Below are 56,774 nucleotides of genomic sequence, written 5' to 3'. Positions count from 1 at the left end.
GCTTGTCAGGCCCACAACTTTGTTTCTGTTTTTCGTCAGTATGGAATGTTAGGCGGCCGAAAACAGTTTTCCCACAATTAGTACAACCGTAGCGAAATTTGGACGCCTGCAATAGCTCCCCGAACCTCCCGTGCGAGGAACACCCTCCTTCGCCTTCACGATAGGCACGTGATGAGCGCCACCACACGCGTCACTATGTGACGCAAGTGGTGAGGACGCTCCTCATTGGACCTGGGATCACATGATCGAGGTGAGCAACATCGCGCAGGCCGGAATGTCTGCTACCGCTTCGGAGACGCCATGCGTTCTCAGGCTACGTGATGTCCGAAATGGAGGACATCACGGAAGAGGGTTTGAAGGCTGTCCACGACACAACCACGACTTTTTGGGACCGCAGACACCACGGGAAGAACGAGTGGTGCAGCCTGAAATTAACTGCGCTTGTACAGCGAAAATCCCGTACTTCTCGACAGTGTGCAGCCTGTCCGACAGTTTTCACCGCGCAGTTGGTTCAGTGGCTAACAGGTGGCGCCACAATACCGCCGCCATCGCTTGCTTTCTGCTACTGTGAATTCTGAGATTGCACAAAAGCCACGGATATATTACTCTTGTGATCGTAATCTTATTTTGTCAGGCGGCATATGCTATTTTTTTTTATAGAAAACGTGATATAAATCATATAAAGAGTAGAAGTCAACAAGAAACAGCTCGCAGTGTTCGTAGCAGACGGTTTTTCCTGCTAACGAATGAGGGACTTTCTACCACCAACGTCACCGTGGAGTGGGTGTCGGTCTGCAGTTGGAGCGCTCCGGCTTGTCACCGCGGCAGCGATTTTCCAAATTAATTGCGCCGTGGTGAAACAACTTTGGACAGAAATATTTTGTGGGAATGCTTTTCACATACTGCTTTACAAGATGACAGCAGTTTTTGGCCATGTTAGATACCACTTTAATGCTCCTTTAAGCTGGACAGCCATTTATCTGTCATGGCTCCTGGAGTATTCCTCTGTATTCTGTATTCAATGTTTTCCGATTAATACCGAATGAGGGAAAATTTAACTGGCGTATGTTTTTCGATTAAAACCGAAAACACGGAACCCTAGTCATAACCCATAAGCCGGCAACCTCTGTAGATTACATTGAGCGCCACAAAGCACGTACCTGTCGACCAGGTGGAAGACAGCATCAAAATGGCGCGCCCCAGATGGCTGATAAGTCGATTCTGGACAGATTATGCTTGAATAAAGGCTTTTTGGGTGGCGCAACGACGACTCTGACGTCGACATAGGTTCCACCCACAGGCGGCAAAAGATCAGAGAATGGCGAAACTCTCTTTACAAACGGCTTTGCTAACCCTCCTCCTCTCATCACCTCAAAAGCAAACGATCTCAGTTGTCTCGCGACGTAAACTCCCAATTATTATTATTATCAAAAACTAACAAACAACACACACGCTCACTGAAACTGAACCAGAGCATGCGCATAGCGCCAGCACGTGTGTAACGTGTCAACCAGTAAAAAGGCTGTGACAGTGGACAGGTTACACACTTCGTGGTGCTATGCGCATGTTCAATGCAGAACCTTTATGACGAAAGTTTGGCCATTCTTTGATCTTTTGCCGCCCGGAGATGGGGGCTTGCCGTGACATTTGCATAGCAAAATTTGGCAATTGCAATGTCAAAATTTGTGCCATTTTTGGGGTGTTAAAAAAAAAAGGTGTGGATTTAAATAACTGCTGGCTCCAATTCTGTTATCTCGCATTTCCCCGAAATCATAGAATATTAATGAATTTTAGGTAATTAGTCATCTACCTGGTAGTTACATGCTATTTCCCACAGGACGTCCTCCTCGGCACATAACCAGTCTCTGAAAACCATGTCTATATTATATAAATTATGTAAGGGATAAAAAAAAAAAGCGGCCAGTCTACATCGAACCAACAGAAGGAATTGACAATCCCAAGGCTGGCAGTATTATCTCCATGACATGTGGGAGTAACGGGAAGTTATATTCGTGAGCTTGCCCGCACTCATGCTATTTATTTATTCTATATCCTAAAAGAAATGACGATATCACACAATGAATCAGTCTATCTCTATCGGTGACAGCTGCACCAGGACAACCTTTTGCGACCAACAATCTCTTCGTGAGGTTGGAGTTAAGATTGAGCAAACGAGAAATGTGCAAATTTCAACACACTGGCTCTCGTCATTATAAGCGTATGATAAGGGACACTGAAAAGTATTTTCACCCCCAGAGTTTAAAAAATTGCCAAAAAACATCACACTCTTCATCACTGCTGCCAGTATAAGAAATCATGAACAATGCGCATCTTCCTTTATTTGTCAAAACGTTCTTTCCGACCAACATACAAATGAACCATCACTTCACACATGTTCAATCTTAGCACATAACTCATCCTGTTTTGCACTCTGACATACGGACACCAAAGTACGTACTGTATTCCAGACGTACGTACAGCAACCACACCACATTCTCAATTGGTATCTCACCAGTCACAACCAAAAACAAAGAAGAAATACCCCTGCTCCGGGACCAGGAGTGAAAGACTGCACACAAAAGCAGCACAAAAACAGGACCAATACATCACAAGGAGTAATAGGAGTGCCTTCAGGTTCTCCTCTTGACCACAGAACAAATGGAAACAACAATGTTACATGGGCCGTCCAGTTCAAGGCTGTCCAGATAGATGTGGCTAGGAGCAGGGGGGACAGCACTATGTATCATCGCTTGAAAAGCAACAGATTCAAATAAATGAACGGGCAGGGCAACCCTTCGCTTCAGCAAGCAGAGGTGCAAGAAGTGCGTAAGAACATCATCTACACCCATATGGCCATGAAGGATGGGTGTACTGTCAATTTTGTCAGCTGCTTGCTTGCAGGTATGGTCAATGCATGTTCTTTCAACTGCAAATTTTAAGCCTCGTGACCTGCTGTGGTCTAGCTGCACATGCATATCATTGAAGGGTGTCATTCTCATTGAATAGGTATCAGAGCAGTAGGTCATCCTTTATATTTTTATTTATTTGGGATTATCATAGTGCACCTATCAGTACATAACTGCCATGCCGTTTGTCAGTTGCCATTCCGCAACTGAAATGGTGCAGATTTTTTAATCTATTAGACAAATTGTCTGCTCATAATTGAGTCTACAGGAAGGCTATTTTCTCCTTTGGCTTCTGAAGGCATACAACCACCCACATGCTGCTGTGGGGCACTCAAGCGGCTCCTTAGGTCTTCTGTCGCTTTCTCCACCGTAAAACTGCAAGCTGACACTATTCTGGGTCATTGCAGCACAAGAACAGTATTTGGTGTATTACAACACTTCTCACAACAACAATGCAAATGTGCCAATGATGCAAATGTCATAGCCCTTCTATGAGTGCAACAAACAAAAAAACATGACATCCCTAGATCTGCCCGGAAGAGAATTTGTAACCGTTGATGTAAGATCATTTATGCAAAAGCCAGGGACGACGACACAGCTGGCAGAAGGAAGGAACGGCAGCCGTTATTCTCCTTTTGTTCTGTGTTCTATTCGTCAGCAGATTTTTGTGTCATTTGCATTTTGCAATCAGTTTTGTAACTTAATTGTCCTTTAGTCTCTGAGAAAATTGCATCCCACAGTGCAATTTATTTTGCATTTATCTTTTTTTCAGCCTCAAGCAGTTATTTCTGTTTTAGTGTGGATGCCTAAGTACTGTGGTTAGTACTTGTTCATCTAATAGGACACCTTTAGAAGGCACTCACTGCACCTGTCCACAGCCTTGCTTTTGATGAATTTTTATTTTTCATCACACGAGTTACTTGGTGTTTTTGTTCTGGAAACGGGAGCATGAAGTTAATTCGGCTGATACTTTTCTGCCAGTTTTAAATGGTAAATTCTGGGGGTTTTGTCCCCCATTCCACATTATTGAACGTCATACAATGTCATAATACGTCACTTTCTACGCACATGACGAGACGTGCACACACATGCATGACGATGGGAGAGAGTGATGCACACTGTCAATGAGCTCTTCTGATGACCAACACAAAAGGTGAATCATGCCATTTTGATAAAGAAGCACGATGACTGGAAGAGTGATGTAATTATTTGAAACTGGGGGATCACAATCACAATCGGGGGGCACTGCAGTAGGGACCCACTAAATAAGAGAATTTCGTTCAAAGATAAATGCATTTTTTTATACATGTGGGATAGCAATGGAAGTGGTTCAATCTAGGTGTTAATATCAATGCGCAAACCTGGATGGAGGCATGCGCTCGAAATATTTTATGCGATTTTGATTTTGTGATGCACATTCTGTGCGGCTGTACCATGCAGCTCATCTTGGTGAACATGCTGGATGTCCAAGGCTTTGCCAGAACTTGTCCCAGCACTGAAGAGTGACACCCCTTCTTGGGGAGCTTGAAGTTGACGCTTAGGCTTGCATTTACGAGTCAAGGACGAGTGCAGAATGAAGAAATCATGTCGGCGTGAATGCAGAATTGATGTCCAGTGGCAAAGTGTTCTAAATTAGTGGATAGCTTCAATTTTCTGAAACGCTTTTGTTGCAAATTCCAATTTCTGTTATTATTACCAACATTTTTTTGTAACTTAGACTTTGCAGAAGGATGATAGCAAAATTTTCAGAGACTAAGCCTTCGCTGCACTAACCACCTTTGCAGTATTGTAAGTTTTGCCCGCTGCTTTCACTGAAAAGGCACAGATGGCCTCATCAGACTCCAGTCCAACATGAGCACCCTTTACGCCAAAATTTGCACTTTCATGACCCCGCTGTCGTTTGCATTGTTCCTCTTGGCACAAAGTGCTACCGAGTGTCACATTCAACACGTGAGTGGCGGAAATACAGCAGATGCAGAGTTTCTAAGACTCACGATACGCATGCATGTTTTGCTGACTCAAAAATAGCTACAAACTTGAACACGTGGAGAGCGAAACATAAAAGAGTATGCCAATAATGTGTGCAGGGAGCAAACACACAGGTTCCCATGGACAACAAGTCATATTGACCTAAGTGCAAAGTTCGCCTTCACAAAGTTCATTATTTAGTGCCAGAAGTATTTATGTAACTATTTTGGAGGAGACACCTGTAATCTGCAAATAAATTACTGAGAATTAAAGTATCAATTTTCATAAAATCTATTTCTTGCAGAATTGGCAGTAGAACAGCGAAGCTAATTAGCATCCTCACTCGAGGAAAAGTGGTGGTTCAACTCATGAGGAATTGCTGATAGACAAGACTTGGAGGTGTAATACATTTTTACCACAGCTGGCGTGAGGAAATTACGTTTTTCAATCTTCCTCTAGAGTACACATATTGTATGCTCGTGTTCAAAAAAGTGTCAATGTGACGCAAGAACCTTACAGGCTGTCGCTTGCATGGCCTTATACCCTTACCACATGGGCCCAAAAAATGACATTAGGTGGTCAATGGCTTCAGTCTTAATGTCATTCATGTGGTGCCACACAGAGATATTTAATTACATTTACCTGAATGACAGTTTCTGCTTAATGAGATAGCCACAACTCATTCACCAATAAAATGCCTACTTTTGCTCTCGCTGTCGGCGCAGAGTAACGATCTTACTCTTCCGTGAAACCACTTTGTACCGTGCAAGGCAAGATTATTTCATAATTTGAGGTACGTAAGTATTCCAATATGAGGGAAAGGCTGGAGTTGTTTGAAGTTTTCACTCGGACAAAAACAAAAAAAATGCATGCCGCCGCCAAAGGAGTGGCATAGACATCATGGTGATTAATGTTATTATAAACTTGTGTGGCTTGAACTTTGTGGATAATGCCATTTGGGACCCTAATGGCATTAGACAATAATGTCACTGCTTCATTCCATATTGCCCAGTGTCCTGGTCACTGATAAAATATGGCCAACCGAGGCTCTACAAGTTGTTAACTTACAAAGTAAAAAAAAATAATTAAAAAAGTCAAAGGGCTGCAATCTGCAATGGCACTGATGTTTTTAATTTTGATCACTTGATAGCTATAGAAACAGAGATGTGTTCGAAATATTTCCCTACTAATGCACAGTCTTCCAGAGAAATACGTTTTGATATTAACACATCCTTTACAAAATATCCCATTTTCTGTATCCTGCATGAGCAGAGCCATAAGAAAACATGTGATTAATATAATCAATTTCAGCTTACAGTACTGTAGGATCATCTTACACAAAGTGAAACCCACAAAGAGAAAGAACCACCACCTTTGGAACGCTGTGAGGGTGAATAAAAAAAAAGTAAGTGGAAAGAAAACAAGCTCATCCATGCAGATGTAACAAGACACAAAGACATGGAAGTGCAAAACCCTCAAGGTGCTGCTGAGAGAAAGAGTTTTCATTCAAGATTTCAAGAGTACACTTCAATCCTGTAGTATACTTTGAACGGAACATTCTCTTGTATGTTAAAGAACAAGTACCAACATTCTAATCATGAGGGGAAAAACAGTAAATGAGGTACCTTAAGTGGCCTCCCCTCTACAATGCTAATTGACTTCTGCAAACTCGTTAAATGAAGGAGCAGAGCTTAGTATTGTCGACTACTGTAAGTCGCGCGACATGTGCACTTTCCTTTGGGAAAGCATTGAGCGTAGGCTCCAGTGCAGATGTGCCTCTCCCGAGGAGACACACTTGTGTGAGATTTCAAGCGTGCAAATTAATGGAAGTATTCCGCAAAACGAGTGTGTGTGTACCGTGAATTTTCTCATGCGCAGTGCCATGAGGGACCCACATGAGTTAATGAGCGGTACTTTGTACGACTTTCTCATGCACCTAGCATGAGTCTTAGTAAACCTATTTACTACAGAGCGAAAAATATTTTTAAAATGCAATATTCACAGAGAACGCTGTGGACATGTGAGATTTGCTTAAACGGCCTTTTCCGTATATGGCTGGGCCACTTGTCTGTCACCGTAAAAAAATGGATGGGGGTAAATGGATACCGGGTTTTAGAGAGTTAAAGAAAAAAAGAGCTGGGGAACCCCAATCATGCACGAAAGTGCCAGATCACAATATCTGCAAACCCGCGCGTCTGCCAGTTTTACCTTCGTTTCCCTACAAGTGTCGGGAAGAGCCAAGAGGCATGTTTTGACGATAAACTGTGCTGCGCAGCTGTATTGACAGAAGGCGTGTTCCCTATGCCCTAGCTGACACTGAGGTTGCTGATACGGTGTGACACGGTGTCGATGTCCAGCCGTGGGACGTCCGGAGGTGGCTGTGTGGCGCACACGCAGAGGTCATCGAGCGAGCGTGAGCGGAAGATAGCTGCACTGCCTAGTGGTGCCTCACTGGAATCTCCACTGCTCACACCCTGGGACTTGGTGGGGCTGCCTGGATTTGATTTGTTCCCATTCTCTTCTTCTTTTGGTACCTACAAAAACAGTGGAGATGGCAGCTGAACCTCTGTATAACGAAATTGAAAATTACCACACTTTAGTTTGTTAAATAGAATAATTTGTTAAATCGAACCTGTTGCGAAAAAAAATCACTGACTCGTACAGCCCATTCTAGTCCATGTCATTTTGTCATAAGACTGGCTCACAAGTACAAAGAGCACTCTTATTCTTGAATATCCAAGTTTTATTGAGCACAAACGTCACTGCCGCAGGTGCCATTCCAAAGCATGCAAAAGATAAGTTTTGGCTGAACCGTCCTCTCTGATGCAAGCACAGAACATTCGTGACATGCAGATAGCAGCGTCACTTTTCTTTTCAATCTTAGACATTGCTTTGATTATTGCAAGTTTGTCATTAACTGACAAAACCTTTTCGCACTGCACTAATCGCAAAGAACCACAGGAAATAGATCGAGACACGATAGTGACATGGGAGTGACCATGTGGCTTCCAGAGCAAAGGTGATTAGATTGTTGCCCAATCTGCTGATTACGTCATTGCATGTGACAGTGTCAATGCCCAATAACAACGCACTGTGACCATGATATTACAGTCGACCCCCGTTTATCCGGACAGTGCCATTCCCGGCCAAATTGTCCGGATACCGGGGCATCCAGATAAATGAAACGACCGAATAGAAACGTCCTACAGAGCAAGGTTTAATTAAAACACAGAAATCTCGTCAATGACAGCTGGTACATAGTAGTGTAGGCACTCGATTCCTGCAAACTTTTGCTAATTGCATAGAGTTGAGCCACGCTATTGCGCTGCTGGAAGAATGTCAGTGCGGACGCAAAGTGTCAATCTCGGAGCCTTGTTTCTCACTGGCGTCATCGGCATCGTCTTGCTGCACATCATCGGAGGCAACAGCAGCAATCACACCGTCATCAGTCATAGCTGCACACGCGTCATCATCCTTATCAACGTCAACGTAGTCGGAAGCCGCAGCATCATCTACGGCAGTCGCAGTGAGCCTCCGCATCAGGGATTGCAGCTCAGCTAGGGGAATGTCTTCATCGGCCAACTGGCCGTAAGCAGCAGGCGCTCCGGGTTGGAGTTTTCCCCTCTAGAACCGGACAGTTGCTCGAGATATTTCCAAACGAGGGGGTCATCGTGCACGGTTGTCTCCCCTACGGAGGAATGTGGGTCCCCGACGTGTGACGGGAATAGCCCCAACACAGCGAAAAGGGCGACGAAGCAGGGTCAGCGTCTCCTCTTACTCACGGTAGTCCGGATAACTGAAGCTGGATTACAAGAATGTTCGACTTTCGTTCCCTGGAATTCTTGTCCGAGTCCGGAAGCTGAAGTCCGGATAAACGACAACAAAATACATGGAGGAAAATCTGTTCCCGTGCCTTTTGTCCGGATACCGCAGGACCCGGATAAATGAAGTCCGGATAAACGAGGGTCGACTGTACTTCTCTCTTCCTTACATTATGTGCAGCACGCCTTCCCCATCACCTTTCTCTGACACCGGCGCATGCTCTTGCACACTGTGTTGCAATAAGTTTTTCAATGCTTCTTGTGGTGCAGGCTCAATTAAATGGAATACACCGAATGAAGACACGGTAAATCGAGCACAGAAATGCACCGGCCTCTATGGAGAATTGTGTGTGCAACAGAAATCATTCATCAAATAAAGGATTTCATTAAATCGATGTTCACTATATCTGGGTTCAACTGTACTCCACAATTGTTTTTTGGCCCATCCGTACTTGTGCCCTTGCAGTATTTTCACGTAGAGAAAATGAATAGATGCTGAGCTGCGAACACTAAATGTCTTCTGAATCAGCTTCTGCTTCTTCGATATTTCAAAACAAAAGAACAGAGTACAATATCCAAAGGTAACTCAAACTTTGCCTGTAGATTCTTGCATTAACTACTTCCAAACCTAACAAGTCCAAAACTCTAACCAAGACAGAGAAACAGAAAGAAACAGAGGCATATCCCAAAATGGCAACGGGACTAGTAACAATTACGTAACCTGCTGTTCTACTAACACCATTCATCATAGAAATACAAAAACATAAGGATCACGAATAAATGCGTAGCAAAGCCAGGTACCATCAGACGACATACCAAGTGTGGCAATTCAAAGCAGGGACCGAAACTGGAACGGAACCGAACATCGCTTGGGAACCCAAATTTGTTCTGTAGAAGGCAGGTAATCGAAGCATTTGCAGCAAAGAGATACACGGCAATAGGGTAAACACCTCGAGGGCCACACACAAACAAAAGTTACTAAAAACAACGAGCAGAAAAGAGGTCACAAATCTAAGTGTTTGCTTTAAAAAGAATCCGATCCACAAGACTCACAGTGTTGTTGAGCAAAGCCCACGCCTTCTCCATCAACTTGGGCCTCCAAGGATAATCGTATGGCTGAAAGAGGCAGTGCCGCCGCCTCCGCAGGGACTTCATCCTAGTGCGCTTCAACGTCAACAGTGGAACTGTCGAACGACTGGCAGCACCGGCACCTAGCTGGCTACCAACAGAGAAATCTGCTAGGTAGGCAGAATTCATGGCGACGATGCACAGCCCTTGTGGCTTCTGACAGGACAGACCGCGACGGAGCTTCTCCATGAGGTAGTCTCGCCGGGCGTCTATGACGCTGCTCAGCATGCCGAGTTCATGAAGCGACACATCCAGGTCGACCATGGACGATGATGCGCTCGATGAGGAGGGATGTGAAGCGATGGTGTCCTCAGAAGAGGCAAGCGATGATGAGGTTGAAGACGCGGGCGAGGATGGTGGGCAGCAGTAGCAGTGTGAAGTCATGGACGGCGGCCGCAGCTCCAGGACGCTCGCCATGGCGCTTCCTGTAAGGTTAAAGGTTTTCTCGTCAGATTCTGCATATCGATGTTTCTGTTAATTCTCTCACAACTCTTCAGGTGGTCGTTGTGTCCCACACAAACTAGAACCAGGGGTACGTGGTTTTTTATACTTGTTTCGTTCCCCCGGCTTCTACCCACGATCGGTAAGTAAGGAGTACACAGGCTCACGTGAGGCTCAGGCAACGAAGCTTCGACACAAAAAGTAAGGTTATGGAGAAGAAATGGACAGCAGGGAGGCTTATTCAATTTGGGCCCGATTTGGTTTACCGAGTTTTCGTGCACACAACACGAAAAGCATAGGCTCCATGTCACTGTGGCAACAGCCTCACCAGTATCACAGATATTCCACAAAAGGCACATCCTGTACGGTGCTTCAGGTTTTGTTATTCCATTTTATACAAGCTGCGTATAATTATCCCACATTTTACACGAACCAGGAGGTATTGTCATCATTGTAAATGGCAAGCATAGTCAGGTGGAAAGCTGGAACAGCTTCCTTCAAACAATGTACTTGAGGGTATAACGTAACAGTACTCAAAATGTCACCATTTGATGGAATGTTTACTATCCAAAGAACACTTGCAGCATTCCTTTTGCTGGGGAGGAAGGATTTGTGGAACACGTGCTAGCCTTTAGAAAAGAGCAGAGACTTTTGAGAGTAAGCTCATAGGCTCATAGGTATCCCATACCTAGATTATAATACCGTAATGCTGTAAAATATCCAAGCGTTATCGCCTCACTGCAAGGTGACTCATCATCATATTTCACCACATTACCGCCTGCAATAGGGTCAAGTACTGCCCCTGACAATGAAACCCCCAGTCATCATCATTAAAATAAAGTTGCTGTTACTGTTGTTAAGACCCTTTTTCTGTACCTTAATTTTTCGTGAATTGAGCATAGCGAACATATTTGCTGCCACTAAAGTTCACGAATTCTGGATGCTAAAATTCACGCCTAAATTGGTAAAAGCGCTATTGCACTTGCCTGTGCCGTAAAGCAGTTCAAATGCCTACCACTAACCTATATGGCCGCCCATGAGCTTTGCGATTCCAGCATAGTTTTAGAAGTGCCAAATCCTTTTCGTGCACCCTTAAGGTTACATTTAAAAATGTGCAAAAATTACGAGTTCATGAACAGCAAGGGTATCGCAGTACCTCAATCTTAGAAACCACTTGAAGGATACCACTATTATCGATGTGTTTTTGCAGGACCCACTGTGAACTACCGATGTATTCTCAATCTGCCTCCTCGTCCTCTTTTTGACACCCTTCGTCTCTCTTGTATTCCTCCTTTCTCACGCCTACAGAGTGTATTTTTAGGCACTAACAGGGGAGGGGGTGCTCTTCAGCACGCAGTATTCCAATCAGCATCCCAGCTGATAGCCTACCGATTAGCTGAGAAAGGGGGCCCACACCTTTTTACGTATCAACTGTCCTTCCAGTAGGAAGATAAGAAGATATTATTCTGAACGTTGCTCAGCCTAGAGCACGTTATGCGACGAAAAGTGCTGCCTGTTAGTGCTTAAAAATCCGCTCTCCACTCATGCCTCATTCCCTTTGTGCATGTACTTATGCTGGAGAGCTCTTGGAAGCTAGGAGAACCCAGAATGGGATTTACCCATTAACCCCCTGATCAAGGGACCCTCGGCGCAGAGATGAAGGGTGGATTGAGAATATCGAAGCTAGACTGTCTGCCATCATGTAACAGGTACATTTAGAAAAAATAATTATGCTGGAAGCTGTCAGTGACTGGAGGCCAAAAGATGGGAGACCTTAAAAAAAAAAAAAACAGTGGTGCTCCTATGGAAATATAACCCATTTGGATACCTATATTCAGCTCGATCCATTAGCAGCTCACGTCTGCTTTCCCAAAATTGTGCTCAGCTACAGAGAGCAACTTGAATCACCAACAATCCATTTCACGTCTCAACATGCGGAATATGGCAGTGTGTGACACAGATGCAATAGATGTCCTGCCTTTTGATCAGTCACTGTTGTAATATTTGGAAGGTATAGCTAGTGCAAGACCTATGTCAAGGTACCTTCCTGGGTGAGAGCTCTGCCCACTGCATGCGCGGGGCCGAAGTAAAAGATGCCTATGACAGCATGCAGATAAGCTCCTCCGAACAGAGGGTTCGAAGGGACAATGTTATTGCGGTGCGCACTGCTATTCTGAATGTTTTGAAGCATAGCTTGTATAGTGTAACCCCTCTCTGCAAGAACGATACAAGTCTCTAGATTTGGAACAGCTGAAAGATTGTAGTTTTCTCTTTTTGTTGTTGTTGCTCTTTATCTAGCGCAACTAAAAACTACACCTTGTATATTTGCCATGAGGAGGCCAATTACTAGGAAATGAGAAATCTTAACCATTTGCAATGCACAAAAGGTGTCTTTCTGATTTTTATAAATTCCCTAGTTTTAAGAACAGTGCCTCCCGGGACAGAGACACTTGCCATTACCCTTTTTTAACCCTCAGTTAATGAACCCTCAATATCCGAATGTTATCGAAATATGTGTCGAACGGCTTCTTACCACAGCCAAAGGGGAGTACAATCTGGAAGATTTGTTCTTTTGTGATGCAGATGACTGTCAGTGTTACTGCTGTGGACGCGTGGAATAAAGGACCGCACAACCTGTTGGTATCACCGTTTAGAATATACAGTCAACCCTCGATTTATGAATTCCCTCGTTTTATGAACACGAGCACGGGGAACCAAACTTTTTCCATTCATTTTCCCCTCGTTTTATGAACCTCGATATTCGAATAATGAACGGAATTTCTGGGAACCAACTAGGAGTTGCCCAGCGTTTTTGCCCTCAATTTATGAACGGATCGTTCCTAGGTCAACAGAAACCTTCAAAGGAATAATTCCCTGGTCATATGAATGACGCCTGAACGGACAAAACGTTTTCCAGTTATTGCACCCTCGGTTCTTAACCCCTCGAAATCCGAACAACAAATGGGTTTTCCGGGGTCGCACAAGGTACGACCAAGTGTTCCTGACCTCAGTTGATGAACAAGGTGGTCACTGTAACCCGGAGATTAATAAACGGAGGTTAAAAATCCCGTAGGAAATCCGAGACCAGTCCAGTGCGAATGTGGTGACATCTCTTATTTCCAAGGATTGACACAGCGGAAGGCATGGTCCAAAGCAAAATTAAACAATTTAGTATTGCATAATAAACAGAGTGTGAATGCGCTAACGTCTGTTCTTTGTGAGATTGATACAGCAGAAGGCATGATCAAAAGCAAAATTATGGCACAATATATGGCATTATAAACACAATCCCAACTCGGAAATACTGTTGCATTTGCTCGATAGTACTCAGTTAACTGAATTTTAACGATTTATGAATCCCTTGATTTATGAACGCGATCGATTCGCGGAACCGAGGGTGTTCATAAATCGAGGGTTGACTGTATAACACCAAACGGGGAATGGAATAAGTATAGTCGCCCAGGTCAGTAGAGGTCAATTAACTATTCAGCATCACGTAGAGCGTCCAACAACAACGTCAACTTTATTTTGTGATGATGACTGGGAAGTTTCATCACCAGGGCAGATACTCTGCCCCATTGTTGGTGGTGATGTGGGAAATGCAATAATGTGTCGCCTCACAGTGAGGACCGAAGCCCTACGCTGTCCAAAAAGGTCGGAAGAGGGTCCAGTATCCCCAGGGTGTCTACCAAACTGCAGCCTTCAAATTCCCGGACTTTTCCAGGTTTTCACTGACTATTTCAAGCAAATTCCCTGACAAAAACAAAAGGGAACTTGGTGCCTGCTCATACGTTTTGATACCAGATCCAACATAAAACAGACCATTTATTAAGTATTAATGAGGCTACCCTACTTTTCTGCATCAGAGCTTGTCATACTGGTGAACTGCTACGCGCTGTAACGTTGCTGCGGCATCGCCTCTCAACCACCGGTCAGCACTCGTGATTCGCCGTGCATCCTCACGGCACTTGTCTGCGATTTTCCCTGACTTCAGCTGCTTTTTAGCCAAATTCCCTGACAATTCCCTGACTTTTCCAGTCACATCAAAATTCCCTGACTATTCCCTGTTTTCCACATTTTCCAGTTTGGTAGACACCTTGATCCCAGTATGAATGGGCAATATAAGGAAGAGTGGTATGGTGAGGCACGGACAAGCCTTGGGAGTCAAAGGACTAAAGATGCAGGCGAACTGGTGCATGGCAACCAGGGGGTGGGGTCAACCTGACTGCCTGAATGCTACAGGTATCAAACAGTGGCAGATCCGGGAAGGGGGGGGGGGGGGGGGGGGGTGATCGCCCTCACCCCAAAATGCCAGTTTATACATTGAATTTCTCTCTCCCCCCTCCCCCACTACGCGCTCCAACAAAGAAACCCCCCCCAAACCGAGGGTCTGGATCCGCCCCTGGTATCACGTAAGAGAATACATGGAGACTGCGCATTAGTGATCTGTTCACAACTGTGACTGACGACTCTCGAATCATAGATCATAGGCAAGAAAGAGAAACTGATTAATATAATACACGGCACCATTAATTTATTGCTGCTGATTCCTATTGCAGAGAGTGCTGACTCTTGTGGTTTCAAAAGTATAGTTATGACTCCAGATGAGCACAATCTGCACTAACAGCACCACAAGAACAAGAAGAAGATGCAAAAATTGAGAGCTTTCGAGGACTGTGAAAAATTTGAGGATTTTTGAGACCTTGAAAATGGCATGTTCAAATTGCAGGGTATTCAAGGGCATCTAGGAACAATGGGGATCGTGGGACTTATATCGACGATGCAATATGATAAATCAAGGACAGAAACGTTGAGCGAAGCCTTAGATTACTAACGTGGCTCCTGAGCAACGTTGACACAGGAGAAGCTATGCGAGATATTTTCAGAAAATAAACATAATTCCTACGAGAATGCCCTTCCTGACGCTCAGGTGCCTTCACACTCTTGAACTCACTCCAAAGCTCATTTAATGAATCTCTCGATTTATTGACTTCCTCGAGAAATACTGACTACTGCCTTAGGGCCGCAGCGCTGCTGTGGCTAAGAGTGGTGCACAGACGTGGACAGAGGGCAGCAGGAAGGAGTGGGGCATAAGGGAATAAGTATGCATCCTGGGTCGACTTCAGGAAGAATGGTGCTCACACCCACCTGGGAAGCCTGTCAGAAACCCTCACACAGTACGGTCGGTTGTAGGATTTGAACCCTCCACCTACCAGTCCAGAGTACAACCACGGTCACTCAATACTCTTTCTGGTCAGGAAACTCGCGCGAGAACGTCAGTTCGGCGGCCGAGTCGCGAGTGGTGGCGCGGCGATCGTTCGGGGGGAGACTTTTGTGTCTGCCGGTGCCTGCGCGTATGGCTTGCAGAGTGTTTCTATGGGTGTTTGGAAGTGTACACATTTCTTTCTTTGTGCTTGTGTTTTGAGTGCGTAAGCAAAGGTTGTTTTTTAAATATCCTTTAAGTTTATTGCAATCTTCGCACTCTGTTCCTATGTAAGAATGATCTACACATATAAAGGAGACTTCGCCTGATTCGAACGTGCAGCATTTCGTTATGGCTATATGTTCTTCATGGAAGGGGAACCTTAACTTGACGAGGACTGAATGAAAGTGTTTTTTCTTTGTGTAAAAAACAGAGATACCAGAGATACCAGAGAAAACAGAGATCCTGGTCTACAGGAAACATTCGCTGATAGCCTTATTAATTGTAGATGTACTGTGATGAGCGTGGTTTGTTGAGCTCCTTCAAGTTGCTCACTGTGTGACATAAGTAGCATCAAACACTAAGAACCGTAAAATTTTCAAATATACATCATTCAACATGATATTTATACAATAACTTGTCTTGGGGTACAACTTGGGGGGAAAGATGGAATGCCAAGTCGGCTTAGTAAACGAAGTCCGCTCATACCTATTAGTTTTTGCTGCACCGGAAGCAGGCAGAGGGAGGGGTGATGTTTTTCTCTTTTTATCTATTCATTTTTCCTTTTTTTTTCTGTAATGCTTCTGCAAGGCGTCAAAAGCTTCTGCGGACCATAAACTACAGACTCTAGAGGCCATTCATGACCGTACAGTATAGTGCTAAAAATATACAGTTTCCTTGTCTTCATCCTGAATTTGAAGAGAAAGGCTAACACAAGAGATTTTGTCTCCATCCCCCTGTTTATCTCTTTTCATTTTTATTTATTTATTTTATTTTACCATTTTTTTTTTTTACCAGATACCACCGTGTTGTTCTCGTAAACGTAGTTTTTGGGCAATCCCAAAATCTGACCTCCCAAGTAAAACTCCATTGCACATTTTAAATAGTTTGTTCAGTGAAATGTCCTGGAACTGACCTGACTCATATGCCGAGGCTATCTACAACGCGATGATAGTGTAGCCGTTGAGTTTGACATCTGATTCTTGTCAGCCAAACTCTATAGTCGGAAAGCGCTATCAGGCCACACTTCAGCAAGAGCAAATTCTATCGTGCTAATTTAACAACCTGGCTTGAATCCTGTTGGAATCGGCAAAGGAACATATCGTTTCCTCCGTACAGAGTATTCGTCCAAACTACATTCAGGAGGCACCAATCATTGTACATGCTCGTTTTGTTGTGATCTCTCACAACCAGTTTTCCCATAATCTCATCCCAAAGTGTGTAAAAATTGCTCTCTACGATACGTTAAACCTTGTGCATGGCACTGTACCACATCAAAAAACAATATAAGCTATTTCCTCGCCGAAAACGATCGAGGCATACGATTTGCAGCATGTGTATCCCTCGGCTCTCATACCGCCAGACATCATTTTAGATGATTAAAATACAGGATTTCTATACGTACTTCTTCTGAAGTCTTATCTGTCTGCGCTGAAATAGAATCACCTCGTCATTTTATCTATGTTCAAGTTACAACAAACTGCTACGAGGAAAACAAGAAAATCACGCATTTGGAAAGTTTCGCCCTCACGCAATAACTACGGAAAGCGTCATTAGCTTACAATATATCACTGGACTGAGTGACTGTGCAACAAAATGCAATATGTCTCTCGACCACCATGGAGAGCCCCGAGTGAGAGCAAAAGTAAAATTTTCCGTGTCAAAGACAGACAACAACGAAAGTTGCAATATACGCAGCAAATCTGTAAATTTACGTTCACTAAACTGAAATGTGCCGGCTCAAATCATGAATCATTTCGAAAATTAATTATTTCTGCTATGAACACGAAATGAACTTTAAAAAGTAGCTCATCAAATATTCCCTGAAAACACGCAGTGCTGCGGAAACGTCGTCTGCTCCACGAGGGTGTCTCCCCCCGAACGACGCGATCGCTCCAAGCGGGAGCAATTGTCCCTAAGTGACCTAGTCTATTGTATTCGAGCGGAGTTTCCTGACAAGAAAGAGTATTGAAGGACCGTAGTACAACCTTGGGGGTACAGCTTGGTACACAAGAGTTTACGGAACATCTGGGTGTCGCATTTCTCCATTTGAGTGAAATTCCAGCAGCAAACAGGAGTGGATACATATACTAAGAGAAGGATAGAATAGACCTGTTTCTTATTCGATGCCTTGCTGATAGCTAGCAGGGGGCCGCTCTGATGAAGTAATACGCCAGTGCCATGTTACGTAAACTTTTGTCCCAAGCTGTACCACAAGTGAGCAGATACTAATAACTGTTCATAAATCCATGGTTGACTGTACCTGCGTTTATTTGCAACATGACTGCACGGCAGCAGTGAATGCTTTTTACACATAAACAATACTGCATGAAAGGAAGGTTCCTATCACCAAATAAGAATTTCAAACAGATATGAAAGTTGTACGACTCAGGAACATCACGTTGAAGAATCACTCGTTCAATTAAAGTATGCAACTGGACGTTTGCGTGTGTTGTGTTTGTCCCTGTGTGTTTAATTGTCTTGTCTGCTAGAATGTTAGATGACACAGTACTGCATATAAATAGGACAGCTGCTCAAACAGGGCAATGTAGTGAAAGTTGAAATACATGGGGGTAGCTGACATGTGTCTCATCAATGTGGTGTCGTATTTCACAGATCACAACAGAAACAACCTTGATCTACCTGTCCAGCACTATGTAAACTCACTATGTAAGGATATTGTGCTGCTTGGGTGAACATGGCTTGCTAGTGCCTTTGGGGATATTTTGCACAGCCTACGCCAAACAGAATGAATGCTCTGAGGGCAAGGCCTCAAAAAGGCTAACTCCTTTGGAACAAATACGAAAAATCATTTGTCCTTAAATTTTCATTTATTTTGTCTGGCGAAATATTGAGCAACTTGACTTGATGAATGTTGTAAAGCCACCACAGCCATACAATCAATGGGTACTAATGGCTCACAGCTGTATTACAAGCAGGCTCAGAACAAAAGCTCACATTCTTAACCCTTTTCCAGTAATGCCTAATATGCTCTTTGTGGAACCCTACCCATTCCAATCCCACACTATTTCCGCAACTATACTCATGCATCAGTAACAGTCTACCAATATGCTATGAAAGGGGAACGTGTCTGCCTGTATAGAGGTTTTGGTACATAACAGCTTCACTGCAGATCCATTTGTAAACCAATAAGAGTGCATATGCTACTCACGGTGGGTTTCTATAACAATAGTTCATCTCTTATTCTTCTGCTACAATATGCAAGTATATACAACTATGATGCTGACAGCGTGTTCGGTATAGCACGGAAGTATAGCGCTTCGACATGCATATGTTCTTTAAGAATCAATTAAACGAAGCTATTTTATGCAAACTGCAAAGATTAGTACATAACTAAGTTTTATAACGTTGTAAATTCGACTTATTAACTGAAACCACATACGAATTAGGTACCAATGCTTTTAATGCACTTTGCAACGGCTGACGTAGCTCGAAAGACTGAATTATGGCCCAAACATGTTTGCTGAGAAGCACAAACCACAGTTAAACTCGATTGGTACGTTATACCAGTGGTTGTAGGACTGTTATTTTGCATCGTTTCTTCAAAGGATGCACAACGTAGGGAACTACGATGTTATCCTCTCTCAGTGATCAAGTCTCACTTTTCAAATTTTCTAGGATTGGAATGTGAAGCGCAAAATTGATTATGTAAGGTAAAATATGACATTCCGAGCATATTACCTGGCATCATGATTCTTGGCAGGCTACTGTCCGCATCATATTGCTATGAGGAAACATTTTTGGCCACCATCGAATGGCCCACAACGTACAAACCTCTAGGTTCATACAAAAACGTCTAGCCCGATGAGAGGAGCAGACGCATGGAGGAGCAGAGGGCAGCACAAACCATTGATATTTTTCTGAGGAGCCGGATCTTGCGAAAGCAAGCAAGGATCCGATATTTCGTAGGGATAGATGATATATTTTCGTAGGAACTGGTCCGACGGCAAACCGCAAACCGACAGCTTCATGCAATCATTTCCTATGCAAATTATTACTCGATGTTTTCTACGCTTCAGCTATGTTTTTGCATCGGAGTTCTGCTTCAGCCAACAAGCAAGCAATAAAAAATAACGTGGACAGAAGGAGGGAGTTTCAAAGCGTACAGTCTCAGCTAATGCTGGATATCCGAGATGATCAATTTCAAACATATGGCACAGACTGCGACTTTTGCGGATTGAATTTCACGCACTGAAAGCAAGAACTCCAGCAGACAATGTTTATATGGCTCATGCATGGTCCAATCAGGGATTGCCATTTTCGTCTCTGGGGTGCAGATGGTGCAGACGTGTCTGTGACCTTGTTCTTCTCTGGGGGGGGGGGGGGGGGCATGCAGGGCACTGCTCCGGGACAGTGCCGTGTATGCCAAAGGGAGTCTGGTCATTAGGAGGAGCCTAAGAAAGTGGCTCGACCTGTCAATCAAACTTAGGCGCATTTCATTGGTTACTGTTTTCCATGGGAGCTGCCATGACACCAAATTTTCTCCAAAATGGAGGATGGTTCTTGGAACGGCGAAGCGGAGATTTCCTAACAAAAAAATTTCACAAACTACTTTAATTCCATACTGTGGGTATATATCCTCATGTACGCATCTGTAAAATCAGCTTCAACTTTCGCTCCGCCATCATTATTTACGCAGAAATGGGATGTTTTGTCGCTAACGTTAGGCCTATAGTTAAAGGGACGGTCTCGTACAGCCGGGGCGATTCCGAAACTTAGCCAAAACTAGTTTCACGAGTACTGTACACATACAACCATCAAAGTTTCATTCGGAACAACCAAGTCGTTTTCGAGGAATTTGTCGAAACGTGCCGTAAGAGCAGACGACGAAAGCTGCGCCTCTCTCATGCATACGGCACCTATGACGTCGGCCCGCGGGTGCGTCGTCGTTGTCATGGTAATTGTAACTTGCAGAAGCTAACGAATGCAAACAACTCAGGGAAAAGAGCACTGATCTCGATTGTAAAAGGCTGGATCGCGGATAGGGAGCGCGAGCGTGAAGAAACCGGCCGCCATCTTACTGTACCCACAACAGTCGCCGCAGCGATCATGGCAACTTCTTGCAATTACCGTCGTACCAACCGTACTGGCAAGGTTACAGGGCCTAAATTTATACAGGTGAGTCACTCTTTATCGAGGAATAAATAGACGTCCATTCTGTATATTTAGTTGACCATTATGAAGTGTTTTTTTGCCCAAAACGAGCACTGGATGCAGGTTGCTTGATCGCTCTTCCGACGTTCAATCGAGCACACTTGCATTTTACCCGGCGGCAAATACAGTTTGAGTGCATAATATGCTTGAGAGAACATGTTACACTACACAGGTAGTGTTGTCATCAATATATGTGCGAGCACTCGAGCGCTTTTTTGCATGCATTGCTAACATGGTACACGGTGTTCCCTGCGGAAGTAAGTGCCACATTCATTTCTTTGAATTACCCTCACGCACAAGTTCGGTATTACGTCATAATGAGACCACGATTGTCACCTTTTTTCATGTATTGGTATAGTTTCGTGCCTTGGTTTGATTTGTGACAAAGAATCCTACGTAACGGTGGTGTGGCACGATTTGAATAACGCCTTTGTGTCTGAGCTGTATCGTCAGCTTGTTACGATAGTAATAATTTGTAGCGCGTCGTGCTATTGGTAGCAGTTTTTAAGGCAAAAGTGGTCTCTCAATACAGGTTTCGTCATGAGGGCTACCCAGTGAATAATCTGTGCAGAGTGATACGGCTGGGTGTACAGGTAAGTATCACATTCCTCATTCACTGGTTTCTACTTTACAGGAAGGAACAACCTCAGTGCGCACACTGTGTTTAGCCTCTCTCAGTTTTGCATATTTTCTTACATGTTCACATCAGAAACACACCTTACACTTTAGGCTCCTTCACCCAGCAATATAATAATTAGAGATTATAATTCTTTTTAGAAGAGTTCCCCATATTCTTTTTAGAATAGTTTTTAATCTTTTTAATTTTTAGAAGATACAGGGATTGTAAACCATGTTTTAAACTGATGTTTTAACATTTGTCCAATGCATTTATTAAACAACATATTCATTTTTAACTGGTTGCACCCAAACCAATCTTCTGATGTATTATTTCCTTTGTTGTCGATGCACCATAAAAATTGAAATAATCACCATCAATGCAGGTTACTTCACAGCTGCCTCGACATACTCAAGAAATGGGTGCAGAACCTGCGTAATGCCCACAAACTTTGACTACCACAGCACCTCCAGAAAGTAAAGGCATATGTGTCACATGGGATTTTTAAAGGCATTCACAGTATATAATACCTTCGTAACATGAAAAACGGTTAGGAGCAACTAATATTTATTCGAACAAGAACTTTCGTGCAAGAGACTGCACTTCTTCAGGTTACACAACTACTTTTGAACTTTTTTGAACCCCAATTCTCCGAATGTCTCATTTACCCGTACACCTTCTCTTTCCTGATTCTTATGTGACGGTTGCTCACGTGATGCATTGTATTACTGTCTGGTTGTTTTGTGTTTACTTAGTTCTGGAAACCTGTTTTATTGTATCTGTTTACTTGGTATATATACTCGTGTCGCACTTAGTTGTGTAACCTGAAGAAGTGCAGTCTCTTGCACGAAAGTTCTTGTTCGAATAAATATTAGTTGCTCCTAACCGTTTTTCATGTTACGTGTGTGACTCCCTCTTCGCGGGCTCCTTGACATTGTTTCATTTTTCCCCTTTTCGACGTATATAGAATACCTTGTATGAACTGTTGTAGATCTAAGTAGCCTCTACAGTACACTCTCAGAAATTAAAACTTGTCAGGGAACTTTGATAATTGTTTCAGTTAATAGGCATGCACATATACGCTATAAGAAGAAAATTATTTATTGAGAATGCACTTGTCTGGCTACTCATGTTGTTTACATCTACTGTTGATCACATTCATTTATCACATATTATATTCTTATATATTATTATATTATCACATATTCCATCGCACTAAATTTAAAATTTAGCATATACAGTCAAACTCCTTTATAGTCAAACACCTTTTTAACGAAAATACAACTACTGCAAATTTTTTTTGTGGTCCCGCTGGAGCCTATAGGTCCAATAATGGACATTCTTTTTAACGAAAATACCTTTACTGCGAATTTTTTCTTTTGCTGTCCCTGAGTTTCGTTGTAAGGAGCTTGACTGTATGAGAAAATATCAGGATGGAAGTTGCTATTCATTGCTCATTCCAACCTAAAATTGAGTGCTACAAATTTAGAGAGCGTACCTGACCATTGTCATTCCTAAAATATATATTGCCATTGTAGCAAGGTCACAAAACAATAAATGTAGTCTTTTGCGACCTCCCTGCACGTTCACTGTATCCTGAAACGCATAAGTGCAAGGAATAAATCTTGAACTTGAATAAACTTGATGTTGTATAAACATGACATAAAATGTTGAATAATATAATGAATGATATAAAATATTGAATAAACTTAAACTCGAATAATCTCTATACTCATCATCAGTGATCTTCATTACAAAAGCATATCGTGTTAGACTTTTTTTGTTTGCGTTTCACAGACTGTGTACACGAGGGCCAAAATGACAAAATCACAAATGTTTCAAACTCCAAATAGTCCTGTTGCAATTTGAAGACCATACGTGGAGCTGCATTTTTTGGAACATGCTCCACATAACAAGCATGACAAAGTCAGCACTGGATAGCAGGACCCCGTCCCCACGCAGCTTTTCTCACGCTGCAGTTGTATTCAACAAAAGCATGTGAGTGCTGGAGAAGGACATTCAGTTTGGCACAACCGCGCCTGCAAATAATCAGAACAAATAAAGGAAGAAGCAAACAAACATAGAAGGGCTGTACTTCAAAAAGAGATAAGTCCTGTGTCTGAAGGAGGTGTTACCACTTTCTAAGTAACTTAAATGATTAAGCTTACATCACAACCTGATTAACTGTCCTAACGAGTGTGATCTGTGATCTGAAGTAATTATTTGGGCTGCTTCAGTGTGTCCATATTTGCGAGGCAAAGCACCGCTGTCGTTTACTAAAAGACTCTTTCTAAGGCGATGCTTGATATAAATCATACTAAACGCATACACGGCTAAAACAACGGCTGTGATTCTACAGAACGATCTCTTTCTGCCATGCGAGTATAACTTTTCCCGGACCGTTCTTTATGGAACAATTTTTGTCCAAAATGCAGTACGGGATATTATATACATGGTTGTTGTTAACCTCTAGTCGTTTCTTATTGAAATATTGGCTGGGAAACGTACTGTAGTACAATCCCCAGCGCTGCACTGCAGTGACGGTCTAGTTTCGGAATGCAAAACATAACGTAATTAAGAATCGAACGGCGGGACACCTGTGAAACACTGTTAGGATACATCAGTATACTGGCACCTTACAAAATTGTGTGATGACAAACAACGATCAATGCTAGCAGCGCAATAAATACTCACAATCTCTGTTGCCTCCCATTGTTTTCTATGGGCACACACAGCACTTTAGGGCCCGCCAACATGGCGGCCCGAAGGCACGCCTCTCCCCCACGAGCCCCTCTCCCATGCGCGATCCAGCCTTTATACATAGAGATCAGTGGAAAAGAGGTGCTGACCCAAGGAATCGAACCTGGGTCTTCTGATTTCCGGTCAGATATGCTAACCGCCAGTGGCGTATCTATAGGGTGTGGCAGGTGTGGACAGGTGCCATGGGCGCCAGGTGAACAGGGGCGCCGTTATGTGGTCGGGTGTGAATGTGCCAGGTCGGGCACTCAACCTGGCACATTCATAAATGATCTAAAGCACCCGCCATTAGAGAGGTTGTAGTGTGAAACCTAGTGCGGACCACATGAAAACGCATCCCCAAGGACATCATGTTAACCATGTTGCCATTGGCGCAGGTAGCTCTAGATACGCCACTGCTAACCGCTACACCACACGAATGAGAGAGTGAGTGAGAAAGATGTAAGAGGGAATGGGAATAGCGTGGTTGGTTGTCCGTCCCCCCCCCCCCCCCCCCCCCCTCGTACTTGAGGCACTCAATGGCTCAAGGGAAACGGCGTGCTGGTGTGGTGTAGCGGTTAGCATATCTGACCGGAAATCTGAAGACCCAGGTTCGATTCATGGCGTCAGCACCTCTTTTCCCTGAGTTGTTTGCATTCGTTAATTTCTGGGCGTTTGAGGCTTACTTGTCTGTGTCGTCCCTAATTGTTGGTCTGCCTCGGCCAAATCTCGTTGTTTTGCAGAAGCACCTTGGTTTGAGTAATCCCCTTTGCTCTCGAAATGGGGACACTCAGGCATATACCTCCGCGAGCAGAGAATGTAGTCCGAGCATTGACTGTGGGGTCTCCCATAATGTGGCGCACAATCGGATACGTGGAAGCTAAGTCACGTGTTTTCTTTCCGCGAGTATTTAATGCAGTTTTTAAATAAACACGTTCTCCTTCTCTATGTACGTCGTCAGCGACATTTCATTTCGAAGCATGATCAGTGTACAACGGGGAGTGTAATGGAAGCGCGCGTAATATATTTTTGGTCGGAGCTGTAATGCGACCGCGCGCGCCGATGGCCAGCGACTTCAGATTTGTGATTGTGGATGGGGTTGTTCTGCGACTTTTAACTTGTTTCTGAGGATTAACATAGTTGTTCTGAACCACCATGCTTGCCACTACTGTGAATGCGCGTTTTTCACCTGAGAACTGAAAGAAAATGTACGAGAGTTGCCGCGGTGCCCAGTAACTTCTGAAAGTCGTCTGCTCACACCGATGCACTAGCAGGCGCAAAAGTAGACGATTTCTGTATCCTATCACGGACTTACCCGCAGGGCGACGTGGCCGTTCTTATTGTTGCCAACACAGATCGCGGCGTGCTCTGCGATCTTTATCAATTTAATTCGGTTATTTAATAACTGTGGCGTGTTTTGTCGGGTAAATTAGCAGCATTCCATTTTCGACAAAGGGCAATCGAATGGTACACTTTATGAAAGGGGCAGGGAGTACGAGACCGTCCCTTTAAGATCGTGATACCAAGAAAATAGCAAGAAGGACGACCCTTATACGTAGGATTTTGCATTATATAATTTCATTTTATTTATATGTACATCATTGCTCATTTTTGATTCGATCTACTTACATTACGTGGTTTAAAACTTCATAGCGGCAGTCGCCTGCTACGAAGAAGCGGTTGTACTGCTCTCCTGGCCAATCACTTCTGCCACCAACCATTTCTGCAATTCTGAGCCTTCCCAACATGCCTCTCTCCATGCAGATCGTGTTCTAAAAGTGGGCGCAAAATCCGTTGTTTTGGTCTGTCACCAGTGATATCCGTTCCAACCCGAATCAATCGAGTTTCTCCAAAATGGTGGCACCCAGTAAATAAGGGTGAGGTATAAGTACTGGATGGTGTAATAATAGACAGCAGCCCAGTAAACCAGAAATATCCTAGGTACGTCCCACAAAGGTCGCACACGTCGCACATATCGACCACGTCTATGCGATGTTACCTGTACGTCCACAATGTGACTTCGAAAAGTGTCTTACTTTGTATATACCTGCGACATCTGGTAGGTGTAAAAAGAAGAGAGCAACCGCGCGTTATTTTTCGGAGACATCTACGACCAGTGATTTCCCCAGAAATTCATTGCTGGGGGGGGGGGGGGGGTGCCGAGCTTTCAATGGGGGGGGGGGGTATGCTTGGTCAAGGTTCCGCTTACGGAATTTTTCTTAGACACGGAAAGAATCATGGCACAATGGTGACATCTGCACAGCTTTCCCGTTTTATTTGTACATGTTAGAACACAGTACATTAGAATACAGATTCATCATGAACGGCATTTCAACATTAAGATGCATAATGACACGACCGACAAAGAAAAAAGACTAGCACCTTGTCTCAAGAAGCTCAATGAACACCTAGCAACCAACGGCGAAAACCTTAGACGAAAAAAGCAGTATACCTCGCTTGATTGAGTCGGGCGCAAATGGTTCTTCATGATCCACATTGAGTTTGCGGGCCTGCACGCATTTTTGCTCGTATATGCGCGCAATATATGCATATTGAACAGTCACTTTCAAATGTTTTTAGAGAAATGCATGCTACGATCATCTGCATGGCTGTGGTCCTACAGCCCAAGTTTGACAGTACAAGATGTAATTCGCTGCGCCGGACTCACTACCAGCTAGAACGTGCTGGTGGCCGAGTTGGTTGGGGTCACCTGAGAAATTTCAGGGGGGGTGTTGCAAAAATGCAGGGAGGGTGTACACCCCCTCTGAGGGGGTGTAGGGAAATCCCTGTCTACGACACGTGACGGTTAGTGGCATGACGTAAGCAAACGGGGAAAATTTTGGTGTTTACACTACGTTATTTACCAAGTAATCACACTGTAGGCGGTAGCTTGAGTTAAAAACACGATAGCTGCTAGGATGGGGTATCAGGAACGTTCGCAGGTATAAGCTGACATGGTTTGCAGACTCACAAATTAACTGACGTCCGAAAGACGTTGTCACCGTTGCAAATGTGATACGCCACGCTACACTTGACGAACGTACTCCAACAATTTGTATTTCAGTATATGCTCGCTCTGGTGTCATGGGGTAACTTCGCCAATAATCCTGGCGGTTACCGTGGTACAGGGAGCTTCCCAATGAAGACTACTGAGGGATGCTCGCATGTTTTCTGTGGTGGGTAGTCCTCTTGGACTACCCAAACAGGCTCCCACAGCTCCCCATAGAGCCCATAGTTTGAGATAATTCAGGCAACACTGGACATGCAACCAATGAAAATGAACTATGATGCCTACCTTTCGGCCAATCAGGAGTCTCTCAGTTTGGCTCGCCTTTCGGCCCGGTACTGGCTACCATCGGCTTTTACTTTTACTGGTTTTCATGCCCGACGCTTGTTATTCCGAATTCCAGAACAACTAGGCAAATTTTTGACAAAATACACATTTATTTGAAACATCGTACTGATTCAATAATCTGACACAAATATTCACCGTGCCTACAGAGTCCAAATCGTTGCGTTCGTTGACCAAGATCGAACACGAAAACACACACTACTCCCAGAAGTAAGCGACGATCACAGGAGTGCACGCGATTTCACGGTTAGCATCTCCTTTCGTTGGCTGCAGTGCGAAGGTTTCAACGAAGCGGGCAATACTTGTCGCACGGACACCGAATCCTGTCTCCGTTGTGACTACATTTGAAAATGCGACGGCGCTCACAAGTGTTCCTCAGGCGTGAGCTGCATTCCAGTTCTGAACTCGAGAGACTGTTCGTACGTAGGATACTTGTGTTGGGAAACATCACAACATGCGCCGAATCACTTTGACACACGAACAAATCTGGGACTTCTCTTTGAACGATGATCATACCGTAGTGTCAACTGACATCGTCGAGACGCGAGACGCCGCTGCCACTTCTCTCCCTTCTCTTCTCTAACTGCCCGCCAGACAGGCAGCCCGCGAAAGAATGCTCTTTTGAAACTTTGCCAACCAATAGCGGAGCGCGCAATGTCCTTCGGCCAATGGGTATCAACTATGATGCCTGACGGAGTAATACCACGTGTTTATGACGTACAAACATTTTTTTAGAGCCGCGAAGAGGGGGAGCTGTGGGGGCCTGACCCAAATCCCAGAGCAAGAGGGTTAGCATGCCCCTCCCTCTCCTGTGCCACCATCATCTCTCCCCTCCCTCTTTCACCCTCCCCCTTCTCTGTCCCCTGGGTGCACCGAGCCGCCACTTCAGAGCAGGCTGACCGCACCTTCCCCCTACATCACTCCCCCCCCCCCCCCGCTCTGGTGTCTCTTGAAATCCGCGTACGCGGTGGAGGGCCAAAAAGGGAGCCTGCGTCTGATATTGTGAAAGGCGGGAGCACATTTATTAACCTGTGGTCTGCATTGGTCTTGGATTATGGCCGAAAGGTCGCTGTGCACCCCTCCACAATAAGCGGGGTGTGCTGCCAAAAGTAGAAGCCTTTTTGTTTAATTACTGTGTGCAGCATTTATTTGCTACAGCAATCAATCAATCAACTTCAATCAACTATCAATTTCAAATTGATTCAACGCAAAAATAGCATAAATTTTAAAATATCTTCGACTATTCTCTAGAGAACTGGCCTAGGATTTTCCCACTCCCTCGCGCGCCCCGCCCACCCGGGCGCGCCAATGGAAGGACGCGTGGGCGGAGTCGACTTTCATTGCCATCTGGGGGCAGAGGTTCGAACGTAGACGGAGACGTGCTTTTCGCGGTGCTATGTCCACTGGGTCGTTCCATTCACCATGGCAATGAATTGGCCCGTGTTCCAGAGATGGCGCTGCTCGATCTGTGAACCCAGAGCCATTTATAGGGAGAGTTTGGCCATTCTCTGATCTTTTGCCGCCTCGTGGGTGGAGCCTATTTTGACGTCAGAGTCGTCGTTGCACCTCCCAAAAAGCCTGTATCCAAGCAGAATACACTTATCAGCCATCTGGTGCGCGCCATATTGATGCTGTCATTCAGCTTTGTTGTCGCAATGAATGCAATCTACAGGAATAACCGGCTTATGACCCACAGCCGCCTCTGATAAGGGGGGTTTTGTTGCCAAACTGAAAGAGTTCAAGGACGAAGGGCTTTCGAAGGACAATGTACGCACGTGTCTTCCCGCCTTCCATCGTAAACAACGATCAGCATCAATATGGCGTCGGCGACCTGCTGACAACGGGACAACAATAGAGTACGGCGATGGAGGTGGCTTAGCCGTGACGTCGCATGACGCGCCTCAAGTTAGGTTCCTCCTAATGGCCAAACTCTCCCTCTAAACGGCTCTGTGTGAACCTAGAGTCACTGTACCCGGGGGAAGAGTATCGCATTCGCTTTCCCCGTGCCGCCGCCTTGCTCATTCGCCGAGGCGCGTCACGTGGTGCGTTTTCCTCCTCTTTGCTTCCAACCTCCCGCCGGGTCTACGGGGAACGCAATAGCTGGGACGCATGTGCGCGTACGTTCGTGTGCCGCTCTTGGTTTTTTTACGTGTAATGGATCTCAGAGAGCTGAGGAACTACGAACAACCATGTCTGGATGTTGCGCTGCAACGGGACAGAGTCAGGCAAAGCATTTTTCTGCATTCGGACGGGCAAAAGTGACGAGACGCGTAGATCGGCACAAAACCTGCCGGAAGAACTTCGCGCCTACGAATAACACACGTTTGAGCGAGGTTTGAGCGTGGCGTGTTTATTTTTAATTGCAGAACCTTTGCACACAGTATTGAATAACAGTTCAACTGTGCGAAGAACAGCCGAGCGTATCAAAGTAGTGCTTGTTGGATCTTCCCATTGCGTTCCCTGTCCTGCGGTGCTAACAAAACGCCACTATCAGGACCACTTCACACGCGACGACTTCGAGGACAAGGAGACTCGAAAGAAGTAGAAGTGGACGGCAGTCCCAAGCAGTTTTGCATACCGGACACCTACGAGGCTGAGGAAGGCTCCTATCCCCCGTTCTTCGCACGCAGAGCTCTCCGAGGAGTCACCAAAAGACTTGCACACTGAAGTTGATGACAACATAGTGTAAGATCAAGGGGCAGTGGAGGATGGCAATGCGTCGAAATATATGTAGATATGCACTATGAAAATTATTGAAACTTATGAAAAGTATTCCTAAATACTGATCAAGGGGCAGTGGAGGATGGTAATGCGTCGAAATATATGTAGATATGCACTATGAAACTATTGAAACTTATGAAAACTATTCCTAAATATTGAGCTGTAATTGTGAGTGAATCAACTTTGCAGAGGAAGACAACACCGTCACAAATTTCTGTGACCAGAGCATCGAGGAATATGCACAGGAAAAACCTGCAGACAAGTCATGTGATGGTCCCCTCGACGAGGTCGCAGTCTTAAAAGAAACGAGCAAAGGCTGAGACGGAATGTAGTGACTTGAAGCTCACGGTCTACTCCTCATCTGCTTGCGTTGGAGCGGGGGATTGGAAGAACAATCCACAGCACTTTACATGTGCGTGAAAAAAACGTTGGCATTCACATAGCCATTGAACGCGTGAAATAGAAATTTAATTGCGAAGAGATGAGAATAAAACTGGTGGAGGTTATTTATGTCAACCTAAGCTGCACACACGAGCACTATTGTTTTATGTCCACAAAACAAGTGAACTAAAAGAAAAAAAACTCATCTATAGAGCACAAACGAGACTCGACGATGCCTTTTAGAGGCGAACGCGCGCCGACATACTGTATAAGTGCTTAAATTCGCGGGCTCAATAATTCGCGAATTTGTGAGAAGCCAGGATCAGGCAATTATTCGCGGAACCTTAAATTCGCGGTACCGCGCTGCGTCCACCATGCATCTTAGGGGCCATCCACCTTGAACTTCCTGGAAGAAGCAAATAAAAGGTATCACAACTGGGTAACTCGTTCAATGTGTCTCCCTTTTGAGCACTTCTGACTGCAAGGGATGCGATTAGGGGGTCCTACTCGGCTCGTATATGTGCCATTGCCCAATTGCCCTGTCTCCCGTCATTCCTGTCATCGCATCGAGCAGGTGCGATTGCCACTTGGTAGTGATGCGACAACTTTTCCAAAGGTCAATACGCGTGGCAGAGTGCATACGAGCTTGCTGGATGATCAAGACTTGCAAGGAACCGGAATCACGGGAGGCGTACATCCGCGCGGGATTCGTACGTGAAGGCGGGACTACAGTCTCCAGTTGCAGCGGCGAACTGAACACTTTGCGAGACAATGCAGTGTAACAGCGTAAGAAACTCCATATACATAAGTTGCCTCAGCGTCCTGGGTTAAATTTCTTACATATTTCTTTCACGTATTTTTCTGTCATTCGTTTGAATATTTCGCGGGACTTTAAATTCGCGAAAAAAGGACGTTCGCGAATTTCGCGAAAAATAGGTCCTCGCGAAAATTACTACTTATACTAATTCGTCTGTTAGCTACAGAATACAACAAACTATACTGTAGTGACGCTCGTGCCCTGTTTCATTAAGTATTAGCCGAGTCCCACCACAGGAAGTCACAAAATTTTTGGTGCACAGCCGCGAAATCAACGCGATGTAACACTGACTACAGCTATCCTAACACGCGATCCGCGGCGGCTTGGAAGCAATATGGCTGCCGGAGCAGACGACGCGGAGCGGTTGCGGTACTCTTCCCCCGGGTACAGTGACTCTATGTGAACCCAGAGCCGTATATTAAAAGGGAGTCTGGCCATTAATGGGTCATGCCCATACCTGAAGCTCCACCCACTTTTTCAGCTTTCCGACCAATGAAGTCTTGAAATATGGGGCGCTATCAATCAGCCTATCCTCACTATTTGCCCCCTATCCAACATGGGCAGCGCCATTTTGGGTGGCAAGTGGATTGGATGGGATTGAAATGGATACCTCTCGCAATCTGCAAAAGTAGTGGATTGTTGGTGCAAATTTGATAAGCGCCACCTAGGGAGCGTAAGGCACGTCGGGAATTGTCGTCTGCTTCCGTCGTTGTACCGCTGCCGGCAGAACCACCTGCTGGGACACATTCTGTTGTCGGTATGATTTTTAAACAACTCTACATGAATAGTTGGAATATAAGAGGCAAGGATTTTTATATCCATGAAATCCAGCTGTTAAAAATAAGATTGTACAGCACAGCGCCGTTTTTGTTATGATTTCGTCGTGATCGCCGTGCTCACTAGGCCTAATGCCGGCGACAAAACGTATTATTTTCAGTTAGATATCGATGGATGAGCATAAGTTGAAACTGGTTTCCGAGAAATGTATATTAGGATGTACATTTGCAGCGTAAAATCAGGTTAGTCTGTGAAAATTTTTTGTCACGAAATCCCCGCTTCACTGTGTTTGTTTTCGTCGCCATTTTGGGTGGCAGTATCGTGTCATGGCGACCCCCTTGGTAAAAAGCAAACCAATCAGAGGAGCGAAACTGTGATTGACAGGTCGAGCCTCTTTTTGTGACTCCTCCCAATGGCCAGACTTCCTTTTAATATACGGCTCTGTGTGAACCTAGGGACGCGCGTTCCTTGGGACCACGAAAATGGTCGGCGATAAGTAAGCCATCATAAAACGTTCATTAAAAGCAAAAACAAACAAACAAACAAACGCGGGCATCGCTCAGAGACGCCGATCATGAAGCGTTTATTAAAAGCAAAATTAAAAGCAAAAACAAAACAAACAAACAAACAGACAAACGCGAGCATCGCTCAGACCACGGAGGAAGGAAAGCTAAGGAGGGAGCATGACGTCATTCAAAGGGGACGCCGGAAGCTCCCTGGCCGCCATTTCTTGTGGGCAATCAACCCCCTCTCTGCCCCTTTCCCAAGCCTCGCCCGCCCTCTCGCCCATCGGCTGGTGTTGTGATCAGCTGAGCCGATTGTGTGGACGAATTGGCGCCGCACTTGTGCGACTAAAAGGCATGTCGTCGTAGACTCCAGAGGAAAATTACTGCAAAGTGAGGGTGCGATTCAAACCATCTAACAACCATGCCGAGTTGTATAGTTCGCGGGTGCAGGAATCGTTCAACTATGCGTTTGCAGGGAGTCACCTTTCACAGGTAAGTGTTCCCGACGCAGCGGGAAGTACCGAAACGTAGATCTGAGAAAGTAAATGTTTTCGTTCAGGTTACCCAGAAATCAACAGAAGCGTATGGCATGGCTTCAGTCTTTGGGATTTTCTCCAGAGCGGGAACCACCGAAGTCTGCCTGCGTGTGTTCCCTGCATTTTCGAGACGAGCACATAGACCGATCGTCGCTAACCAATGTCCGACTTCGAGAGAACGCAGTGCTGACTGCTGCGTACCAATCTCAAGTAGGAAAAAGTGACACATGTCTTCGTTGGTCATAGGAATACATAGAAGCTACATAATTTCAGCCTGCGACCTCAGCCTCAGGAAGTGCAGCCAGCGTGGCACCACCCGAAACTACTTCACAAGTGCCTGAAACCTGTCCCATGGTTGAGGTACGAGCTGACAGGGCACAGGGAGGAGTGTTGTACGCAGGTCTGCGCACACTTGGCATTAACACGGCGCTTGTACTAACAGCAACCGTACGAAAAAGTGTGCGTGTGGCTAAAACCTGGCATATGTTTGCAACCTGCATTGAAGCGAAACTGGGTACATTTTTGCGTACTGCTGCCGTTTGTGCAGAGGCGATGTTACTGTTATGCTTGCACAGACCTCTACATAATATGTTCTGTTACCAGTGGTGGGCAAAGTACCTCAAAATTATGGTTAAAGTAAAGTACCCAGTACCTGGTGTCATTAGTACTTCAAGTACTGTACAAAATACCCAATTCCAAATGTACTTCAAGTATTCATCAAGTGCTAATCCTCTGCTATAACAGGATAGGAAATTTCAAGAAAAAAAAAGTACAGGCCAACGGACATTATATATTTATAGGCATTCCATGCTGCTTTTCGAAATACACCACGTTTAAAAAAATATGAAGAAATAAAAAAAGGGTCAAGCACAATATAAGCCATCATTTTTATACGATTGTAATCTGCAGCAAAGTAATCCATGTGACCAGTTAAAAAACCGTTACAATGTAAAAATGAAAGCACGTGCGTATTTCAGAGTGTTTATCATGTAATGCAATCACACATTGTGATATCAAATGATTATTAATTACTACTGAAGGAAACAATATAAAAAAAGCATATAACCCTGCATTGAGAGAATTGAAATGACAACTTCTCAACAATCTCAATCTCAACAATAGATTTGCTTCAACAAATATGCTCTTCAACAGCACAAAAATCCTTTTGGTAAAATGTCAGACTGGGACTCCTCGTACTGCATCCCACTAAAAGCGCTAAAATTAAGGCAAGACGACGAAAACACACAGATACCGATATCTGTGTGTTTTCATTTTCTTGTTGTCACTTTAGCGCTTTTAGTAGGGTGGTCATTTGATACTCTTTTGTGATTTTTTGTCTGGAGTCCAAGTTTGGGCACCTGAGTACTTGATGGGAAAGTACTCGGGAAAAAGTACGGTACAAAGTACACGATTTAAAATGTATTTAAAGTAAAGTACAAGTACACTGAAATGTACTTAAAGTACTACTTGAGTACTTGGTATTTAAGGTACTGCCCATCACTATCTGTTACCAATGCTGCTTACTGAAATTGAAGACTAAAATTTTGACAGGCCCCTGGACTATTCATGGGACCTGGATACTCAAGTGAGGCTGCGGATGTGGACACGGTAATGTTTTGTTCAGTGCGCAACACACAGAAACTGAAATGGGTTGACAGGATTTGCTTGACCCACGTGACATGCTCAATTACTTTCTTGGGCTAAGTGATGTCCCTTGTGTGCTCATGGATAGAAGGAACTAACGTGGTCCACATTTTAAGTTCCAGATACAGCCAGCTGTTCTTCCCGACGTTTCAGCTGACGAAGCACAGCCTGAACCTGCCACACAATCCATTGTGAGCGACACTGAGGTAAGCTGACAAGAGGAAGTGTAAAGTGCATGGGAGCAGTACAAACGCCTTACAGCACCAACATTATGGCGCATGGACTTTCTTGTGCTAGGCGTTGTCCGTCATGTCCTCATGGATAGAATCAACCGATGTGACCCACATTTTCAGTTCCAGATACAGGCAGCTATTGTACCCAGCATTGCAGTTGTCGAAGCACAGCCGGGACCTTCTGTGCAAGCAGTTGAATAATACTGAGAGAAGCTTACAACTTTAAGTGTAATGTGCACAGGAGCAAACACTTCGCAGTGCCAACATTATGGCGCCTTACTCTTTATGCATGGGACAGATAATTGTATGTGAATCTTTCGTTTGTCATTAGTCAGAGAGGTCAAATTTTGCATTTGCAGGAAATAGGTGACCTCCTTTGGCACCCACTTGTTAGTGCTGATGACATGGTAAGTGGCAAGCCTAGAGTGCCATTCCTGCATTGTGATGTGTTAGACAGCTATGCACTGCCTTTGAAATACGAATTACGTGACCATTAAACTCCATATTACACCAGTAGTTATCGATATTTCTTACATGCGCATCTGTTGCATATGTTACATGATACATACATGATGATCTGTCGCATGCCTATGCATAATGTTACAGGGCAGCACAAGATTCCAGTCCCCACGCCAACCTTACCAAAGTCCTCCCACCGACCAGGATATGGATGTATGTAACGTTATTTATTCATTTATCTTATTTACTATACCGCTGGCTCCTAGGGACTGTGAGTACGAGTTCTTCAGTGAACGTTTTAGAACATGACTTGTCACAATGTGCTCGGCTGAATTTTCTGTCACCGATTTCCAGTGGACATCTCAGCCATATCTGCAACCTCAGGCATATGACCAGCTACAATTGGTAAGATAGTGGCCAACACTGGGATATACAGAAGTCCAGCTAACATGGTGCTGTTTGAGAAGCAGATAAACTGCATGATGGTAGTATATTTACCACTACAGTCAGGTGACACGGAGCCACTTTGCTGCATGTTGATTTAATGTGATGATTTGCATGGTTGATTCTCCTTTCTTACTAAATCTACTACTATGTTCTGTGCATGTATTTTCTTCAAATGAATCAATAAATCAATCAATTCCCAATTACTTGGTATTATTGCTGACTTATTCTGTGACAGTTATGAATGGGCCTGCAACACTCTTTATACATTACGTGACTGCAGTCAGGGTGGGAGTAAGGTTTCGAAGCAGAACAGGTATGTTCATCATGGTACCAAGGCTATCGTGCAGCCGCTACAACTTGTGATTAGCAAGAGAGGGTCTGGTTATGCTAGACTTATGAACAAAGACAAACAATAGTAGTCAGTTTGAACATGGGTGCCTCCAGTAGGACCAAGTGCCTGTTGCGACATGATGAGCCCACTGTTTTAAAAGCTTCCTAGCAAATGTACATTGTTCTGCATCGTCCCACAAAATTTCATGTTGTTATTCAATTTTCTTTTTCATTCTGAAGAGGGAAGATTTGTTTATCACCCCTTATTACTGTAGGGAACAGCCCCCGTCGACACCCCAGAAAAGGCATTCCTTAGAGCAAGAGTCAAATGGTACACTCAGCAACAAGCCAAGAGCAGGAAGCAAATAAAGCGGCTCCAGCAAGCTCACCGTAGACTGAAAAAGCGCAACGCTGTACTCAGGGACGTAATCAGGGACCTAAAACGACAAAACATCTTGCTCGAAGAAAATGCAACTGTACTAGAAAATCTGGGCGCAGCCAATCAAGATCTCCTGAAAAGACAGCTAGCTAAACGCAGTGGAAAACTTTTGCAAACACAGTATTCCCCGGAGCTTAGGGCATTTGCACTTACATTGAATTTCTACTCGCCAAGAGCGTACAATTATGTCCGAAGTGTCTTTGACACTTGCCTCCCTCATCCTAAAACATTAACGAAGTGGTACCAAACTGTTGATGGAGCACCAGGCTTTTCTAAGGAGGCATTAGCTGCACTGAAAATGAAAGTGGAAGCCAACTCAAAAGCTGGAATTCCAACACTCTGCAGCATGATGGTAGATGAAATGTCCATCCGACAACAGCTGGAATGGGATGGAAAGAAATTTCAAGGCTACGTTGACATGGGCACAGGCACTGAGGGCGACACTCTACCACGAGCCAAAGCAGCATTTGTAGTAATGGTGGTCGGCATCAATGGACGCTGGAAGTTGCCCCTTGGCTATTTTCTTGTTGATGGCTTGGGTGGTGAATAGCGTGCAAGTCTTGTTTCTCAGGGCCTCACCCATGCCCATGACAATGGGGCCACCATTGTTTCCCTAACGTGTGATGGTGCACCAGCTGACTTCATAATGTTTAGGAGCTTGGGATGCAGCTTTAGTGACACCGAAAAAATGAAGACGACCTTTCCACACCCCTGCACTGATGAGCCAATTGCAGCGTTCATGGACCCGTGCCATATGCTTAAGCTTGTCAGGAATACACTCTGTGACAAGAAGGTCATAATTGATCCAGCTGGGAGGATGGTTTCTTGGCACTACATAGACAAGCTGCACCAGATCCAGAGGGACCAAGGGGTCCACCTGGCCAACCGTCTCCGTGCTGCACACATCAACTGGCGCAAACAGCCAATGAAGGTTAGCTTGGCAGCCCAGGTTTTGAGTACCTCCGTCGCAGATGCTCTGGCTGAGTGCCGCTGCAACCATGTACAGGGCTTTGAGGGGTCTCAGGCGACAGAACAGTTTCTAAGACACATCAATGATATCTTTGACGTGCTAAATTCCCAGAGCATTCACCAGAAGAGCTTGAAAAAACCACTAAACAGCAGCAACATTGGAAGGGTGACATGCTTGTTCGAATCAGTGCAACAGTACTTGTCCAACCTCAGAGAGTACCGAAATGGACCTAAGATACTCAACACAAATCGAAAGACTGGGTTCCTGGGATTTAAAATTGCTATGCATAGCCTGCTGCGGCTATATATGAAGAAACAGTTTCCAGAAAGAAGGTCCTCAAGTACATTCCAGCACATAAGATATGCCAAGACCACTTGGAACTCTTTTTCGGCGCTATCAGATCACATGGTCGTCAGAACGATAACCCAAATGCAAGACAGTTCAGCTCTGCTTTTAAACGTTTGATCGTCCAGAACGAGATACAGCAGGTCACCACGGGGAACTGTTTGCCACTAGAGTCAGTATCCATTTTGAGTGTCAGTAGCGCAAGTGTACCATCTCCCGAACAAGTCATCAATTCGACAACTCCGCGCAGACAGCTCCTGACATCTTCTGAGGAATCAAACATTGACGACACTACTGACCATGATTATTGCCTGGACCCAGGACGAATAACAGACATTGCTGGAAGGGCAATCACCGACATTGCGGGTTTCGTTGTGCGCCAGTTGCAGAGGTCCTTGATGTGTAGCGCATGCTCAGACGTTCTAACTATAGATGCAAGCGATTCATCAACATACTCCTTAATTCATCGCAAGAGCAGAGGAGGACTGTTATTTCCTTCAGACGGAGTAGTCAAGATTGCAAGAAAGTGTGAGAAAGTTGTCCGTCACGCCATCTCTCAAAACAAATTATCCACGCCAAACCTTTCTCAGGTACTAATTGCAGAGGTTGTTCATGACCTGCACGACCAGGACCTCTTTCCATCTGTCCACGACCACATGTTTGAAAGTTCACCTCTTGATAACCACCTTGTCCACCTTATCAAATCAGTAGCACATAGATATATCAAAATAAGGCTGCACCATGCTGGCAAAGAAGTGTCCCAAAACATGCACGTACAGAGGGTCCGGCAAATGTACACAAAGTTAACACAGTTTAAGGGACAGTAGATACGTTCAGTAGTGTGAGTGCAGGCTGTGCAGCTAACCGTACCAAAAGTGGCGCCCTGCCAGCTGTGCCAGATTTCTCGCTTCCCTTCTCTAACCATGGTACGTTCAGCGCCCGGATACCTATGTACAGGGTGTGTGCTATAAAAGATCAGTCACATTTTCGCGCGTGACGCTATACCTACTTGACAGACAGACTTCTGCTGCCACACACTGAATAATTCATGCCAGAGAAACGTACGAAAAAATCGTGGTTACCAGCCACTGCGCAACAAAAGAAATACGACCACGCAAACTTCATGTTTTTCCTATGCGCAATACCCATGGATGGAGGCGAAAGCTTGTGGTCATATTTATTTTGTTACAGAGTGCTAGGTAACCACAAATTTTTCGTAGGTTCCTCTAGCAAACATTCTTTAAGCCTGTGCGTAACAGAGGTACGCGTCAAGGAGGTATCTCGTCTTGCACAAAAATATGACTGACCTTTTACAGCACACACCCTATATCTTACATTTCAAATATACGTTCTTATATTTCTCTGTGTACTCGTATGTATATATTTACATGACCACGACTTGAGCAGGCTACTTTATTTTATTGCATTAAACAGTATTTGGCGCAAAATCGTGTTGTTCACTTACGTCACACGAACTGAGGAAGATGAAATCCGTGTTTAATCACAGTCTTCTTCAAAGACTGTCCACAATGTTGCATTGCGGTATGCTCGGGTAAGTAATCTACTTTTGAGCAACTTCTACGTCCGTCTTGTTTTTCCCTCGTGATAGCAATTTGCTTGCCCACAACAAATGGCGGCACTAAAGACCCGCAAATTTACATTGACTGGCCGTACGAGTCACGTGATAACCTCTGACGTCACTTCTGCCACACCCTTAGTCGGCGAGAAAAGCACGCTGCGCTCCCTCCTTAGCTTTCCTTCCTCCATGGCTCAGACACAGTACTTATCGCCGACCATTTTCGTGGTCCCAAGGAACGCACGTCCCTAGGTTCACACAGAGCCGTATATTAAAAGGGAGTCTGGCCATTGGGAGGAGTCACAAAAAGAGGCTCGACCTGTCAATCACAGTTTCGCTCCTCTGATTGGTTTGCTTTTTACCAAGGGGGTCGCCATGACACCATAGTGCCACCCAAAATGGCGACGAAAACAAACACAGTGAAGCGGGGATTTCGTGACAAAAAATTTTCACAGACTAACCTGATTTTATGCTGCAAATGTACATCCTAATATAAATTTCTCGGAAATCAGTTTCAACTTATGCTCATCCATCAATATCTAACTGAAAATAATACGTTTTGTCGCCGGTGTTAGGCCTAGTGAACACGGCGATCACAAGGAAATCATAACAAAAACGGCGCTGTGCTGTACGATCTTATTTTTAACAGCTGGATTTCATGGATAAAAACATTATTGCCTCTTATATTCCAACTATTCATGGAGATTTGTTTAAAAATCATACCGACAACAGAATGTGTCCCAGCAGGTGGTTCTGACGGCAGCGGTACAACGACGGAAGCAGACGACAATTCCCAACGTGCCTTACGCTCCCTAGGTGGCGCTTATCAAATTTGCACCAACAATCCACTACTTTTGCAGATTGCGAGAGGTATCCATTTCAATCCCATCCAATCCACTTGCCACCCAAAATGGCGCTGCCCATGTTGGATAAGGGGGCAAATAGTGAGGATAGGCTTATTGATAGCGCCCCATATTTCAAGACTTCATTGGTCGGAAAGCTGAAAAAGTGGGTGGAGCTTCAGGTATAGGCATGACCCATTAATGGCCAGACTCCATTTTAATATACGGCTCTGGGTTCACACAGAGCCGTATATTAAAAGGGAGTCTGGCCATTGGGAGGAGTCACAAAAAGAGGCTCGACCTGTCAATCACAGTTTCGCTCCTCTGATTGGTTTGCTTTTTACCAAGGGGGTCGCCATGACACCATACTGCCACCCAAAATGGCGACGAAAACAAACACAGTGAAGCGGGGATTTCGTGACAAAAAATTTTCACAGACTAACCTGATTTTATGCTGCAAATGTACATCCTAATATAAATTTCTCGGAAATCAGTTTCAACTTATGCTCATCCATCAATATCTAACTGAAAATAATACGTTTTGTCGCCGGTGTTAGGCCTAGTGAACACGGCGATCACAAGGAAATCATAACAAAAACGGCGCTGTGCTGTACGATCTTATTTTTAACAGCTGGATTTCATGGATAAAAACATTATTGCCTCTTATATTCCAACTATTCATGGAGATTTGTTTAAAAATCATACCGACAACAGAATGTGTCCCAGCAGGTGGTTCTGACGGCAGCGGTACAACGACGGAAGCAGACGACAATTCCCAACGTGCCTTACGCTCCCTAGGTGGCGCTTATCAAATTTGCACCAACAATCCACTACTTTTGCAGATTGCGAGAGGTATCCATTTCAATCCCATCCAATCCACTTGCCACCCAAAATGGCGCTGCCCATGTTGGATAAGGGGGCAAATAGTGAGGATAGGCTGATTGATAGCGCCCCATATTTCAAGACTTCATTGTTCGGAAAGCTGAAAAAGTGGGTGGAGCTTCAGGTATAGGCATGACCCATTAATGGCCAGACTCCCTTTTAATATACGGCTCTGGGTTCACAGATCGAGCAGCGCCATCTCTGGAACACGGGCCACCTCAGGGCCATGGTGAATGGAACGACCCAGTGGATGTAGCATCTCGAAAAGCACATCTCCGTCTACGTTCGAACCTCTGCCCCGAGATGGCAATGAAAGTCGACTCCGCTCACGCGTCCTCCCATTGGCGCGCTCCGTGTGGGCGGGGCGCGCGAGGGAGAGGAAAACTCCTAGGCCAGTTCTCTAGAGAATAGTCCAAGTGGATTGGATGGGATTGAAATGGATACCTCTCGCAATCTGCAAAAGTAGTGGGTTGTTGGTGCAATTTTGATAAGCGCCACCTAGGGAGCGTAAGGCACGTCGGGAATTGTCTGCTTCCGTCGTTGTACCGCTGCCGACAGAACCACCTGCTCGGACACATTCTGTTGTCGGTATGATTTTTAAACAAATCTACATGAATAGTTGGAACATAAGAGGCAAGGATGTTTATAACCATGAAATCCATCAATTAAATATAAGACTATACAGCACAGGGATGTAGTTCCGTAGCCGGGCTTATGGCTTTTTTAAACAAACGGAAGTAGACATCAAATAACGGATGATTTTACTAGAAAGATGAGAAAATTACGGATGAAATGAAACAAAAATCAACGTCGGATAACGTACCAACCATACAAAAATTAAATTTCATCGCTCGTTTCTTCGAGGCAATCCGCCATCTTGGATGAGGACTTTCTGACCTAACCCGAGGCACAGTCTCGACGCCCGCACCGCCTAGTGCGTGCCTGGGGGGGGCGGCGCCCCCCAGACCCCCAATCTGTAGAACCTAACTTAACCTAACCTCACTAAAGTGAGGTGATTTAGCCCCCTACCTTTCGCAAGATGACAAGTTTCGAATCCGTTAGGCTTAGCACTCCCGTGTTTCTCCAGCGCTACAAGTGCGTCAGATGGGGTTGTTCAGATGCATATAAAATAACTTCTAGACCACAAATTCTTGTAATTCTTGTTTTTTATATTTGCTATAAGGTCTTCTCTCATTTCAGTGCATTATTTCTCTTCTGAACACTCCGGCTAATTAGAAAAAGCCATAAGCCCGTCTACGGAACTACACCCCTCCCTGCGGCACTGCTCCGGGACAGTGCCGTGTATGCCAAAGGGAGTCTGGCCATTAATGGGACTTGCCTATACCTGGAGCTCCACCCACTTTTTGAGCTCTCTGGCCAATCACGAGCCAAAATACAGTTCGCTATTAACCCCAGGCTATCCAAGCTATATATTACCTGTATTCACTGGGTGCCGACATTTTCGGGAAACTGGATTGGATTAGATTGAAAAGGATATTCCCTGACGACCTAGCAACATAATGGATTTTGCGTCCACTTTTAACGGCGCCATCTGGATGGTGAGGGGCACGCCGGGAAGACACAGAATAGCAGAAGCAGAAGTGCTTGATGGCAGAGCTGATTGGCCGACAGAACCGCAAGTTGGAACCAGACTTGTACGTATTTGGAGTATTGTATTTAAAATACTGTATTTTAAATACAATTTGTGATATTTTGGTACTCTACTCAATACTTTTTGTTTTGTGTATTTGTACTCTATTTAAAATACATTTTATGGTATTTTCCACTCAATACTCTAATTACATATTTTGGATCTCCCTCTCAAACTTTCCTTGTCTCATCGTTCCATTATCTTGCGTGTTCAGTGGAAATTTCCTGAGTCCCTCGGACTTGACCCGGATAGTGACTCTAGACCCGGCCATTGGCCCTTCTTGGATGAATCCATTTAGAGATCTTGCCCCGTGTGTACTAATCCTTGGCTAGTGAGGGTTCTATTATGTGTGCCCTGACGCGGTGACGCCGAATTCTGACCTCACCGAGCAGGGACCTGCTAGAAGTTTGCTTTATTCTGGGTCACATATGCTTAGTGGAGTCATGTGGTATATCTTTGTCATCCTTTTGGGACTTGTGTTTAGATGACTTCTATCACACGGTGGCGGCCAGAGCTCTGGCGGCGGCTAGCGTAGTGCACGGGGTTTAGGTGATTCATGTGACATAGCGGCGACTTGCCGCATTGACCACTGACTGGTGACTTTTTGCGTTCAAGGATAAATAGTATCTTAATTGTATTTCAAATACTTTTTGAAGTATTTTGTACTCTATCTTAATTGCTTTAATTTTCATGTATTTATACTCTATCTTAATTACATTCTAACATTAGTATTTATTATCTTATCTTAAATACATTTTTGAGTATCTTGTACATGTCTGGTTGGAACAGACTGCCGGTATTATACGTATTTTAACTATGAAACATAACAAGATAGAACCAAGAACGGGCAAAGGTGTGTATATGAATAAAAGTATGTCATAAAATGAAAATTTTTGGCCAAGACAAGATAATCTGTTGGACATTTTTTGACAAGATAATCTGTCCCAGATAGGCGCCTCCTCTCATTTTCAACAAATCAATGCACAGAATGATATCATTCGGAATGATGGTTGGCTAGGAGCGTGCTATGTGGTGAAGTTCTGTTTTAACAGTGCAGGTCAGGTTTTGTCTTCCAGAGGTACGTAAAATTTGATTGGCTGAAAGTGTGGGAAAGAAAAATCACTGACTAAACCAATATAACAAGAAAATTAGCTTTTTGGACGGGCCCATTTTGAAATGCCACTCGCCGCTTGAAAAAGAAACATTCCCCTGACGTGATCCAGCTGCTGAAAGGACACTGTTAAAACAGAACTTCACCGCGTAGCACTCCCCTCGCCAACCATCATTCCAAATGATATCATTCTGTATCCTTAGTTGCTGCAAATGGGAGGAGGCGCCTATCTGGGACACATTATGATGTCCCAGATAGGCTCCTCCCCCTGTTTTGAACGAATCATCACACAGAACGACATCATTCGGAATGGTGGAGCGTGCTATGTGGTGAAGTTCTATTTTAATAGTGTATTTCTACCCATGGGCATACCCATGATTTTTTTTCAAGGGGGCGGGGCAAAACGCTTCTGGGGGGGGGGGGGGGGGCAAGAGTACAAACCTCCACCCCCTACAACATTTTTCTGGAGGCGGACGTTGCGCACTGTGTGGGTGTTCAGAGGTTCCTATTACGACATCCGAGAATAATCATTACGACCTATGACTATAAAGAGTGCATTATTTTCAGAAGCGACCATGGAGTTCCATGGGGAGGGGGCACGGCCCCCCTTGCTTCTCGGTACGCCCATGTTTCTACCGTCTCGTACGACTACACTCTTAAAAATGAACTTCGCCGCATAGCACGCTCCTGGCCAACCATCATCTCGAATGATATCGTTACCTGCCATGATTTGTTGAAAACGAGAGGCGTACGCCTTTTTGTGACACTTATGCTGTTCATAATTGTCACAGAAAAGGCGTACGCCCCCCGTTTTCAACAAATCAGAGCAGATAACGATATCATTCGAGACGATGGTTGGCTAGGAACGTGCTATGCGGTGAAGTTCATTTTTAAGAGTGTACGATTATACGGTCGGATGCATAACAACCAGCGAGTTTATATAAGCCTAAAAAAACAAAGAAAACGCGGTTTGATAATGCGACTCCTTAGTTCAATTGTAGCGTACCGTTCAACTTGGTCTCCAATTTTTATTGTAGATCTCCATGCAGTACCCCTTTGCATGGATCCGTCACATGAAGGCCGACATGGGATAGCAGGGGTGCCGAAGTGGCGGCCCGCGTGGCTCCCGAGCAAAAATAAATAAATAATTTTAAAAAATCACGGAAATGTTTTCTTTGGCAGCCCACGCGCGACAGATGCTGCCGTGTCATTCAGAGATAGCGATAACGCGCGGACGTCGCCTCAAAAAGCGGGCAGGTTTAGACAGCTCATTTTTTTGCTATTTTGGTTTTTCCTCCTTTCTTCTTCTTCTTCAGCCACAAAGGAAATGGCCCTTAGCCACACAGGGCGATTGGCCAGGTGTGTGAGAGGGGAGTATAGTTCCAGGGGGACGGACGGGCGTTGTAGAGACGGTGACGGGGAAGGTGGTGGGGGTTACCGTGTATTCACACGAGCGTGTTTTCTGACGGCGCAGCGAGTGAAGGAGCGAGAGGGTAAATGATAAGGCGCTGAGGCTACGCCCCTCTGGAATGCCTACACAGATAGTGTTCCAATGTGCTGTCAGCTCAGATGCCGGGGATAACGTTCGCGCTGCGGTTGAAACCAGCTCCGGTGGCGCAGCGGTAACGCGTGCGCTTGGAGACTGGGAGGTCCGCGGCCGGCTGTGCCGTCTGGGGTTTTTCCTGGGTTTCAGATGTGTAATAGGCGTATGCCGGCACAGTTCCCCTGAAGTCGGCCCATGGACGCAGCTATCCTCCCCCCTCGAGCGGAATCCGCTCGGGGGGGAGGATAGCTGCGTCCATGGGCCGACTTCTTCCACTTCACCCTTTCCTCTCCTCCTCTCCACCACCTTTCCCTTCCCGAGAAAGATGCCGCCTAATCAGGCAGGCAGACCTCTCGGGTTCCTCCCAACGACACTCCTCCTCCTCCTCCTCCTCGCTGCGGTTGAAGGTTGCAGCATTAATTTTATGTGCACGGCGCTCGGTACGTAATGGACGAAAGAAAGCGAAAATTGGTGGCTTTTGCTGTTCTCATTGACGATAGTGAATGCTGCCACGAAAAGAAGTGGTTAAGGAAGATATGGACGAAAGAATGGGTGTTGAGGGAAGAGCACGGTCTGTAAATAGCCTTCTACGGGAGGTACGAGACGAGGACCCATGTGCCTACCGCAAGGTTTTGAGAATGGATGCGGCCGCTTTTGAATACATTCTGCTCCGCATAGCAAAGCGCATAAGGAGAGTATAGAGATGAATATGCGGGACATTATACTAGCCAGTGATCGTTTTTCCGTAACCCATCTGCAACAGGTTCCTTCGAATTATGTGCGCTTAAACATGCCTCTAAATGCATAAAGCGTTCGTAAATAAGACTGAGCGGGAAAGAGTGTAGGAGAGAGTGCTATGAAGGCTGTGTGTCTTTGTTTTCTACCGTGACGCCGCAGCAGTGTGACGGTGATGAGTGTGATGTAAAGCAGAGACGCTGTGGCGTAAAGGTCGCACCTTTAGAGCACAGTAAAAACAGCTTCATCGCATAGCACACTCTGCGCCAACCATTGCTGCGAATAATAGCCCTGGCTCACTTCTGATTGGAAGACAGAGTGGAGCGTACACCTTTTTGTCTCAATGGTGTGTGTGTGTGTGTGTGTGTGTGGTAGTTATGCTGCACGTTCTGCTAAAGCAAGAAACCTTGTCCTCTTTCTGCAGAAGGCAGGTCTTGCTCCAAGACCCATCTAACTGTTTGCTCCCCCCAACGAGCTCATGCACCCTCCACGCAACTCTATCCTCCATCCGGCTTGCTTCTTTTCTTCTTTTTGCTAAAGTCGTGACGACGCCCACTTCTGTGTGGAAAACAACGGCGAGCCGATCCTGCCCCCCTCCCTTGTGTCAATTCGGATATATGATAAGTGACAGAAGCAGCTGTTCGCCCTCCTCTCTCTTCGAATCAGAAGCGATGACCCTATCGCTCGTGGCCATGGTTGGAGCATAGCCTGCTATGCCCTGAAGTTGAGTTTTTTGAGTGCAGAAATGGGATGGTTCAGGTACGATTCCCTCCTCTGGGAGCTTCCAATTCCTGTGTTTCATTGGCCCCATTGCTTTAGGCGTTGGACAGGGTGTCCGCCCATTGGATCGAACGCCGTTTGGTCGAACGCCGTTTGATCGAAGGCGTTTGATCGAACGCCGCTTGGTCGAAAGCCGTTTGATCGAAAGCCAGTTGATCGACGCCGTTTGTTCGAAAGACATTTGTTCGAAAGGAATTCAAAGCTGCATGCACTGTGTTGTCCGCACCACTTTTTCTGTAACTTTTGACTCGAGCATACGGAGCAGGCAATCAGTGTCCTCTGCTTTTTTTATTTCTTCCTTTTTTTTCTTTGCTTTTTGCAGTCGAAGAGGGGAGACCACTGGTTAGTTGCAGACGTTTGTCATTTACGAATCAGTAGGACACATATTGAAGAAAGCTGCCCCAGGTTGACAGCAGCCGATAGTCTATCCTTGTTCTAGGCACCCTTCTTGCTGCTGGCGACATATTTAAAGGGAACGGTCTGAAACGGGATAGTCATATGTGCAAAGCCACTCGAAGTCTGTGGGTGCTAAGAACGAAATTTCGCCATGGTACAACGAGAGATATTAAATTAACAGCATGTAAAACCTTAGTTCGCCCTTAGAGTATGCATCTGCAGCCTCGAATCACTACACATGCACGATATCCGAAGAAATAGAGAAAGTACAGAGATCTGCTGCCCTATAATCTTGTCTAAGTTTCGAAGCACTTCTTCGGTTACATGTCTGTTGCAAGAACTAAATTTAGGTTCACTTGCACGTAGGCGAAAAGTAAATAAACTGAAACTGCTCTTTCTCCTATACATTGGTCAGTTGATTACAAATAATAATCCACTGTTAAAATTTGTTCACATTCAACGGGAATAAATAATCAAAAATGTCATTTACTTATTGTTTAATTCATTTGCCAAAATGTTTAATACTTGACATCTATTATTATTTCACAAAGGGCTGGGGGATCAACAAGTACAGCATGTGTAGTCACTATGTGTCAGAGCGGATAAAACCTATTCGGTTGTCCAACGGGTTAACGGTGAACAACCCTGACCCTTGTACTGCTTTTTGGACACTAAAAAGTGGGTTAGCATGAGGAATGTGTTTACGGGGAAGCAGATTACACAAAGTTAAATGTTCCTTAGGATAACTGCACTTAGAACTGCAGCTTTTTTTTTTTCCTTGTCTTTTTTCTTTTTTTTTGTCATTTTCGCTCCAAGTGAACCAATTAAAAAAACTCACTCCAAGTGAGTGAACTGTCACTCCAAGTGAACCAATAAAAAAAATCGATCAAACGACCGCTGCCGTTTCGATCAAACGGCGTTCGATCAAGTGGCTTTCGACCAAATGTCCTGCGTTCGACCAAACGGCTTTCGACCAAACGGCGTTCGATCAAATGTCCCGGAACCGTTGGACAGGCCATGTTTTTGTGTCTACTGCCTTCGTACACTACTCATTGCAGTAAAACGTTCATCGCATATACCGGTTGCATAGCGAGGTAGAGTTCACCACCACGAACTCGCACAGTTGGTAGTGCAATTAGAACGGGAGAAGAACCTCTCTTGGAATTGATCCTCTCCCACTCAAACAACCCTTATGATCTTTCCTGATCTTTTCCTTTCTTTTTCTTTTGGGGTGGGGGGTGGGGTGGTGGTGTACGTTACCGTCCCATTCATATACAGTCAAACCTCGCTTTACGAACACCCTTCGTTTCTCAGAAAATCGTTCGTAAATCGAGGTATTCGTAAATCGAGGTCCGAGGTGTACCTCACAAAACCACGGGAAATTGATTTGAATAAGTTTTATTATTGAAAATACTGCGTAATTGTGCTTTGCACCATACTTTCGGCAGGGTCTATCCTGTTTAGAAGAGATGACAGAAGTCTGACACTTGACTCATCCACCCTGTCCTCAAAGTACCGTATCGCGCGCGGATGAGACTGTTTGCAACGGCAAATATCACGCTTGTCACCGGCTGTCAGGACTGAACGCCTTCTCTTGGAATGGCAAGATGTTTCCATCTCGGAGACCTGGTCCAAAACTCACAATCGTTCGGCTGTAAACGCCGGAATTATTCTTTCAGGAAATGGTGAATCATGTTTGTGGAACCTAGTGGCGTTGGGACATTGTATGTTTGACCTTGGCAGCATGTATTGAGGAACTTTCATTATCCTCCGGTCCATTGGCCTGTCCTCTGTACGTTCATAACGCCCGTTCGTATATCGAGGTCAGAATGGCTTGGCTACTTTGGGACCGTTCCCTAGTAATCCGTTCATAGTTCGGATATCCAGGGTTCGTAAAACGAGGTCAAAATACACGGAAAAAGTTTGGTTCCCTGTGGAGCCGTTCGTAAGTTGAGGGAATTCGTATATCGAGGGTTCATAAAACGAGGTCTGACTGTATATACAATTATGGGACAAAACGAAATTTACGAATTCGCACTTTTTGCATATCGCGTTGTATAAGAAGCTCCCCCAGTGAATAATTACGAAATAATGCTATGGCAAAGCGAGACGCTATAACGTAAGTTCGTCAATATGTTGCATTTTTAGCACTAGCTTTATCCAGATTTAAAACACGTTACTTTAAAGCGCTGTGGCAGTTCCCAAACTTTGCGGCCGCGATGGATGGCTGAGGAAAACTGGCTCCGTTTATTACAACTGTTCGTCCTCATTGATGGTTGTAAGGACACAATGTATGCACACAGTGGCCTCCCGCGAGCGCACTGCAAGACGTGATGGCAAACCCAGGGTGCTACCTGTAAGCTTGTGTAATTACAGCCCTAAAATATTATAGATTTACAGGGTTAATTTATGATGCAAGACAACTATGAATATGCGCGACCTCCGCAGTGGCCGGCTCGTGGATTAAATTCTGAGCCCCTTTAGCTTACCTGGCGTGCGACATACTGCTCACACATTTTCTCGTTTTTAAACGAAACTACCAGCATCCTGAGCTGATACTTTTTGGTTTGGAATGCGAGCATGCAGACAACTCGTTATTAATAATTAACGCGTTCTTAACTAGTACAACGACTACGCCGTGAATATGGGGACCCAGAACGTGCTTTGGTGTACATACATACCGTTGCTTCGGCATCTAGGTGTCTCTTTTTCATTTCAAAAACGATTTGTTCTCACATGGCATGTTTCCATGGTACATTTCGGTATTGCTCACCGGCAAGTTTCCGCAAAGTCGAGTGCTGCTCTACCAGGTGTATTAGATAAAAACAAAAGAGCTTGTCACATTGGCAACAGAAGGTAGCTTTTTTTTTTCTTCCTTTTTTATCGTCCTCCCGGAAGGCTCTGCGCGTCAGTCGTCAGATTCTGTGCACCGCGAACAAACTATCCGCGTGGTTCTTTCTGACGGACGGAGCTGCCGAGCGCAGTGATGTTGCACAAGGCTCTTTCATATCTCGCCAAAAATAAGATAAGAACGTGCGCGCTTCCTAGATTCCGCTGTACGATAAGCCCCGCCCGCGACCGAATGGTTGGATGATTGGGTGATTACGCTGATACCTCCTTCTCCTCCTTCAGTCGCTGCGCAGTCAGAAAAGGCGCTCGTGTGAATACACGGTTAGGTGAACAAGCTACTCAGGCCGGGCGACTCAAAAGCGGCCGCAGGTAGCTAAGAAGGCAACGACGCTGGACGCCACTTCGGGTATCCATTTCTCCGTGTGTGAGGCTCCGAAGGAGAGTAAGGACGATAAGAATAGAGGGTGCCTTGTCTGACAAAGGGCAGGGTGAAATGGTTGCGGCGGGGCCTGTCGTACAGGCGACAGTGCAGTAGCAGATGCTCAGTGTGCTCAGATGCTCAGCAGATGCTCGTCCTGCTCGCAGTGAGGGCACGCTGGCGATGGATGGGTACCCGCGCAGTGAAGGTAAAAGTTTAGAGGCAAGGCGTGGCATCGAAGGCGCATCAGCAGGACTTCAACACGGCGCGAAGGGACCCTCGTTACGATCACCTTTCCTTCGCGTGGCACACTGAGTCAGTGTGCCACGCGAAGGAAAGGTGATCGTAACGGGGGTCAGGCAATCGGCGTCCAGGCAGCTCCAGCAGCCTCCTATATCTGGCCCGAGTTACTGCGGGCAATGGAGGTAAGAGGTCGATGAATGGCCCAGCGAGGGATGCCTTGGCCAGGTTATCGGCCAACTCGTTGATAGAGAGGCCACGGTGTCCTGGAATCCACGTCAAGACGACTTCCGTGATATGACTCGGAGTAGGGGACAGGAAGGTCTTCCAGGCGTCGGCAGAGGGGTCCGACAGAGCTACGATGACAGACAGTGAGTCTGACAGGAGCAGAACCTTGCAGAATTGAGGAGGGACTATGCGGAGAGCAGTGGCGTAGCCACGGGGGGCTAGGGGGGGGGGCTCGAACCCCCCCAACCTGCCACGGACCGACCCACGCAAATCGGGCAAATCCGAGGAGAACATAATATATGGGAATGAGAGGGTGGACCATAGTGACAATCGCGAAAGTTCTTGCAGTCCATGGCGTCTATCTAAGCAACATTCCTGAATGGTTTCAAAGTATGAGCTTTTCAAAATACTTTCAATCTCGTGACACCACCTCATTGGTCATGACAGCCTATACATGTAACCGTATTGTGAACGTCCAAATCAACTATTTTCGTTCTTTTCTTTTTTGCATCCGCATTTTGCAGTGTGCACAAGTGTGTGTGCTTTCCGCCGCTCCGGGGGGGGGGGGGACAAGTTTTCGTATCGAGCCTCCCCTACCTTTGAGGTCTTGCCGCCGCCGAGAGACCCACCGAGTCACGTTCCTGAGGGACTCATTGTGTCTGAACACCAGTGGGCTCTAGCAGAGGGAAAGGAAGCAGTCCAGTGACAGCAGGCGAAACCGGGTCTTGAGGGGAGGGATATTAGCTTCGGCATAAAGCTCCTGGTTGGCTCCATACTTAGGGAGACCCAAGCATAGGCGCAAGGCTTTCCTCTCGATAACAAAGAGCCTGTTTAGGCGACAGTCCGGGAGGTGAGAGAACAGAACGCACCCGAACTCCAGAATGGGCCGCACATAACACTTGTAAAGGAAGAGTAAGGCGGTCCAATACGGGGGCTGGAGCAGCGATGGAGGATGCCAGTTGCCTTTGTAGCTTTTTGGCTCACTATCTCAATGTGATGGTCCCAGTGGAGCTTGTCGTCGTACCAGACACCCAAATACTTCAGCAGGTTTGTCTGCAGGATAGGCTCTGTGCCAATTTTCAGGTCGATGGTTAGGACCCCCACAAGTCGGCTGCTGGGTTGGAATAAGATCACTGCGGATTTTTGGGCGTTCAAGGAGAGGTGAGCAGGCGGATCCAGTCCCATCCAGGCCCATTCAGGCGGATAGAGCAGAGAGGTATGCTTGGAGCACATCGTACAGCGCATGGAGAGAGGTGGAAGAGGCGAATAAGGCAATGTCATCCGCATAAGTCATGGTAAGAATGTCAGGCTTCAGAGGCAGGGAGCTCATCAAGATGTTAAACAGCAAAGGGGACAAGACAGATCCCTGAGGGAGACCCCTGAGCTGAGTGTGCGACGAAGATGTAAAACGGCCATCAGAGCAGAAAAACGAACGTCCGGAGAGGAACTTTTTTTCACCCACAAGATGACATACGGGGGGATGTTGAGGGCAGCCATGCACTGAAGGAGGATGCAGTGCTCCACGCTATCGTAGACCTTGGCAATATCTAGGGCAACCAGAGCGGACAATTCCCCGTTCTCACGCGCAAGGCAAATCTGGCTTTCAAGGTTCGCGTGGGCCATCCAAATTGAACAGCGGGGGCGAAGCCCAATCTGGCTGTCATTAAGAGCAGCAGTATTCTCTAAGAAAGAGGAAAGACGGCGGTGCAGAATGCGCTCGATGGTCTTGCAGAGGACGGAGGTCAGGGCAATTGGACGGATATTGTCCATGACCAGGCCGCTCGAGTGAATTTTCTTAACGATAACCCCCTTGGCTACCTTCCAGTCGTCTGGAAGCCATGACTGCTCGAGCGACACGTTCACAATGTTTAGAAGCTCGCGAGGATGGGAAGCCCACAGGGACCGCAGCATCCTGCCTGTAATGCCGTCCGGACCAGGGGCACAGTTCGGAAGAGCACGCACAACTGAGTCGAGTTCCTCTTCGGTAACGGAGCAGAAGCCGGACGTCGATTCGTCAGGCAGCGCTTGGACACGTGAAACAGAGCTGTGGAAGCGCAGCGCAAGACCTCTGGCTATGTCTTCGAGCCGGGTTCTGGCAATGTCATCAGGCACGACGGAGGAGTCGCAGGGGGGTTCGCAGGACAGCGATCGCCGGCGGTGTGTAATATGCTGGTGGAGGGCCTTTCGATGCTTCGGGTTGGACAGAAATGAGTTGCGCTCGTTGTAGAAAGTCTGCTTAGCAGCGGAGATGGTACGCTTAAAGACCGCCTTGAGAAACTGGTAATTCTTCCAGTTCACGTAGGAATTGTTTTGTTCCAAGCGCCTTGCGACGAAGGTAGGCCCTTGTACAAGCCTCGTTCCACCACGGGGCGCAGTTTGACTGCAAGCGCTTAACAAGACTAAAAGTAGCAGCCGCTATCGAAAGTGACAAAGAGGTCACGGCATGGACCGCGCGGTCACTGGCAGGTAGGCCAACGCTTTCCTGAAGGAGTCGCTCCAGGTTCTTCTGTTGCAGGTGGAAATTGCACAGGGTGCGCGCAGAGACAGACTGCCTGGCAGGAATGGCCACTTCAAAGAAGATAGGCAGGTGGTCGCTGTTGGAACCCAAGGTGAGGGTTCACCACGACATCAGGCGGACCGAAGAGGGGTGTAGAGTGAGGTCGAGCACGGAACGGGCGGTGCCACGGAGGAACGTTCGACATCCGTCATTCCCAACAGAGAGGTTATGACGGCGTATCCAGTCCCACAGCCTCCTGCCGTTGGAGTAAGTCTTGAGCCTCCATTGAACGTGATGTGAGTTGAAGTCACCAGCGACCACGTATCCGTGGGGCAAGTTGGAGAGTGCACCGCTGAGAGTCGAGGGGTATTGGAAGCCCGCTGGGCAGTACACGTTCAAAACAGCCAGGGACCCGTTGTAGGGAAGTGCGAGCTGGACCGCAAGAGCCTCGCACAGAGGTGACGCAATCTGCCATACAACATGGGCGGAGTGCACAAGCTGGTGAGAAACAAGGGTCAAGAGGCCGCCTCCTTTCCCCACGGGTCGGTCCAGTCGAAATGCATGAAAGCCGGGGAAGGAGAAGGGGCGACGCGTGATAGCCACGTCTCTTGCAGAACAATAACGTTAGGTGAACAATGAGAGATGAGCATATGGAGGTCGGGCAGGGTTGATGAAATCGAGAGGCAGTTTCATTGAAGGACGCGAAGGGTACTCTGCATCGGTTAATACAGATGTTGCAACCGCAGCGGCGAGGACATCTCCATCCCCACCCTTCTGTTTGCCCACTTTCTTCGATCGCTTGCCCATGGGGCTATCGCAGGGGCTGCACCACCTTAGTGCAGGGGGAGAGGCACCACGTTTGGAGTGCGAAGCCGTGGCGTCCATGTCCTCAGGAGACGAGCATTGAGGGAGAGCTTGCTCTGAGGTCGGAAGACGAGAGGGAGGGAGAGGTTCACAGGGCTGAGCAGGCTGAGGGGGAGCCACCGGAGCAGGTACATCAGTCGCTTGCTTGTGGCCTTGGACGGCACCACCAGACTCAGAGAGCGCTGAGGAGAGGGACGCAACCATGAAGCAAAGGGAGGCAATTTCTTCCCTCATCTTCGACACGGCGGCCTCGACGGCGACATTGATCATGTTTTGTAGCCGGTCATCTGGGACTCGGGGCTGTTGAGTTCTGCTTGCGAAATCAGAGCCACGGCTCCTTAAAGTGGTAGAGGCACCAAAGCGGGAACAGTGACCAGTCACAGTCCATGATCTCAAGCAAGGAGGACTCCTGCTCACGACAAGGACATGATTGACAGTCAGCTGGGTGGGAGCCGCCACAGAGGCAGCACTTCGTGGCAGAGTTACCAGAGCAGGTGGATTAGGCGTGGGCTTCTCCGCAGCGCCGACAAGGTGGATCAGACCTACAGTTCTTGATATTATGCATGAACCGGAAGCAACGCTTGCACTGCAGGGGTCTTCGTTTGTGGAGGTCCACGCAGAAGATGAGGGGCCAAGACTTTATTTCGGACGGGCAGGAATGACCCGCGAAAGTCACGACGACAGACTCAGTGGGGATGCGTAGGTCGTTATCGAGTCTGCTGCAGCGGAATGCATCCAGCGCGCCAACGTCGGCGAACAGCTTCAGGATCTCGGATGCTGGGAGAGAGATGTCTACACCTCTCACCACACCCTTGACGCAGGCAAGGTGATGCGGCATAAAGGCATCAACGGGAACGTCCCCGAATGAGGATGTGGCTAGCAGGGAGCGTATAACACTCAGATTTGCAGACAATGCCATCTCAGCCGTATTGGCGGACCTCAGCGATGTCTCGGAAGTCAGGAGTTGCGGCTTCGTGGCCTTGAAGCAGGGCTTTAGGATTTTTAGAGCGGATGATTGCGCCATTGGTTGGTTTTAGAACAACCGGGATGGAAGCAAGGCCATTGGCTCTGAAGAGGTCCAGGGGAACAGAACGTAGGTTCACGGACGCCGACCAGTATGGGTCGGGCCCACTGCTAGTGGCCGGCATCGCCGCCGGCTGCGCTCGGCCCTGGTCAATTACCCGCCGGCGGACCAGCACTGGGACCAAGGGGATCCACAAAAAAGGCCCAAGAGGCCAAAGATACGGGCAGGAAACTCGAGAGAGACGAGACGCTGAAGAACAACTGCTGATCAGCTGTTCGAGCTGTTCGATCTGTTCTTTTTCTGTCCTCTTCTTCTCCTCTTCCAGTGTCCTCACAACCAAATTTTTCGTATCTCTGGAGGTGATGCGATCTGTCCTGCGTGGCTTCGTCCGTCCATGGCTCCAGTTTGTTGGTCAAGTTTAACGGCGGGTCGTACCGCTAAAATCAAGAGCGCCTCGCTCTACGCCATCAACCCTTGTCTCAGTCCGGACAGAGTTCCCGTCAAACTGAGAACGCTCACCACCATGATGTAAAAAAAACAAAAACAAAAAAAGGTGTCCCCTGCAAACGCGTTCACTTCCTTCTCGTCTAGGCCAACGCCATGACCATTCATAAATTTCAAGGTGCGACCTTCAACAAGATAGTGTACTCCTATGGCAAGTCCAGCTACAGCACCTCGTCTATGTTGCCATGTCGTGAGTGACTAGCCTCGAGGGCCTGTACATATGTCGACGGATACTTGATGTTCTGTCACACCAAGCGAGATGCAGACAAGCATCTGCACAACGAGTTTCGAAGACTCGAGCGTCATAGGCTCGATACTGTTACGCGATGCGCAGAGAAGCTTCTCGAGTTGGTAGAAGATGGCGAAACGAGCGTTCCTGGAATGATCTTAACTCTGAGCATGGGCGTGCTGTGCTCGGGTTGACGGAAACGTGGATTGATGATTCGTGCGAGATAGGTGGATG

The 56,774-nt window shown here is 46.0% G+C and overlaps 1 protein-coding gene and 1 long non-coding RNA gene across 2 annotated transcripts; one reads left to right on the top strand and one right to left on the bottom strand.

The window, feature by feature from the left end:
* Positions 1-2,319: 2,319 nt before the first annotated feature.
* Positions 2,320-19,523, bottom strand: LOC135388397 (uncharacterized). The gene is made up of 3 exons (XM_064617956.1): positions 19,389-19,523; positions 9,749-10,248; positions 2,320-7,408 (listed from the first exon to the last, which is right to left on the bottom strand). Exons 1-3 carry the CDS (start codon positions 19,396-19,398, stop codon positions 7,181-7,183), a joined length of 738 nt encoding a protein of 245 aa, XP_064474026.1. The 5' UTR covers positions 19,399-19,523; the 3' UTR covers positions 2,320-7,180.
* Positions 19,524-20,724: 1,201 nt separating this feature from the next.
* LOC135390177 (uncharacterized) lies at positions 20,725-22,029 on the top strand. The gene is made up of 3 exons (XR_010421750.1): positions 20,725-20,825; positions 21,394-21,454; positions 21,863-22,029. It is a non-coding gene; the product is annotated as an uncharacterized LOC135390177 (long non-coding RNA).
* Positions 22,030-56,774: the final 34,745 nt, after the last annotated feature.

Source organism: Ornithodoros turicata, chromosome 3 (genome assembly GCF_037126465.1).
Source record: "Ornithodoros turicata isolate Travis chromosome 3, ASM3712646v1, whole genome shotgun sequence".
Taxonomy (NCBI): Eukaryota; Metazoa; Arthropoda; class Arachnida; order Ixodida; family Argasidae; genus Ornithodoros; species Ornithodoros turicata.
Note: the sequence above shows the minus strand (reverse complement) of the source record. Positions and strands in the feature narration are given on the sequence as shown.

Excerpts from the sequence above, each read along its gene's own strand:
- LOC135388397 (XM_064617956.1), bottom strand. Across the intron at positions 7,409-9,748 it reads GGGCTTTGCTCAACAACACT|GTACCAAAAGAAGAAGAGAA; the intron begins GTGAGTCTTGTG and ends CTGTTTTTGTAG.